General features: G+C 36.0%; 3 protein-coding genes across 20 annotated transcripts in view; 2 read left to right on the forward strand and 1 right to left on the reverse strand.

Annotated features, from left to right (window-relative positions):
* The window catches only part of Noa36 (zinc finger protein 330 homolog Noa36), an 8,597-nt gene extending 8,051 nt beyond the window's left edge, over window positions 1-546 (reverse strand). The window contains exon 1 of one of the 3 annotated variants that reach the window (XM_086979095.1): window positions 340-546. The gene's annotated coding sequence lies outside the window, so the exon portion shown is untranslated. The remainder of the gene's footprint in view (window positions 1-339) is intronic. The other 2 variants (XM_022794529.2, XM_022794528.2) reach the window with 2 other exon arrangements.
* Window positions 547-662: 116 nt separating this feature from the next.
* On the forward strand, window positions 663-24,002 carry LOC111245775 (uncharacterized). 8 transcript variants are annotated; one of them, XM_022794524.2, is made up of 15 exons: window positions 663-817; window positions 2,568-2,755; window positions 5,651-5,782; window positions 7,533-7,620; window positions 9,069-9,199; window positions 9,433-9,691; window positions 10,099-10,173; window positions 12,402-12,455; window positions 13,758-13,811; window positions 18,039-18,125; window positions 18,262-18,409; window positions 20,990-21,090; window positions 21,417-21,630; window positions 22,500-22,625; window positions 22,959-24,002. In XM_022794524.2, exons 1-15 carry the CDS (start codon window positions 750-752, stop codon window positions 23,097-23,099), a joined length of 1,866 nt encoding a protein of 621 aa, XP_022650259.1. In that variant the 5' UTR covers window positions 663-749; the 3' UTR covers window positions 23,100-24,002. The 8 variants fall into 8 exon arrangements, with proteins under 8 accessions (XP_022650259.1, XP_086835209.1, XP_022650260.1 ...); XM_086979083.1 differs by having other exon boundaries at window positions 715-817; window positions 2,576-2,755; XM_022794525.2 differs by having other exon boundaries at window positions 741-816; window positions 2,553-2,755.
* A 1,510-nt stretch (window positions 24,003-25,512) lies between these two features.
* Window positions 25,513-60,244, forward strand: SPoCk (secretory pathway calcium atpase). 9 transcript variants are annotated; one of them, XM_022794164.2, is made up of 15 exons: window positions 25,513-25,749; window positions 38,458-38,663; window positions 39,379-39,425; window positions 41,167-41,304; window positions 42,233-42,504; window positions 45,467-45,666; window positions 45,801-46,064; window positions 46,155-46,333; window positions 47,169-47,339; window positions 49,489-49,625; window positions 52,125-52,250; window positions 52,966-53,386; window positions 53,898-54,257; window positions 56,094-56,237; window positions 57,541-60,244. In XM_022794164.2, exons 3-15 carry the CDS (start codon window positions 39,390-39,392, stop codon window positions 57,916-57,918), a joined length of 2,826 nt encoding a protein of 941 aa, XP_022649899.1. In that variant the 5' UTR covers window positions 25,513-25,749; window positions 38,458-38,663; window positions 39,379-39,389; the 3' UTR covers window positions 57,919-60,244. The 9 variants fall into 9 exon arrangements, with proteins under 9 accessions (XP_022649899.1, XP_022649900.1, XP_022649908.1 ...); XM_022794165.2 differs by having other exon boundaries at window positions 39,382-39,425; XM_022794166.2 differs by lacking the exon at window positions 25,513-25,749 and adding an exon at window positions 37,345-37,695.
* Window positions 60,245-60,948: the final 704 nt, after the last annotated feature.

The following is a 60,948-nucleotide window of genomic DNA, read 5'->3' on the forward strand; positions in this document are numbered from 1 at the left end:
TCTTCTTTATTTAGCCACACTTAGCGTGTACTATATGTCTCTCATTTTTCCTCGAACAAAGTTACTGGCTTCTTGTTGAAGAAAATGATCCTAGGTATTTTTGAATGTGATATGACGTAATTTACGATTCTCCGAATCGAATTTCTTCGGTAAATTGAAAGTTAATTTTCGGAAATATGTTTTATTTTATTTACTTCAAAACTGTACACTTTTCTATAAAATGCATTTTGCAAAAAATAAAGGTTTCTCTAAAGTATATTCTTTATTTTAGTTTATACGGGACAATAAAATTCGCCATTTTAGTAATTTTTTTATCTATTTTTTACACCTAAAACATACCAAAGTTTTTTGAAGTGCTGTGAGTACTTTAGGCGGATGGTGCAATCGAGACTTGGTATTCAAAGTCTACATACAACACAAGGCACTTTTTGGAGCCAAAATAACGAAATGGTGGTACCCTTCGAATGCCTTTAAAACCCATGACACATTCGGTTGAACGTGTTCGGTATCAACGGGCGTCAATGCGGCTGCAGACGTGAGGAACATCATACAGTGTTAGAGTTGTACAATAATTGTGTGTGAATAAAGACAGGCCATGTCCGAAATGCAACCTCGGGGTATAATTAAACCGCTTGATTTATTTTTTAACTGAAGGTGTGCAATTCTCGGCGCGGTTGAGATTGCTCTGTTGTTCTTTCCTCATATTTTGCTTTATTTCCCTTTCCCGGCGTGAGCTTTTACCGGAGATAATGTATTTGCAAATACAATCTGTGCTCACGGTGCGTGTCGAGTCATATGTCATTGATCGACTTTTTAGGTTAGTAATTAGGTAATAAACGAACGGCAGGTCATCGATTTTAGACCGTTTCTCGTGTCTGAATACGAGCAACGTGTCACCAAATCGGATTGCTGTACATTGATTGATGTACAATGTTGCAATTTGTGTATGGTACTGCCGTTACATTAACTACTTTGTGACGCACTTTGGTCGAGTCAGTTTTCGTCTGTTGTATCGTTAAGAAACATAGGTCGTGAGGGTAACATTTGTAATGAAACATCAGGAGTGACGCAGCAGCTTTTAGTGTAGTCGTTGTGTTTCTCACAATTTACTAAGACAGAATAGACGGACGCATTTGAAGGTACTTTATCATTTGAATATGAATTTAGGTCTTCTTGAAACACGTAATGAAATTGGGAGACAGCACTGGATAAAAAAAGGTAGAGACGGATTGTACCGAAAAAAAACTCAGCCTCGATTGCACAACTGATTCCTAACAGCGTTTGTATGTTTTTTGTAAATAGCTATATAAAAAAAATACCTGTTCATGTATTTATGTTGCGTGATTTTTCAACAAGGCTCTACTAATACGTAATGAAAAGTGGGCATATGTTTATAAAATAATATGGAAACTTCTTTTTATTACCGCAAGAAATAGTTAGGAACTGCTGGGAAAAACTAGCCCTCTGATACTTGTCGCATAGGTGCCTAATCATTGACTATCTTTGCAGCGTTTCCAGAGTCACAAGTCAATTTCAATTAAAAAGAGTGTGTCTGCTTAAATAATAGTTTATATTGTAAAAACGTGAATCATTGGCCGTTTATACCACAAATACGTTTTTACATAATTATGCGTAGCCTTGAGATATCCTTATAGCACTGCATTCATCAGGCTTGCTCGCCATTTACTAGCCCGCTAAATGTTTACAATTAAAATTGTTAACAAAAAAAATCTAGTCGAAGTGATAAAAAGTATTAAGCCTCGTTGTTAGTCACGTTGATTTGAAGTAAGAGCTGTGTTCACATACATTCATTAGGTGTGTTAGTTCATGTATTTCTATGCTACCTTTATTGGTGTAGCATCTCGTACTACTTAACTATTTAAATATTATTAGCAGTGTAGTACGGCTTTCCAATGCATTGGTTTTCGGTGAATAATAATAAGTGTTTAGAAAAGGGCTTGGCCAAACGAACTTAGCCCGAACTTTGCCCTAACGAAATGCAGAAAGGGTTATTCTAACTATTGCTGGAGCTGTTTTGTATTTCCATACAAAGTAAGTTAAATAGCTTTTAAAAAATGCATGTATGGTGCGTGAGTGTTGTCGTATGTGGAGGACACGAATTAGTCATCCATCCAGTTAGTAAGACACTGTATATTTTATTGCAATGTGCACTATTTTAAATTAAGGCATGAAGAAACATGTCTGTAGCATGTCCGCATTTGGCCTTAAATGCCTTCTTATGAAGAAAATGGTACAGAAGCGCACGATATGTCGGTGTTTTTCTTGGACTTATTCATCTGCGAAGGTTAGCGGACTAGTGCCTAACAGCTTGTAGAGTGCCACAACGGTCAATCCTCCTACTTAATAAGAAACAAATTAAGTAAAAACAGAACACCTTTAAGTGTGGCTGAAGAACAACTGAGGCAATGCCGGATTTATTTTACCTCGGATATTTGTTTCTTGATATTTCTTCTTTGTGCCCAAAAGATCGTTTAGGGTTGCATCATATTTTTGACCCTAAATTTTGTTTATTATGTCTATGCGAATAAAACGGCGGTGCAATTAAGCCTCAAAGGTGGTGCAGAGTATTCATCGGTAAAGATGGCTTCATCAATCGTGTCAAATTTGTCGGCTGGAGAAGGAGATAAATCTGAGATACGGCCTATCCCAGATACTGCATCGGTTTCTGCACACGAAAGTGTTCTAGACTTCGTTGTCCTTCCTGAGAGCCCTGGTGGAGGTTATTTGTCTGAAGGTAAGTCTAGGCGATTATAGAAGAGGTTAGAAGCTACAGACTTTTTCACGCTTTTCAAGTCCACACAGAATATAAAAATACGAAAAAAGGTAGGTCCGCAAAGACTTCTTAATAATAAAACTAGGTCAACGATCCGTAACTTATATTAGAGAACATGTCACGGGCGGGTTTGCCTGGCGAAGTTGACTGCCCGATTCCGTATAATTTGTTCAGGAATACAGCAATGGAAAAACGTTTATCTTGTAATGCAAAAATATTTGAACTGATTCTTATTTATACACTACCTACCCGGGAGTCGATGAAAATCTACATGTTTTTAAAATTGTGGATTTGAAAATGCATATTTACCTTCAAATTTATCTTTTTTTATTCAGAGCGCGCCTTGGGCTTTCGCGTCGAGATGTCGTGATTCAAGCTACTACATTCGAGCTTTTTCCTCTAATTTCATTTGTTTTTTTTTGTATCTTTGTATCATCAAAGGTCCCTTTTTCTAATCAATGAACTTACACAAATAGTTGAACCAATATATTACAGCAGCATTTTTGTACATTTCTTATACATTACATGATACTGCAGGAGGCGAGTAAATAGATCAAACATGTATTTAGGTGAATAAGAAAATGTAACATGCATGAGATAACTAAGAAATCCTAGGCTACTCATGAGTAGTGGATGGGAACAATTTTGGAAAGCATGATTAAATTATGTCTAAGGACAAAAAAGGTGTAAGTCGAATTCAACATAGAAACATATTTTTTTACATTCTTTTTTAGCTCTTAAGTTAACGCATAAGTAATGGTGCGTTTACCAAATGTTTCTTTTCCCTCTGTCTCTTCTACGTTATTTGTTGTTTACTTTTCTCTCTTTAAATACGTACAAAGCAAAGCAGGAGTGCGCTTTGACTCACTTCTCAGTGAATTTGCTTTGCTTTATACTTGCCTCGAGTTCAGGCTATACATGTATATGGTTCTAGTAAAAAAAATGCATTTTCAGTAATCCGTTTAATTCACCTTTTGTCGAGGTGTAAAAACAATCCAAGCAGCTCAACATATTTGTGTCGTGTACAATGTACGTTACGTACCTAAAAAACTCTTGAATGATAGTTTGTGAAGTCTAATTACGATGTCTAAGAATTTATGGGTACACACCATCCTGGTGGACCATGGAAAAAACCGCCTCAAGGCAGTTTTGAAAGCGGATAGTCGATGAAAAACCCATGATTTGTGTTTCATGGATCTAGAAGACAAGTAAAAAGGAACTAGAAGGGAAGTGGAATAGATGAAAAACAAGACGGTCACAGGATTCTTCTTTTAGCCCTGTTGTATCGAGTAAATAAGGTTGCTAGACAAGTCAGGTCATTCTTCTCTTTAAAAATGCTAAGCCGCACGTGGCAAACATTGTAAAAGCCACCTTGCAAGGGCTTGAAAGAGAATTCTTTAGTTTCCACGTCCGTATTTTCCAGACCTTTCCCAACAGATTACCCCAACAGATTATTGGTGAATGAAGTTCTTTCAGGTTGCATGTAAATCGAAACTATAATAAATAAAATTTGTAGCACAATATTTGACAATAAATAGGGTCTCAAAAATTGGCTGAAGGATTTCAACACTAAACCTGAAAATTGGTGGTGAAGCGGAATCTCCGAATAAATTGAGAGACCTGAGAAGGTCACGAAGAGTGATGCCGAATATATAATAAATTAATTTCCTGTTGGAATCCCAGCAGAAAGCTGCGTTTTCTGTTAAGTGAACGAACCGCCATTACTTACTTACCTATCCAATGTATTGAAAACATTAATCTTCGCTTATTTCTGTGCGGGTCGTCTAGTGCTTTTTTCTTATAAGTGTACTTTATTTATTAAGTTTCACACCGTTGGTCTACGAGCTTGAGCTTGATGCAATAAATCGCTTAACTGAAGTTGAGATGCTAAGCAAATTAAAACATTAAATGAAGATAAATAGTTCATGCTTACGTTTTTATGTTGCCCAAGTCGAGTGTATGTAAACACACAGTTACAAATTAGTTAGAGAACCGCTAGCAATCAGTTTGTCGCAAGTGGTGGAAACTGCCTCCTCCAGTTAAATACTGCTTTATTTGTTTCAATTAACAAAATATTCGTAGTATGCTTAAATGTAACACAGTTACTTCATTTTATGGATCACCTGATCTCCAAATTTGTACTCGGATCCGCTCAAAGAGAGTTTTCAAGTTTACTATTCTATTCGAATACTTTTGTCTTTTGGTTATACATAGTGTCGCGCACCAGTTTTTTCATTTAGGTGGTTACGAGCACTAATTACAAGGAAAAGGTACTATGTGAAATCTTCTCTGACTTGTGTATTATTATTCATGTTAAGTTATAAATAATTACTGGGTCGCTTCAGTTTAGCTCTTCCAGTTGTGTTATTTCTCCAAGCCAAAGCTTATCTAGAACTTTAGAACTTTTAGTGTCTTGCAGTAAGCGAAGCTACTAAATTCCACTTCTTACTTCGGTTAGCGGTTTTCTGCGTGCTTTGTTTAAATAAAAAATTAATCGTTTTCTTCGATTCCAATAAATCTACAGGTTATCACGTTGGGTTCGCCTTCTCTACATTCTAAGTGTTTTTTTGATTTAGTCCACCGTAAATTTAAAACGAAGTTTCTCTAATTTGTTCTCAGAACTTTCGATTATCTTTCTTCTTTCTGCTTCCTCATTTGTGACATTTATTTGTAACAACAGTTATAAAAATATGTTACACTATCTAAACAGTGTGATGAGAACTTCTATTGAAATACACGTGACGTCTGAGTGCACATACAAAAATAATAAGGGATATCAATAGTTCTTTATATCTTTTAAATAAAACTTTATTCAACTAAACTTGTTTATCCTCTTGTATATGACATTATTCTTAGCTGGGGATGCATTTGATAACCTTGCTGTTCAACTACAATCCCTACCGATGGCTTCTGCGGTAGTACCTGTACAGTCTGTCTCACTACGTGCAGATATAGAAAGACTGACCACGGAAAATGAACAGCTCAAGAGTAAGTAATATACTGATTGCTCCGTTTTTCCAATATATACTTCGTCATATAAAAACATTGGCTGATTTTATTTTAAAGGTGAAAATATACCATACATTGTAGCTTGGTAATTATTAATATAATAAATAGAGTACTACAAACATCTTTTTAGCAGGTCGGTCAGTAAGTTAGTTTCCGACCAATTATAGTGAATCGCCCGAACCTGCCCATGTATCCAAGACTTTGGAGCTCTCGAGTAGATTTGTTTTAAACTCTGTTTCATTAATCCTCGAATGCCACCATTACGTGAACAACTACTTTGCTTCGGACTATAGTGGTTAGTTATATAATTACACTAAACTGTGAGTCATTGTAAGGTTCACAGTACCGAAAATTTTCCAATTCTTTACGGGAGGCCACCAGCGTATCGTCAAATCGATGCTGGAGTCGAGAGTCTGTGTGGTCTCCATCATTTAATCCGGGGCGGAAGCATGACTTTCACCCTGAAGAATTGGGTTCGACGAGTCTGAGAGCTTTCATCTTGTAGACTAAGAACTTCAATATCTGAAAAACTGGGCAATCTATGTAAGCCTGCAGAAGACAGGGAGAATAACTAGCTGAACGAGCATGTCGGCAGAATCGATCCAGATGCATTGAATTGTCAACATTCAATCGCCGACAGGTTAGCCCTGGTGAACTAAACTAAGTTACCGTTACTTCTTAGTTTAGGAAAAATAATTCCAAAGATCCAGAGACCATAGGATATATTGCTTTACATCAGTTGTTGATTATTCGGTCTTTTACATTAGAGAGATATGGACTTTTATGGATCAGGGAATTTGCAACACGCTTTGTTTGCCGCAATGACTATGGTCACCGCCATTGCCCGCGTCTTGCTGTTATGGTCACGGCCTGCGACACTACCATAGAAATGTTGGTTCATGCATGAGAGTCGAATTTGCACATGGTCAACGTCGCTGCCACTACCGTACTAATTATGATAAAAAATCAAGGATATTTTTCGTACGAAAAATACCTTTGGTTTTTTACCACAAACTGAACTCACGCCAACATTAGGCTGACGAAGCTTACCGAGTGTGCTGCCTACCAGGGCATCCTGTTCGGCATTGTAACCCGATTACGACGCCCCCTCAGTTTGGCGCGCTTCTTTTATTTATAGCAAGATACCCATAGCGTCGTCGTGCTTTCGGTTTAACCATTTTGTATACCTGGCCTCTGTGATGACGGATATGAAACGATCTTGAGTATTTCGTGTTGGAAACCTTGTTACAAGACTGTATCTATTTACGCATAGAAGCTTACGGCTATTTCTTAAGACGTCAAATTGTTAAAAGCCTAGTCTAGTTAGATGTCTTCTATGAAAAAAGTGCTACCATATTCCAATATGCCGGAAAGATACATGGGGACTGTGTAGATATCAGGCCGACCGTGTGCACCTCGTGGTTACTGTAGTTGTGCCCAGGTTTCTAGAGCTGCAGGCCATGAAACACTTCCAGTCGAGGTTTACTAACGATCTTCTGACGTTGAGATGGATGTGGAAGTATACAACGCGTCCTCGTATCATATATAGATATAGATAGCTTACCACTTGCGGCTGCCCGTGAGCATATAAACCATTTAGTCTGTCTCTCATCGATAAGTCTCCAACATCTATTTGTACTATACACAAGCACGTTTTACTGTATAATAAATGCATACTCAACATCCATTCATCATACAGACAATACTAAAATTCTCATTTGTATTCCAGAGGCCGCACTGGACAACAGTCAATCAATGAAAATTCATCTCGAGCGATGTAACGTTTGGAGGGAACAAATGCAGCGAATATATGAAAGGTGACGTAAAATGGATGGAAAAATGATACATGGATGGAAAAACATAAAAATAGCTTTTCCTAAACATGAATATTTCTTATTATAAAGTTGTTTCATCTACTCAAGGCCAGCATAATTTATGAAAATCGCAAGCGTTTTCGAGATTTTCACATATTTTTCTTGCACCAAAAAAGAATTTGCAACCCACCTCATTGAATTACTTTTAAGCCATAAATGTTCTCTCACATTTATATTACCAAAAATATATTAGCGGTGAATATCGAAGTCTATGTAGAGCACAACTTTTTCAATAGCAATAGTCATTCATATCATAATGTTTTTCCGTTTTATTTATTCTATTATTGACTAATTTTTTACGCACAGAATAGGTAAATACTATTATAAGATCTTCTCAAAAAAGCTGAAATCTCTAAGTTTTCTTAAAGTTTGCAGGATTTTATAAATATTAATATTTCTGCACATTTCGACATTTACTGAAGTTTTAGGGTAAATTTAACAGCAACTATGTGAATGAATGAAGTAACCGAAGGTGTTAATGAAACTAACACAATATGATAACTAATTATTGAAATCACTAAAGAAAACTCAAATATCAAGTTATGAAAAACCAACTGAAAGTTTTTTTTTAAATAAAAATGAGAAATCTATCTAATGAGATGGGCTATAAATTTCCTTCGATAGAAAAAGCTTGTATTGAAAACTCAAAAGCGGTTGGAGGCCTATAATCTAACAGCACTAAAAAATGAGTCTGTGTCTCTCAGTGGATCAGGCTCACACACGTACTTTTTTCCTTAGAGCTCAACGTTTGCGAAAATTCTAGAGAGTCACTAAGCTATCCTCCTGCTAGTAGTATCTTTATATAGTTTATATGTAATGCTTTGGCGTATTTCAATGACATATTTTTTTACATTCACTTATGTTGCATATTAAATGAAGAACTGAAATAGGCACAGTGTAAGAATCTGGAAGGATTTTCTAGAAGATATATATATATATACTGATAAAAGATTTTCAAATTACGACTCTCGTTCGATTTAGTGTATCGAGGCAGAGTTATAAAATAAAGGAGGTTAGTGATCGAAACACTAACAAAATGGTTTAAAATAGGTGCTTGGACAAAAACGGGAACTCGACCAATAGTGTGTACTAGACTGACTGAAGCACTAAACCATAAGGATTCATAAAGAGGATAATCATGGAGAGTGGAGTAAGGGACGAAGGGAAAAAAGTTGGATGTGTTACCAGTAAAATCTTAGGGAAATCTAAGACTTTAAAGTGGGCATGCAGGAAGATAACTGATCAACCTATAAGCGGTATGTTCAACTGCAACCATATGGTTAACATGGTACTAACTCAGTTCACTTACTACTGACCGCGTCCCTCATTACATGTTGTCGATGCTTATCAATTTATGTGATGCACTTTGCTTGTTATTTTCATAATATTAGGGATGCAGCTATGATCGAAGAGGCGCGTCAGACTACGATCAAAATGCAGGAGGAGAAAGCGACCCTGCGGGCGTGTCTTGAGAGCACCCAAAAAAAACTTGAGGATGCTATCGTCGAGAAATTCAGCCTCTGTAAGTAACTGCTAAAAAGTACCATCTGAACTAATAAGCCAAACGCACTTTTTTGGTTACGCTTTCAGCTTCCGTGCCTATTACTATATTTTATTAAATGTTGCTGAAAACAGCATCATTTGTGGCTGCTGTTTGTATTGTTCTTAAAAGCCAACCCCTGTAATTTGGTTATTCCTCCGATACCAGCGTGATAACGTGCCGTCTTGCTTTGGTATCTTGTTTTGTTCTAAAAGCCGAAATGAAAAAGTCTTTAGAGGAAGAGTTGCGCGAACTGCGATCACAGCTTGACGAGTGCCACCAGAAACTCGAGGAATCAAACCAACGGGTGGAAGATCTAACCTATGTCTATGTTGACTCTGAAGAGAGCGCCAAGCAATACGGTTCAGAAAGGGAGGTTTTGCGCAAAAAAACCCAAGACAAACCGGAGAAGGTCAAAAAGGAACGTGATGTTATCACAAAACAGCCTGACGAAAGGGATACCCCAGAAGAAAAGTATGTCTAGTATTTGAATTGTGCTCAGGTGAATAATTGATTTGACTGAATTAGTTATACAAGTTGATAAAAATGCTTCAAATGAAACTGAAATAGTGTGTCGTTAAAAACAGATTCATTCTATAAATTACAATTGCAAACAATTTATCCAGCAATAAATTATCTGAATATTCTAATCATATTCAATTTTATATCGGATGATATATAATGTACTATAACTATCGAAAAAGGTAAGCACTTCGTTTTTGCTTTTGTCAGCGACGAATCCGTGAATTATCATAAAATTAAGTTTAACAACATACATATATTATTGTAAGTAACGTTTATGCAAGTTCCTTTTAAGAAATTAGAAGAAATGTATATAGCCAAGGTGTAGTCATAATTGAACATCTTTCCATCCTTTTCAGCCCCGTAGTTGCTTCACTCCAAACGGAAATAGCAAGCCTGAAAGTCGAGGTTGAAAAAACAAGCAATGAGGTTAAGTAAGTAGATCTCAATTGTATTTTAATTTCTACAATAAAACGTCTGATACATAATAGACATTTATTTAGACTTCCGTATTTTTAAATTAAACTAGATCTTGGTTGGACAATCTTTTAATATACTGAGGAAGACTTACTTATGGCTTCCCAACTTACAATGGGTCAGTACTTAGCATGTTGCATATTTGGGATAGAGGTGCGTGTATCGTACCCCATCAATTGCTCTCCTGCTTTTTACGAAATTCTTCGATACATGTGATAAGAACAACTAAAACTCATAAGTGCTATTGTCCAGACAATATTCGGGCTAAAGTCATATAATTATAATATTGGATAATATTTGAACCCTAATTTCTCGCCATAATTTCAACTTTTAATGACATAGTTATCCTAAAGTATTCGCACGTCGCCGCTGTCGACTTTAATGTCGCTTAATTCTAGGTTTCTTTAGCAATAAACAGAAAACGATATCTTTTTATTTTTGGCTAATACCTCGCAATAAAGAAGTCATTCCTTCTAATCCGAATCTATTTGGCACAAAGCTAACAATTTTATCTTGTTAAAGACGTCTTGTCTTCTCTATTCTTATTATTCTGTGTACATTGTTAATAGATGACATTTAATTAAAACGTCAATTAGTTTTGCATGCATTTGGCAGTTAATAAGTTTTAACCTCCCGTTTTTAAAATCCTAAAATAAAGTGCATTTTTGAACAAAACACCCGTCCTCATGAAATGTACGCTTGATAATATTTACATCATCTTGCCTTCATATATATCCAAAAAAAGAAGCATTTTGTAACTAGAGATACTACTGAGATATTAATATCTTAATTGTGTTGCTGATCTAAGTTAACTAAGTAATGTAAGTTGATAATATTAGACCCGTTTGAGCGTAAGAACTAGACTGAAAGTTTAAAATAAGGAATTGGCACCTTTGTCTTATAACATTAAGAAAGCTTTTAATATATGCAAAAAACTAATAGATTGAATTGGGATGAGCAAAAGTGGCTTACAGTGCCGAAAAATCTGTTTACGGATTTGTTTTAGGATTTAAAAATAGAATTAATTCAAAGGGTAGAGGATACTGAGTTGGACTTTGATACTGCTTTTTATCCGCATTACGGCTAAATAAATTGAAATTGACATAAGGATGTTCCCCTTAAGTACAACGTTATTCCTGATGGCATTTTTCTAAAGGTCTACAAGGTCTTTCCGACAGCTCTGATTCATATTTCCGTTTTCCAATATTCCTGTAATTCATTTTTCACATCAGTGCACATTAGAAAAACTCTAAATTAGTGTTGACAATTATAAACACGTGAAAAAATGACAAACTCAAGAATAATAATAATAATAATATGTACAGCTTTTTTTATACATTTATTTATTTTTAAGGTCGCCCGGGCGTCGAACCCCATCTGTAACACAATTGTCCCTTATCCCACTATTAAAAAAATGTTTCAGTTTAAGATTGTGTGGCATATGCTATCTATACCCTAAAAAATTTATTAGACATAGAAAAATGCGTATACGGGAAAAATCTAACATACGGTGCTTCTTAGTATCTTAAAGTGTATTCTGCTAACGTCAATAAGTGAAATGCATAAAGAATCTGACTATCGAATGATAGATAAATTTTTAATGCTCCTTAATGACAACCTACACAGTGGCAAAACAATAAGTATCGTCGAAATTTTGCTCCAAGTCTGTTGACATCACTTTTGCATCATAATATTAATTTTTACTCCTGTATATGTCTTCAGAGATCTCCCTTGACTAAAGATACATCTTCGTATCACGTTGTCTATTCACTTTTAGCTTACAGAGATACCCGCGCCGAAGTGTCAATTTGGCAAATAGAGTTCTCACTTTTTTTAAGCGATTTGTCATCAGTTTCATACATTGACCTCTTTGATAACAAACTGGTAAGCGGGCAAGTTTTAGAGAAAACGCAATATGAAAAGCAGACTAAAGATTTTTGTAACCTTGGGTTTGTACCAATTAAATCTAATTTTTATAAATTGAAGCAAAGTAAGTTTGGGTGATGAAATCAACTGCAAGCGTCTTTCGTGTCTCCCGCGAAAGTTAATAAATAATGTAGGGTCTTTCAATTATAATATGTGTGAGACAGTCTTTAATGGCGGTCGTTTACTTAATGTCATGACACTTTTACTAATGCTGTAACTTGATACCCGATAACTACTGTTTCTCAATGTCGATTTTTAGAGAAATGACGTCCCGGTATGCACAACTCACGGCCCTCATTTCTGAAAAAGAATCGTAAGTTGGTACTATAATAATAGTTTTAATGATAAAATGTAATAATTTATAACGTAGCAAACTTGCAGACTGTAGCAAAACTTCTACGACTGATAGGAAGTAGGCTAGAAGATTTGCGGAGTAGACATCTACAATTTTTATACGAAGAAATGCATCTTTATGGTTATTCTTGGCTATTATCATGTCTATTACGGCTACAATGTATTTATAGATTATTACAGTGGCTCTCCATTAGCTTGAAGTACACAATTAAAGTAAATTTCTGCTAATTTATTTTGGCTTCGCTTATTATTGTTTCGTGGTCAAAGTTGAATCTTGAAGTACACCATCACATCAGGTTTAATCATATCTTTGATGTCACAGAGACGCCGCATTATTTGCTGCGTTCTTCCGATTATATTAAGTTCATTCAATGTGAAATGTGACAAATATTAATCTCATATGATGCTACTTTATAATAATGTGACATTTTGCAAGACTTTTTCCACTTAAGGTGTATTTGAATTTTTTGGAATCTAAGACTGTTCATTTAAATATCGTCACTTTTAGCAGGCCTGTTGTATAAGTTATAGAAAATCAGAAAATTCGAATAGCTTGCGAATATGAGTTCTATCTTGGAATTACAGCGGCAGAAAAAGCTCGCCGCGTGAACTCTGTATTCGGTCAAAAAACTCCGTTTTAGGCAGTCATGAGCAGAAGATGATTACCTCATACCGAAGATGTTATGATCGTAAAAATGCGGGAGCTACTGTTAGAGGTTTTCTATCATTCATAATACTAGCCAGACATTACACTCTCAGATTGAAATTTTTTAAAGTCTTGATAACTACTTAATAAGGAAAATATGCTTATCTCAAAACGATGTGGAAACTGACATTCGAGACTTCATAGACTCGTACCCAAGACCTCTGCGGGAGCGAGACAGGCTACCATCTGAATGGCAGAAGGTCATAGATATTAATGGCGCGTACTGTAATTGAATATAAAAGAGCTAAGTATGTGAAGAAAGTTAGAATTTACTATGTAACGTTTCATACTGAACGATCTAATGGTAGCCATCGGCTGTCAATATATACGTCAATACAACAAAACAGATTGATATTCATTTTTTAAGGTATTTTAGATGGTTCACGTTCTGCACTGCGTTTCTTATAGCACAAATTGTGGACACCCTTGTTATATTACCAGTATCAACGTGAAATTATTATAATTACTTCGAGTATTGGCCAAGTTTAGTACGTGATTGGTTTGTTATGTTCATATATGCTCAATGGAAAATATGTCTTCACATTAATATTTCAGAGAGCTTACCGAACTTCGTGCTCAGTTGGCAGCATCTATTACCGATAAAGAATCGTAAGTACATATTTTTCGTAAAAATAAATTGACAAGGGTTGTACAAACTTGGCTAGCCTTGGTACCATTCTCTTAGATACCCAATTAAGAACTTTTTAGTTAAATGAGAAAAAGAAATACATATGTTAGCTAAGATACCAAATTATTTTCAACAAATGTTCGCGGTTCTACAACTATCCTATTGTAGTAGCGCGGTAGTATTATTAAAGCTATTATAGTGATGGAGTATAATGAAAAAGGAAAGATTGAAAAAGGATCAAGAAAGTACGCTAGAGATAAATAAACAAAATGGCATAAAAATAAACAAACAATAGTGTATCAGCTTTTCCGAAATTATATAAAGAAAAAGTTATATAAAAAAAAGTTATATAACCTTTAAGCATATTAGGAGACGCAGCAATATTTTGGTATACGTTAGGTGAATATTTTCCATTGTTCACACCTTGAAGCCAGCGCTCTAGGAGCGTATTAACTGCTGTGCGCTTGTAATTTAAATTAGCTATACTCGTTATGGATAGCTTATTTGAAAGACCTGGCGACAGGATACACTATGCCATCTATTACCCTTTTCTACTACCCTTTCGAAATCACACGGACTTGAAATGAAGGCTAAAAGCGTCCTTGGATTCGACAATGCTTCGAAATATTCCATATTAAGCCAATATAAACCGCATTGGCTGTGCTCAATTTTTCTCAAAAGCTTCTATGATTACAACGACTCGTATTTTGTTTGAAATGTTGAGATGAAGTCCCAGCCTCTGCGGTCTTCAATTTCCCAATTTCCGTTTTAAAGATGCGTGCCTTAGTGATGAATCGTTATTTGTTCAGTGTACTCACCGTGTCTCGATGGACTCTACCAGCCTTCTCACTTTCGACGAACATAAGGTTATTCTGAGCCTTGATTTTCAGTGCTAAATGATATTATTACCTCTGAACTTATTCTCTAATAACACTCAATCAACTTATAGCCGTAGATGACCAAAGCATTGATGTATATATTTACCGAATTTCGAACTGCTAGTGATGGGTCATGTAATACTATAGTTTTCCGAATATTTCGACCTGCTGAACTTCAGACAAACTGAAAAGACTTTTTGCATACAGCATACAAACCGTATGCCTAATGAATAACCTAATAATAATGAGAAGAGGGCTCATGATACAGAAATCTACGCGAGTATAGACGCTTAAAAGAACAGTAGCTCTAAAATTATCTTGTTTAAGACATTCGTATTAAGGCTACATAAAATGAAAGAAGTCTGAACAACACTAGCTTTACCGTAACGACTATTCAGTTGAGTTTGTAGATAGATACGCCTTGTATATTAGGGAAAGAACCTTACGTCTGGCGTATTTGTGTGGAAAAAACACTTAGTTATTGAAGCGGATTGGCTTAGCTTTGAAGTTCTTTCATAGGATCCAATGCGCAGAACCATGGCTCTGGGCTTATAAAAACATGTACTTATACAAGAAATTGTATGTTTACACCATTACAATTCGGTCACACTTAATCGGCGGAATGTCCTTATCCCGCGGCCGGTATTTTCTAGCACTTACTGAGTTTACGTGCGCTGGATGATACATTCAGGGAATTTTATGGGTGCATGCCTGGGCAGGATACCATTTTTTCCAAAGTGGACTAGTGGGTATCTTGCACAAGCGCATGGCAACAAACTCTTACAACGAACTCTCCAGTTGTCCTGAAGCACATCGCGCTATCGGGACAATAGGTGTAGTGATCATGGAATTTCGTACCATTCAACAATACAGATGCTCAATCATTTACAGCATAAAACTTGTGGGTTCTTTGCCAATGGACGAACAAGGCACGTACTTTCTTGGCTTTACCTTGTAAACCAGAATATGTAACACACGTATGTATGCACATTTTCTGATCAGTATTTCCATGTTCGGGAAACAGCGTAACATAACTTGGCGTACGGTTTTATTTACATCTGGGAGACCCCGGTGACAAGTTATAAATACCAAAACCTCGGTTGATTTTGGTAGTGCTGGTTGCTATTTCCTAATATCTGTTCGACATAACGTGTCATCAGAGGTAAGCCTACTGGCTGTCTACCCTCCCTGCAACACCTAGACACCTAGACGCAAGTCTAATCGATGGGCCCTGTTAAGGCACTGAGAAAAATATTTTTAATGGTTGATCCACACTACGATCTCCGAACTTCACAGTGTCAACACAGTTGAAACCTGTTACTCCTTTTTGCCGTGTTGCCGTAGAACCGCAGTTCTCTCGGAACAGCAACCAGTATACTTTATTAAGTAGGTGCGCCTCCGGGACCGGGTGTCGGGTTTATTCGACGTTTAATCTCAGGCCGTATCGAACTAACTCAGTGTAAGGACTTACTTTAGTTGCTTCAATGAAGTTTGCAAACACTTTCGATTTGGTGGTTCTCGGAACGTTAACCAGGAGCACGCTATACATGAGTTTGAACCCACCTTACCCAGCAATGCTCTTTTAGTAAACACAAACCATTCAAACATCTGCTCATCCTTACTGCATAACAGCTGAAAAAACCACTGAAGCGACCCGGCTTATTTTAAGGGGAAACTCTCGCAGGGCTCCTCTTTGAAATCGCCCCATGTAGTTGTCTTCCATACACGCAAACCGAATTCCAGTCGAGACAGGCCTGCAATCACGGTCATGCTCTTGGTATTATCTGATCGGCAGACCACCCGCGATTTACAAACAATCGCTCAAATTCTTCTTTAATCAGGTTTCGTCGAAAGCCAATCTCGGTGACGGCGTCCAATTACCCAGTTCACTCGACGACTAGCCTCTCCAACTTGTCCATATCGCCAGCTGCCAAAATAAATCGTACGGATTTAGCTTTGTTGTTGCCGCCAGGGACGAGCGCTTCCCAACCACTTACTTTGCATTTATACAGCCATAGTCGTGTCTTTATTTAATCCATATTACGGTAGCCACACCATGACACTATCAACGTGATAACTCTTGATATTGAATAACAAAAAAATAATGAGGGATGAGATGTTTGAAATGGGAAAACTAGGTTTAATCCTTTATAATAGTTTAAAACAATGAAGGTAATATGTAATACATATGCAAAAAAGTTTGGTGAGAAAAAAGTGGCTGAGAAAGTTATTCAGGGCAATCTGCCTTTCCAAAAATGTTTAAAAATGAATAGAATTTAATTTTCAAAAGTTTCACAAGTGAAAATGTATTAATGTTAAATTTTACGCACAGGGTATTCCAGGGAAAATCGCGCGTTCGCCAAACTTCTTTCAGTACCAATTGTTGGTGGCCTTGTCTTGATAAAACCACATCTTATTTACATTGTACCTATCTAGCTTTGATCACAAAAATTGTTTTGATGTGTGCCTGTAGAAAAATTATTTTGTATTATTGCGTCTACCATGTCGCGGCTGCCTTTTGTTTCATGCAGCAAGCGTATAACACTTCACATAATGGGTAAACTTGAGCTCTTCGGCTGAAGAAATCTTATATGGCAAAAGACAGGTATCCTTTGTGACAAAATCTTATATGGAATTTCTTTGGCCAGGTAATACTGTGCGACAGGTGAAGAATCGAGATTTCAGATTTCCGAAGAATTCCTTTTTACTGTAGTAACAACCTTTTCCGTACGGACTCTCCATAAGTGCACAAGACATGAGGCAATAGATAAAGGAGACGTTTGTTTTAAACTTTTCTATACAACGGCCCAAGAAGGTCCTGGAAGATCCAGTATACCGTCTTCAATATAAAATGCCTTCATCAACATCGGGCCTAAAAGCTAAATATGAACAATTATTATATAAAAAAATAAATGTGATGCTGGAAGTAAGTTGCTAGGTTAACAAATTTGCATATCCGGATACTATTCATATGCGGATATAACATGTAGGTCACGTTTAATAGAATGTCTTTGTAATTTCGAATAAATGGTACCCCATCACTGATTGTTCGTATTCGTTTCATGCCTAATAAATTAAATAAAAAAAAAATAAGAAAAAAATTTAATGTATGATTACGTATGATGTACTGGTTGTGAAAATTATTAATAGAAATTGCTTCTTTTGCAGAAAATATTAAAACCAACTTAAAACGAGTTACTTAGTTAACGTACTCCTACGTAAGCAGAAAGGGACCACGTGTGGAACCACATGTAGCCTTTTTCTGTTTCAAGTGTTCGTATTATAACTCGACAATGGAAGACTTTACCTCATTGTGTCAATATACTGCAGGTGCGTTGAGAAGTTACAGAGCGAGTACGACGATCTCCTGAAGCAGATGTCATTGAAAAAGGCTGCTTTCGATGCACAGCGAGAGAGGTACTAAGATAGTTTTTGCTTGCCCATGTAAAAAAATTATTTTCTGGTAAGTTGCAATTCATTGTAATTCATATAAGTTTTTTAATGTCAAATTTGCAGAGCTGTTCAAATCTTACTCTCATGCTTGTAAACTTAGGAAAATTCAAGAATTGAATGCGCGTATATGCTTCCTGGAAAAGGAAGTCCAGCAGGGCCGACGAGACGGCATCGCTCTACAAAACGCTGAAGCAGCTTTGTTAAAGGCTGCAGCAGAACGCGAAATAGACATCCTCAAGCTTTCAAATGTAATTATCACTTGAAAAGTTTCTACCGTTAAACGCTTTTGCGACGTTGTATTATTTAATTAATTTATATTAGTGTCAAATGCTAACGGGAGCTAGTTATGGAAAGCGAAGATTTATATAAACATAACACTACAATTACACATTGTATTGTCACCACGAAATTTATTTTCTATAAGTGTGCTATGTTAGGCTAGTTAATTACAAGCTTCATTGCATTAATCACGAAAGCTTTGATTTTTTTTATATTTATTATTTAGTAAAGGAATTTAGTAAAGGCTTCCTATATTAGGAAGCCTTATTTTGTTATGTTCTTTTTATCTCGTGGTATATTTACCACTTTGATGAAATGCCCGAATAAATAGTAGTTTATTTGTTATCATAGTGAAACAAACAACAAGTATTTATTGCTTCTGTAATAAATGAATCATTTAGTTATTTGCAATATCTAATATTCATTATGTGAATTATTCCAATTTCAAACCTTGTATTAGATTGCGTGTTTTCAGGTTGTTGGGTCATAAGCCATAGACCTGAGTCATTGTTAGTTCCAAAAATTATGTTCGTGGAACTAGTAAGAAAACACGGATTAGATAGCCATAGTTAGCAGTTTGGTTCCAATTTCCGTTACAATAACTAGTACGTTAACTTCTGTAGTATTACGCCTTTACCAATGTAATGCAGATTTTACTGCCAAATCGGTGCAAAATTGTACAAATTGGTTTTATAAGTCTTGGCTCTTCCACTGCTTCCACAATTGATCTAGATTGCCGTCTCGACCAACCAGTCAAGTCCAAAACTATTACATTGATCAAATCGTTACTTTTTTGAAAAGATGGGATGTGAGTTAATGAATGAGTGACTAAATAAATTAGTCAAAGAGTATGTATTTCGAAGGCATGAGGCGCGTTCGCAACTAGTATATTTGAAATCCATATTCTAGAAGAATTTCTGCAACTCTCTTAGCGCTTAACCCAAACAAGAAGAGAGAAACTTTTAGCGTTCTTAAATATTCTATACGAATTTCTGTCATCGCTTCCAACGTGTCGACTAGGTACGATATATGAAAACCCGAATTTTGTTACTAAAGAGCAACAAGAATTTAGGAGGAGAGATTCACCGATTATGACATGTAGCATTAAACTAGAAGAAAACGAGTAAACCGCATCACAAATGGCTGAGCTTTTACGGTTGGCTATTAGTTTTACAATTGCAGTTTCTTCTGAAATCGTAGAATACCCTCCAGTTAAAGAACTGAAGTTGGCCAAGGAGTTTCCCTAAAAATGCGTAAAACCTCGTTTGCTGCAGTTACTGAATTGTAAACTAAAATTCACGCTTACAGCTAGCTATGTTATTCCGTTAGGTGTTAGGGGAAAGTGTTTTCACCACCGACTCTAACATGCTATATATGTGATTAAATAAATCTAGACTTAAAGTTTAAACGACTAGGTTAATAGGGTTCCCACTTAAAAGAGAATTTGGCAAATTAGAAGACTTGCTTAGCTTGTTGTTAATACGCCGTCATTCATTCAGAAGTCTACATACAATAACTAAGCCTAGAGGCTAACACGGAACTATCAAGGACACGTAGGAAGCGAAAGTGTTATATAATGAGTATTTACGTGAGTACGTAATGAGTATTTATTTATTTAATCATATTTACGAAATCCGATTATTGACTACTGTATTCGAGATAGCTAGCTAATATTTCAATCAAGGTACATTTCGTATGATGGCCTGCGACGCAGATATTATTTATTTTACCGTTCGAATTGTTAAAAAGACTATTTTTTCAGTGAACTTAATGTGCATTTACAGATTGCTAGGAAGTTTATACACAACACAAAAATTTTATTAATTGTCGAGATTCTTCTAAGTAGGGCATCTAAAGTGGGAACTTTCCTTTATCCTGAAAGATTTTTAAAGATTGGATCTGGCCAAAATCAGATATTTCTAAGTCATAGCCATTTTTCAAGCACTCCTTTTTCATTTCCGTGAGCATTTTTAATATCAACTAGCCAAAAATCGTTTGCGTTTGACTAAACTATTCAATTGGCAGTGGATCTTCTCTCCTCTCAAATGGTCGTTAATTTCTGTCTTAGGAATCCATTAAAAGTGGTTTTTTAAAGCATTCTGATTATTTTGGGCCTTTTAGACTCCATTGATAATCATTTAGTTTATGGAAATTCTTTTCGGATTTTTTCGAAAGTGCATGAAAACGGGTGATAACGTATACTGATAATTTCGAGCAGGATGTTTTCTTTTTCCCTTCCACTTAGCTTAAAGAGATCGGATAATCCTTGATCGTCACTCAAATGAAAAAAAAATGGTATACTGTTTTTCGCTATCAGAAGTTTGTTGCTTTGATCTGGAAGGAACTGGTTTTCATCTGGTGCTAGGACTAGCATGTCCATCACGACAAACCAGTCTCCAGATTTTAACTCGGTTTAGATACCCCACCCTGTACTGCCTCCTGAACTTTAATAACTATTAATTAAATGACATGTCTGTCCACATGTACACTCAACTTGAGTGTACAAAAGATATTCTTGAAGTTCCTTCACTATTTTAAATCTATTGCAGGCAAACAGTGAAGCTAAAGCATTAAGAGCTGAGTCGCAAAGTCTCCGAGACGAGCGAGATGCTCTGAGAGCAGCTTGTGAGCAGGTTAATGCCTACGTCAGGTAGGTTATTCATTTTTTTGCTTTTCTCGTCGATATTCTCCGACAACCATTATTTACGTTTACAGCTCATACAGGTGACCTGTATATCGTTGCTTCATGTTGGCTTTTCAAGATCGTCAATATTTGTACGATTAAGTTCCCCTTAATTATTCACACGCCAATTCACTAAAGAACTTGAGTAATTGTTAGTTTCATTATTAACCCAACCTATGAAACGTCTCCTTTTTAGTTAGACAACAAAGTGATACAATAAACGTTAACCAACCTGTTTTTGGGTAACATCACCGTAATACGAACATCGACTGCTTTATTGTCTTTTTTTTTAGCGAATTGAACGTGCTCAAGCAACGTGAAGCCGCCTTTAAACTTCTACAGAATGACCAAGCTTCTCAGATCGAAGCATTTAAAGAAGAGTGGCGTAAAGAACACATTATACGACTTAAGTGGGAAAACGACTATAAAGAGTTACTACAGACCTGGCAGGCTTTCGAGCAAGACCAACCTGTGATTATCGGCGCAGAGAGCGCAGAGAGCAATCAGGTTGGTACATATCTGATAGTCAGGCGTTTCAGAAATGGAAACATTTTTTTTTTACCTATAAGCAACCTCTCCTCTTTTTCTGTTAATCACTGCATTCTAACCATAACAAAAACAGCCATCACTTGGTCAATGATATATGAGATTAGGACCGTAAATTACAAACTATAATACAACACTTAATGTCTAATGTAATAATCTGTCATAAACGTGCCGGAACCTTCTTTGAAAATTAAAACAGCAAGAGATGTATGATTAAAAAACCTTTCAGTTTTGTCTTTTAAACAACGAGTATATCACTATATTTTACGATTCTTAACTTCGGACCAAATCTGCTGCCCACATTTTTTAAAAACTTTAAGAAACGAAGCTCGAAGGCGTTAGCTTGCATGAACAGAATGCTCCACGATGGATCCTGTATTCCTTTCCACTAACTGCACTGCTTTTATTGCAGTTTCGTTAAAACTATATCCTAGTTGAGATTTTTTAACTTTGGTTACAAGAAGCCTTTGTACAAGCCGCTGTTACAAAAACTATTCACAGTTGGGTGAAAAGTAAATTTGATAATACCTTCTACCCAGATTCCACACGAGGTCCGCTTTTGTTAATGACTTCTGGAGCACTTGAACTCCCAATATGCATTTTTGTTATAAAAATTTCGCGTCTGACTTGGGACCTATCTCTTGCTATACATAGCAACATGTCGCCGACTGCTCACTGTGGACATATTATGGTAGGCTTGTCCAGAAAGAATAATGAATTTAGTTATCAATATATAAAAAATAAGAGTGCGATTATTTATATTTATCAAACTATTATTAAACGTATTTTGTAAACACATACTGTTTTCGATTTTACTATACCTTGACTAGATTGACCAAAGGGCCGTGGAGCTAATGCATGCCGAACGACTTCGCCTTGAAGAGACCGTGCGTTCTCAGCAACAGGAGATTAGTAATCTTCGAGCTCAGAACATGCAACTCATGACCGATAAATTGGTTCGTGTTCATTCCTAAATAACCATACTGACTACATTATTTATTAGCTTGAATTACAAGTATTTTTGGTTTGCTTCTATATGTGTATACACAAAGTGTATTCTGAATTTCGTAATTAAACAAATTTAGCGCTTCGATGAGCACGCGTCAATTAGCTTATTATTGTTTACGTAGACGCGGTTGAACCGAATGCAGATTGGATGCTTGTCTTATACACTTACATTCGTATATAAGTGTATATATTTATCACCAATACTAAGATTTTTGTCGAATTTATATGATAACTAAGGGTGTTCAACCCAAGTGCAAAATGTTAATTTTTATTACTTACAGATAAGCATTCCTCAGCAGCCAAGTCGGACATTTACTACAGCTGACTTTTGCTGTCCTTTATGCAGTAAAGCGTTCACCGACCAAGCTACTTTGATTCATCATGCAGGCTTATGTAATCCCGATGAAGAAGGCGGGCCCTAAACACCACAAAATGAAGGATTAACGAAAGAGAACAGTTGAGGCTAAAAAATCCCTAGGTACATTGATTAAAAGTTACAACTACCCAGGATGCAATGAACCAGTAATGGCTGGAGCAGTCAGTTCTCAAAAACCATAACGGTACCAAACAAAACGGAGCTAGGTACAGCGTGACACAATAGATGGTTTACAGCAATGAAGAGAAGCCACTCGTAAATCCGATAACCGGATGAAATCTAGGTTATATATCGCGAACATATGCGGCGAAATAAAATTACAATTGTCAACTAATATGTATGTATTAGGTAGCTCCAGGTGCTCACTTCAAGTATATTTGTTAATGGCTATTACAAAGCCATCTGGATAGACTGGCTTGTTGTCTAATTTATGTAATGAAATTGGTGAAAACGGCCTTTAACCTTTACAACACACTAGAAAAGCGGCAAATTACATGTAACAGGTGAGATTCTTAAAGGAAACAATATAGCCCTATTATTATAACGATTACTATTTTTGCCTACTAGACTTGCAGAGGTTTACCTGATTAGTTGATTAGTGCACCTTGCAAATGAATTCACTAGTACTTAATAGTGCTAATTTTTCAGGTTTCTTCATCCAAATTCATCTCGTTTTATTCTAAGTCATTTTCGTTATGCTTAACGCGGTGGGATTAGTGCCACTGTAGAGTGAATCGAATACCGTATACCTGAGTTAGTAATGCATTCAGCATCCGATGAAACTTCATGTACTGCGTAATTCAGTGAAAAATGCAGTCAATGCGCTTTATATCCCACGTTAATCGAAAAACTGTCTTATAATAATCACCTATTATATTGTGCTATCAATTTATTATCAAGCTCCTATTTCAAATAAATTGGCAAACCCACTGACATGTGCTAATCTTAACTTCGTTTTTTATTTAATACAGCTTTCGCACAGTCTGTGTGATGTACATGCGCATGGTTCTACTTCCTTTCGCCTGGCTGGAATTTCGAGACTACACATGATAACAAATATACAGATCAACAGACGATCGAAAAAAATGTTTTGTTGGCTGTAGTTATTTTGGACCAGTTGAAAAATTTGCCGGATTATTAAACCAGCCCGATGTATCTAGAGGTAGTAATGGATAAGTAACAGCGAACTATACATTCCATCAAAAACAATATTAATAAAGCATGTTAGATGTATTTCGATCAATAATTTTTCTTTAATTCAAAACTGTGCTTCTAAGAAAACATGCGGGTTTACTTAAAACTTTAAATTACTTTATTCTGGATTACCACTTGAATGTTTCACCAGTATTAGGTGTCTAGGCTACAGTAGAATGGCAGCCGACGCCAATTTAGTAATAGGCATAAACAGCAGTAATTGTCTATGTCAGTTACGTTTAAATGGCCCTCATAATGTAAGCCCTTTAAAACTATAGACTTGAAATTCAAATTGTTCCTGTTGATTACAATTTTTAAGTTTGAAAAGCGTAACCTGTGGTGAAATATCGCTGTCATATAGTCGTAGTCCTGCAAGAAATTGCCTTAACCCATGACATTTTAATATATCATTTTTTTCTTCATCTGATATTCATATTTGCTTCAGCAGAGACACACAATGATAACGCTTTGGAGTTAAATTCGATGTATAAACAAAACTATATAATGAATTAACTCTGAGCGAATGACAACAAACAAAATTAAATAACAAATTAAGAATAATAACGAATTAAGTTAGATGAAAGGAAAATATAATTTTCCGTTTTATGTTTCAGAAATAGTACATAAACGAAAGTTAAAGCAGAGGGACACAAAAATAGATAACTTGATTTTACAAAAGGGCTGCATGCATAGGCCGCATTATAAAAACCAGCAATGTTTTATTTCTAAGTTGCTTAACACTGGCAGACCGATAATTATGTCGATGAGAAGCCATTTAGCAATTGCCAATCGAGGTATGTCGCACGCGATTGTATTGACATTGTACATGGATATTTAGTACTAGTTACCCGGCTGTCGTTAATGGTGCAGTAAGAACAATAAAGAATATGATGATTTCTGTCAAAGGGGGGCTTTCTCAATTTTTTATCGGCATAGTTTATACTTTGATAGGTGTGTTCTTATTACCGAGTACACCGCTAATAGAAAGATTTGAGGTTCATTGGATCTAAAAATTAAATGTCAAATTACTCATCATTGCAGTATTCACTGCGTTTTAATTGATGCATTGTTATTAAACTTCGCCTGTTTTATATAGCTAATGAATTTTCCGGAATACAAGCTCACCAGTATTTAATATTCATATACTCCGTTGATACTTGAGTCTAAGGTTGTTATATCATATTTCATATTTTCGCGCCACGCGCTGTTGATCGTATTGTGAATGGGACCCTTGACAACCAGCAAAAATCACTCTGAATGACAGCTGAAAGGAAGCGAACGACAGCGATCTACCAAGGATTGCCGACACACAAGCCGATGACACAGTACTACTGCTGTTGTTTATTCTCTCACCCCTCCTCATAATAATATAGGGCTTGGGTGTCTGACAGTGGTGTTTTTAGTAAGTTAGTGTTATAGTTGAGAGACAGATGTGCGACCGCTTGCTGTCGCGTTAGATGCAGCGGGAACTGGACGGTTGTCTTAAGGATACCGATATACAGGTGGGTGCTAACTAATCTGGCATAAATGTCATTCTGTACAATGTTGTGTTAATTTTAGTCATATAGTAACGGTTGCTGTGTACAGAGGGTTTCAATTCTACGAGTTTAGTTAGAACTATTCTCTAACTAAAGATCGGGCCATTCCACATTTGAAGTTCGAATTTAATGTACTCTTAAAAACCTCTAGTAGACACAGGCTCGGCAAATGAGTCTCGAAAGAAATGTGTCAATATGGCCAACAAGTAAATGCTTGTAAAGAAAAACCAGGTCAAAGCGGTTATATTTTATGACCCAGGATGGTCAGTTGCTTCGTATATATAGAAACATTTTACTCGGTACCTACCAAGTTCAGTAGATACTGTGTTCAAAATCAACAGCAACAAAAGATGGAAAGTATCTTTAGTTTTATTCACGTTCATTCTTTTAGGAAGTGCATTTCCTCAAAGTAATATGGAACGATCAAATTTTTGAGATTTCGATGCGGGCAAATTGGGAAATTGTTATATGGTAATCTATTTGTCATATTCAATGCTTCATCTTTGAGTATCATCACGTATGCGTAGGCAAGTCTAATATTTTCTTAACTTGTATTTCAGAGTTCACTAAGGGCTTTGCTAATCTTTTTATTTTATGGTTCCTTGGCAAATACAGTACTTAATAATGACACTTATCTAAATGATTTATTTCAACTGCATAGGGTAAATAACATTCCAAGGGTTTGAAAGTTTTGTTATTAGTACGTACAATGAATTCTGAATCAGAAGATAAGCCAATTTCTTATTAACTAATTTTGCAATCAAGATTATAGTATAAAATGAATATGAACCCTTATAAATGAAATGGACAAGTGAATCCTTTAAAGAAGTTTTTAAAGGTTCAGTGGCTGAAACAGTTAGAGAACTTTGGTGCAAGCTGTTGCATCTTGTGTGATATATGTGTGATCAAGCTAAGTTTTCCTTATGGACCGTAGACGACGCATTTAAACATAAAATTTCGTATTCATCAATTCCTTCGTGCTCAATATTTATTGGACCGACTGAGGGGTACACAAGGATTTTTTCGGTTCATATGTGGTCTCAGAGACAGTTGTCTAATGATCTGGAATTTGGTGTTCTGTATATCATGTGTGTTTCACGCATCAAAAAATTTTGTGTATCTTAGCTTATTTCTGAACATTTAATACGGAGTTACCTTTCTGTGGCCGATATGATGCAAAAGCTTTTCTCTGTACTAAACGAAGTAACTTTCATATTAACTGAAACATTACAGAGCATTTACTGTTAGGGTCGTAAAAGCTAAAATCGCTTTCTGCTATCAGTAAATGTACGCACTGAGGAAACTAACAATTGACTCATTTAATTAGGGAAAGGAATGTATGTACGTTATATACACCTTTATTAAATGTACGGTTTAAGTCCTTCCCACGTATCCTTCCCGTCATCTCGTCATTTTTATATATTCAACCCTATTATATACTCTAAAACAGACGATGAAATCATTTGTGTAAAGAAGAGGTACTTTGCACTTTTTCACGTTTGGCTGTATAATCACACCATGATGGAAGATCGGTATAAAATGTATTTTAGCCTAAGTGAAGAATACTTCTATAAATAAATTAAACAATCCCAAAACGAGTAAATTTCATTATAATTATTCGACGAACTGTAGTGGTCATTTTCATATTGTCTAATTCATTGCCACCGGCATGTACATTGGTTGGTTACAAAATTTAATGATCTGATAGTTCTAATACGATTTTAGTTTCCTCAGTGTTCAATTATCCATGCATAATATTTTTAATTCACCGATATAAATTATCTCTTAGTTTAAAGCCAAAATTTTGTTGTGCAATGTACGTTTAAATTTCTTGCTGTCATAATTTAGTTGTTTGCATCTTAAAAGATAGCGTACTTATAAAGAATCTCATGCTTCTTCAATGGACATCTTTTACGCATGCTCTCTAATAGCGTTTAGTAAATAGAAGCAGACCTATATAGCTTGAACATACGTTCCGTCGGCGATACACAGTTAAATCTCAAGCTGGTCACTTCAGTGTCTTCTATTGTTAACAATAAACTTGCATCCTCCCGCGCCCCATATTTATGCGACACCGTACTGAAGTTACTTTTTTGGACACGATTAAACTTCCGCTGACTTAAATACCCAACAGCGCACAAATAAACCGTGAATTAATGCCCAGGGTACCAAAATTATTCAAGTCAGGCTATCGTATTTACGTACTACCTACTTGCCTTAGAAATTAATTATAATTATTGTGATCCTGAGGTATCGGGCTGTATGTACGTGTGAGCATTCTTTTCCTCCACGCCGTAAACAAGTAACCAGTCATCATTTAGTTAATTTTTCCCATAGCTTTATTACAGACTTATACTTGTATTTATAATACTTTCTTTTGCTTTACTACGCACTATATTAGTCTACTCTTCCATATTATTTACCGTTCAAGAATACTTTTACTTGTTTATTTTTTACGAGACTAGATTTTTGGGTCAGTTTGAAATTATGAACACACCATAAGTCACCAGTACAACAAAAAATTCTTCCGGTGTTGAGCTTTTTAACTATGACACCTCTACAACAGATCATTTATTTGGATGATCACGTTTGTTAGTAACTCTGTATGAATTTGTTTTTGAGACCAAGATCTAACAGGTACAAGGTTTATTGCCGGTTGCCTTATCAAAAATAACAGCTCTGGTCTTGTTTATAATTTTCACGCGAGGTGGACTTACGATAATGTGAATAATGGGTTTCATAGAATGATTAACGCAGCTTGATAATTTCATACCTTGCAGCGTACCATATAATATAATTAGTATAATATAATATAATATATATATTATACTAATGTACTTATAATAATATGTAATAAAAGAAAATAATTTGTGGTTAGGTATCTCATTACAGAATCAAAGATTTCCATGTAAAACATATTTCTAGTTAGGTCACAATTAACCAAACTGAATGTTATGATCCTAATACTAACTACCAATTTATTATTTGCGTACTTCAACCCAAACACCATGTATGTTTGTCGTCTGATTTCAACAATTTTATTCACTGTATTAAAAATCGAAACAAATAATGTAACAGCTTGAAAACAATGTGTGGGTTTAAATTCCAAGTAACATCCGCTTTTGATTAGTAAAAGATTCGATTAGATGCGTGTTTACAAATCCTTCGGTACAATAGAAATATTTAGTCATGTTTAGTGGTTTTATAACTAACTGTTCTGTTTACGACATTGAGTTGTTCTTGACAACATACACGAAATAAAGTAAATGGAAAAGATGGCACAAAAGAAAAATATTTTGTGATTTCGACACATTTTTTAGATTTGAATAATAAATTAGCTCAAAATAGAACGTAAAGCTTAAGAAATTGATAAAAAAAAATTACTAAATCATCAACAAGGTTTGAACAGGACGCCCAAATAGGATGGTTCAACCACAATTTTATTTTTGTCTTAGATCAATAAAACAATGTGCAAGCATATCTAGTGATTTTAGCGCCCACTATTGAACAAATATAGCCAGCTCGGCGGCATTGTCAACTAGTGCGAAATTCAAATAATCGAAGGTCTTCTGGATATATAGGTGTTTTACAGGTATAAGGTGGATTCTATAGGAGCCTTCAAGATCTCTAAGGCTCTAGAGGCCTTCGTAGTTTACAAAGGGGGAGGGGGATCTCTACAGGCCTTGCTTTTCTATAAAGTGTTTTTTTTATACACCTCGCGCTAAAGAGGAAGATCGCCATCTTTTTATTTTTACAGAAGAGGTGCTATGGCCTAGGATTACGGGAATTTCTGTCATAGCTTGCGGCCACAGGAAGGCATTATATAATGCCCTTACATTATATATAAGATTCTTATAGGGTAAATACATAGGTGCCTGTAAAAGATGCCTGACCTAACTACCTATATATATATATATATATATGATGATTTAGAAATGCATTTAGCTACGAAGACAGAGAGATATCTACAAAACTTATTTCTAGATTTGTAGACTGACTTACAAAACAATACAGAGTTGCCTAGATATTGATAGATTTATAGATACGCTTTACTTTAGTTAGGGGATCTTAGTCGCAAAACACAAAAAAAAAAAAAAAAAAACACTCATTCTAGTTAAAAAGGTAGCGCACTTACACACCTTTTATGCGTGCGAGTGCCCTTTCTCTATATCTATGTTTATAAACCAACACTCTTTTATTTTTGCTAACATGACAGTGGTACTTAGCTTATACCTATTGCGCTGACTTTCATTCGTTTTTCCTTCGGTTCACTCGTTGCTAGTAGCTTTTGCATATTTTCAGGATATGTATAACCTCATTACATACATTACATATATCCAACAATCTGCTTATTCTAGCTCCTATATGAAGTAGCGCGTAAGTCGTAAGTACATGCACCGTTCCACGTCTTAATGGATGGATTACAATTGTCGTTTTTCGCCTTCTACATTATAGTTTCCATACGTGCACACTTCTATCCCATCAAGGATTATTTGGCCTGCACTACTTGACTGCTGTTTTTTTTTATCTGCATGTTATTGCAATAGTCTTCTTTCATCTACAGATTGCTAATTTCACTGTGTCTGATAACGTCCTTGCGCATGTTCTGTGATGAGTACCACAAGTGGAGAACGATCAATTTGTTGATTTCCAGAGACTGCTAGAAAAGATTAACTTTCAGAAATATAGATTATAGAAAGAAGCACGAGTAAGACACTACCGCTTGTGTTATATTTGCTTTCTGTCCTGAACGGTGGACATCCCAAATTCGCTAAATAGTAGCCACCCATGAGTCATATTCAATATGAAAGGCCTGTTAGTCAAATCACGAATTTCGCGTAGCAAAGCATTATCGATGATAATTTACGACTGTCGAGCCACTGCAGTTTCGCATTCCAGCTGTAATGTCTCAGCCATTGTTTAAGCGATACACACCAATTAATGTTTCCGCCGTGCTCATCCGTGAAATACCTTATCAGTGTGGTGTTAGGGGTGACATTACGATAGCTTTAAGGATCGTAATGTCCTTATTCTTTTTCGCCATTACAACGTTCAAGTCATTGTCATATCAGTACCTGTGGTGCCCGCCATACATAAATCAAGAACTTGTAACCCTTGGCTCATGGCAGCAGTCGCTTTCGTTGCTGTTGAACTCGACCTTACGGAAAACTATAGACTTCATTAAGAATTACACTATGCTCATTAATTATAGAATTAATAGATATTTTGGTTGGGAGACCCAAAATCTTTCCTAAAAAGCGAAATGTTTTGAGCTACGCCCGGCACCACCGTTAGGCATTCCATTAAACGAGGCAGAAAACACAGGTCTAACCTTGTTAATTGTCTACCTGTGAAATTATCAATACATAACTGATTTTGGAGCACAGATTTGTTGTTTGGTACATGCATAGTCATATACGATAAAATTTTCTCATGTGACTCCGTATATAATTTTCATTACTCAAGCTTTCCCTACTTAATTTTTAGATTTTATATATTTTATATCACATTGAAGCAGATACCAGAGTATTTCGCTTGTTGTATCCCAAATCTATAAACAGTAAAACTAACCTCTTTATCTTTGAATATGATACATGTTATTTGGTGAGGTTCTGACTTGTCATTTCACTAATTTCCCAGGTGAAAACACCAAAGGCTCTTGGATTTGCAAAACAACGAGTGGGTTGGTAAATATCCGAAAACCTAAGGTCTCGTTGGGTCCTCTTCTTTACACTTTCATTGGAAATTATAAGTTGTATTCAGAAAAGCACTATATTTACTGAGGAATACTTCTATTGTCTGGCACATCAACCTCCTCTTGTACTCCACCATGCTTCAAATGTTACTTCTGCCACGAAGATGTGATACCTTTCTGTTTTCAGAGACCCTCTTATCGACTAGAGTTGTTCTTGGCAGAAAGCTTGCCGTTTTTAGGCTTTTGCCTCCTTAGGGTCACTTATGAGGATGTTGCCTTGTACAGACCGGAGTTATGTGTGACAGAAGATGTGTTACACTCTTAAGGTAGTTGCCAAGGAAGCATTCCTTCCAGGACTTTTGACAGTTCCACGGTACAGCTCAAGCTCAAGTTTATTGTGACAAATTTTCGAAAACGTTATGTTTATGTACACATTAATTTTCTGTGGTAAAGTTGTCTGCCTCATTCTTAATAGCAAGTGAAAGTGTGTTTTAACCCATCGAGTGCTGGTATACTAACGAGATAATTTTCAACACTAGGTCAGACTCTAAATAAGAATAAAGGCCGACGATGACCTTAAATCCTGCTTCGTTTTCGATGACAAACTAGTATTGAGATTTTTTCGCTCCACATTTGATTTAATCATGATGTTCACCGATAGTTCACCGAAGTATTCTCATACTCTTTGCTATAATACTACTGAAATCAATGAAAGTAGACTTTTTAGATTTGCTTAGATGGGCATAACATTTTTCACTCATTCACAGCTCCCTGAAAGACATATCTATTTAACTGGCCCATGTTGCAATCATCATTTTTCTTTTAATACCTGCATACTTAGGTCCGTTTCCCTTCTTCAGTTCAAGGTCGATATAATCAGCTAGGAGCTCGAATTTCTTACTGCATTCATTAATTACTGCATTCATCAAACTAGTTAGGTAAAAGAAGGGAAGAAAGCTTCCGGCAGTTATCTAACCTGAATAGTGGTTCATATTTTGCTCGTAACTTTGTTGCTTGAAAAGCCCGTACTGAACAACTCATTTTGCGCTCAATACTAATCTGATGTTTGATTTTGTTATACATTTGCAAATGGCTAGAAAATGCTATGGCTTTTTCAATAGCTAATGAAGTACGCCAACGCTTTCACCACTCATCGCTATAATGAAAGGGAGATTTCACGAAGCTATGGGCCTAGATTCGTTTAAATATAGGATCCCCATCATTCACAATTAATAATGAAGTTTTATTTACACCTTTCATCAACTTTTCTCGTTTTATCCATGGGTTCACCTCCCCATGCTGTATATTTGGCATGTGTATTAACTGTGCTTACCAAAGACCCGAGAGGTCTCAATTGCTTTTATCGCTTCTTTATATTTCTTAGTTTGGCGAAGTGGAGGCATATACCAAATGAATAATCTACCCCTCATTTATATCGCAGCTCCTGACGCACATACATTTTCGACTGTTTCGAATTATTTAGCATTTACTCTAGCCAGGATGGAGTTCAATAACGAACATCCATCATCTGTTGCTTATTTATTTAGATAAGTATATAGCCCGTAAAATGAAAATCGACCTTCATTGATTCAGAGTGCTAGGAGAGATGTTGGCTGGGTTTGAGAAATTGCTTCAAAATATCTAGCATGGTAACCTCCTTGAACAGATAAGTATCAGGATAACCTTCAAATTTTTTCCAACTAAGGCTTGGTAAGGAAATTAAGACCTTCGCGCTAACGTTGTGGAAAACAGCGGAAGTTCTATAGCAAATACACGTCGAAATAATTACAATTATACATTGATGACGTATATAGGAAAATTTGAAGTTCAACCAAAAGATACCAACTTAACAGAAAACTGTTAATTCCTTATCGGCTTAGAACATAGCAACTTTCCATTAAGAAAAAGAGTTATGCCGAGATCTCAAAAAATTGTAGCATTTAAATGTGTCTTAAGTTCTTCAACATATTCTCACCTTTTTCGGTAAATCTGAATCTTTGAGGAATTTAAAAACCGACTCCATAATGTACCGCTTGGTAATATAAAGGATTACTCAAAACTGGACGTCGATCCTTGAGACGGTGGTAAAGCAGGGTGCCGATTTTAATTGCTAACATTGAAAATCTACGTGAAGAATGACTTAATGCATTGGGAAATAAGTAAATGTGTGAGAAATATTGCGTCGATTGAAAAAAATAGGAACATGTGGCGGGACTTTCACTAGCAAAGAGAGCTGGGGCCTGCAACGTCGGATAATCATACTGGCAAAGCAATGGGTCCAGAACTAATCAAATGGTTTGCAACCTATATCATAATAGGCACGCCAGAAAACATAAAATACGCTGAATCTGAGAAAGTAGTCTTGGAAATATCTGGTCAAAAAATGAACCACTATTTCCTCGTCGGTATCAAACGTGTGTTGTCGTTTTTCTATTTGTTGCTGTAATATTATTAGGTAACCTAAATAAAAACTTGGGGTTTATTATTATCTGTCATAACTGAAGCTTGTTTTGAAAGTTCTGTTTTGGCGTTCGGATGGTACTAGCTAGAAAAGTGCTCTGCTAAGCGTTTGAGGAAAAGTTTTTAAGCAATTGAATTTTATTGAAAATTAAATAAGCGTAACAAAAAAAACCTTTGCTATCTGACTTACTAATAGTAGCTATTTGTGACAAAACAGATAAAGGAAAAGGCAGATCTTTCACTGCACGCATATATTCTCATTTTCACAGTTTATGCGGCATTTCTCATAAAATCACATATTTCATAAAGTAGCATATGCAAAGCTACTTATACTAAAAAATTTTAACATTCATTGTAAAATCAACGTTGGTAGTTAAAGGTCCAATTATAAAGATTGTTTCCTTAGTGAACTCTATAATCCTCTCATCGATTAATCACGGGTTATAAAATACTTTGTATGCGGGGCTTAGAGCCGAAAGCAATATTTGGCCATTGTCGCCGAATCCGACAGGCCGCCATAAGATTATAAATTAGAGCGCTGACTGTTTATGCCGTTACCGGCCATTATACGACTTTCGAAAAATCCGGGAAAAGGTTTTGTAAGTTAATACGGAACATTCGTAGTAAAAATCAGATTGAAAATGTTAAAAGTTCATCATAAAGGACTCAAAGTGTGTTCAGAATTTTTATACAAATGCTAAAGACCCTTCCAAGATGAGGTCATTTATTATGAGCAGTTAATGTGTAGTGTGTCCGATCGTGGCCAACGAGTTTAGCTTAGCAAGTCTAAACCTACCAATGTTGCTCCGTCCACGGTTCGTAGTGAAAAATCACTTGGGACTTTAAACAATGAATTTCTACAAAGTGTGAACGATTAATACGTTAACCGAAAGCGTGATCAAAGGGAATCGCACTTATATTGAAGAGACACACTTGCCCACAAAGATATCCGTGTTGGCATGAGCAACGAAATTTTAATTCATATAAAAAGTGAAAATTATAATTTGTCAGCAAATGCAAGGTACGGCAAAATATATCCTGACACAGTTTTCAGAAAAATCTGTAGGGTGGTGCGTTCAAACTACTGGAAATACTACATGCGTTCATACACTGCTCCAGGTCCAGACGAAAACTTGTTTTTTTCTGGAACAACACAACAAAGTCATCATGACAGACGACAGTGCCTCGTTTTAGGACTTTAAAAAAATATATTTTCGCTCATTATTTTGCGCTGAACAAGCTCGTCCGCTTAATGCTCAAAAAACAGATTAACTCTAGGAAAGAAATGCCGCTCTCGTTAAAACTTTCGTTGGCTTCAACCTTTATATTTCACGTTATTTATTAATTTCCTCGAAATATTTTTCTGGCTTGCACTGCTTTATATTTATATTTTTACTAATAATTTATTGTAGTTAACAAAGAGTCGCGGTCTTATAGCGATTCTGGAATACTTAATAATTAACTTTCCTTTCCTTCTTGACATACATGATCTGCAAGAATGTACTGCAATTAAATGAACTTACAAGCATGACACATGATATTTAGTAGTGACTTCTACGGCTGAGTCAACAAATAAGAACCTATGCAATACATAAATCAAAAAGAGAATGACAACAGAATGTGTAATAGACCTTTGTATCATTATTTGCTTTAAAATATACTAAGTTATTATTAAAATATTATAAAACATAAAAAAAAAGCCCCAGCAACGCAGCGTTATCAAAGAGTGATAGTTAAAATGAATTATATAAATTCATGTTAACTATCACTCTTTGTTTTTGGATTGCTTATATTACACTACGAGACTTGTTTAATAGGACATAGGTTAGCTACATTTTTTGACTCGGCTGTGCATACGAGTGTGTTATGAATTAGTGCTTCGATTTGATTTTTGTTACAAACGAAATTGTGACTTCTGTCTCTCTCTCTCTATATATATATATATACATGTCCTTCACAACGTTTTTAATGTGAAATCAAAGACATTTTTGTGTATATAAGTTGGTAAAATATATGTGGAGACTGGCCAGAAAGTTTATTATTTGTCCAGCTCACCTGGTAGTCCTAAAGGATTTTATAATCATTTTTCCCAATCTTGCAATTTTCTTATAAATATAATCTAGGCGCTTCCTTATTTCTGCTATCAAATGATTTATCAAATGTTCCAAATATATTTTAAATTCTGGTTCTTGCTCTAAATTACAGGTTTATTGCTACGTTGATATTGTGTCTCGCTTCACAATTCAACTACAGAATACTCAGTATTTAACTTAATATTTGGTCAACCCAGGATGTTATTGTCATACATTAAGTTGACTATTATAATATCGCGTCGTTCGATCACCGCATTTGTTAGACTGAATGCCTGACAACACCGTCATGGAAATGTTGCGGGCCGTCCAGATACGCATCAACAAGAAACTGATGCAAGAAACATATAGCATGTGGTCCATCTAGATATGCCAGCTGTGAAAACAGTCATAGAACTGATCGGAGGAGCACAATATTATACCAATTTGTATCCTTTACTCTGTAACTGACCGTAGCGTGATGCATATAATAATTCACAACAAACAGGCGTGGGTAAATGTCTATATATGATCTGATAGATAACAAAAAGTAGTTTGCTTTATTACTTGGTTGGAGTGAGTACCTGCATTCCTATTAAAATGTTTCAGAACGGTAAAAGCAATATTGTTTTCATACATGGGCATCTTAAGAACGATAAGTTGTTTGTGGACATTTTCGATGATCGAATACAAAAAGCAGGTATTTAGCATTGAAACACGTATTAATATTCAAACGTTTAGCGCACCTATCATTACGTCTTGCATGCTAGCGGTAAACGCAAATACATCTTCTGCGATATATGAAAGATAATACAGAGCTAGCAATAATGGCTAAACAGACTGGGTGCACGAGTGAGTGTGACGTAATAGGCTGAATTTTACAAAGAACCCTTGGCGAGACCGTGTATGTGTAAGAACTATGAATATACCAATGTAAATGTACGTTCTTGAAGAATGGTAAAATGCATTTGCCTTTGGTTGCTTGCGTAAAATCGTCGAGCAAGGATTTAGAAATCTTAAAGGCTCACTCTTATATTACAGTAATTAACGGAAAGCTTTCGTAGCCTGTGGTATTAAAAATTTGTGATATGATAAAATTTCAAGGCGGTGCTACTGTTTCTTTGCGTATCGCTGCGTGCGCTAGATTGGCTCGTTCTAAACGTCACACAATCGAAATCCGCTAAGCAAAAATATAACTTTTTTTTTCTATTGGCGGTTGTATTCTTTTAAAGTGCAAAATGGCTTACGTTAGGACATGTTAGCCTTTCGTGTTTTTTTTTAGATACGTGAGAGCAAACGATTTTTAAGTGTTGTATTTTCCCATGTCCGTACTTCAAGAAACGCTCAATTGTCACTTGTACATCTACGATACTTATATTTTTTAAAAATATCAGAACATTATGCACATTGTTAAATCTCTATGAACTTAAGACTTCTAACGCTGCATAAAACATGACCATTTAAAAAGGTGGGGGTAAAAACGAGATGTTTGGAGCGCGAATGTTTGCTATATTAGACGATGTACTTTCTAGATAAGAAAAGGACAAAGTTGCACCGACAAAATATTTACTTGATTCCGTTCTTGCAAATGTTGGACACAGTATAGTGGTTTTGCTGTTATTTCTAGTAATTCCTGTGGCTCTCTTTTCCTTATTGCGCTTCTACACCGGCCGAAACATACAGTTTGTGAGTATTGGCTATATGTTTTCGTTTGGTAAATCTATTCATACGTTTTAGTAACGACTTGATTGGCTTTGGCCTGTCTACCCGGTAAGGTTTAATAATGGCAGTCTTTGTAACTCTATGGGCCGAATGACCAATGATAACAGTAAGAAAAGCTTAGGTGACAAAAGGTTCATATGGCTCGGCAAGTCGATTTTGACGATGGAAACACACTTTGACTGAGAAAATGAAGTAGTATAAATAAATAAACGACTAGCGCTAATGCCAGTAAGGCAGTAAGCATTTTCAGATTTTCGTTTATCCACGGGTATCAAATGGGTTTCATTTAATTTGAGGACTACACTGCCTGAGCATATGCTCGAACGCCTATCCTAACCTAGAATAGTTGTAACAGCTAAACGTCTGAGTTGTGCTCAAACATATTACGATTAATTCTATCATCTAACTATGACTGTGTTGTCACTGTATATTCATAGACATTACAAGCTATTTTACATCGCTATATAAGTGTTGTAGCAACAAGAACTAGCATTATATTTAATGTGCAGTCGTGAATTGTGTAAAAAAGCAGTTCCTGTATGTCGCCATACTGTTATTGAGTTGCTGATTTTGATCTAACGTAATCCATATTTGACGACAAGGCGAATTAATTTGAGCTATCAAATGTACTAAATTAACTATGTAAGACTTTGGGGAGGACAGGAGGAAATTTTTTGAATTTTTATTTTCAATGCCGATTGTCTAAAGTTCTCTTAATTACGTCAGGATGCGCACAGGATAAAGCAAGAGGACCTTGTAAAATGATTAAGCTAAACGAAATTAGCCATGGCTACAAAAGACGACAGGGACAAGATGTCCTCAATAGCCGGCCTGTTTGAAACGAAAGCAATAATGTGTGAAGCCGACGATGGCACCCGAACCAATGAATATAGCGAGTTATAGCAGAATCAGGTGACCTTAAATTCTGTCAAGTAAGAATTTCTTAACTTTGTTTCTGTATTCCTCGTTTTCTTATTATGTGTTTTCAATTAAGAATGTGTGAATGTTTGTTTACGTGAACTGTGCCATAGGAGATATGATTAGAGTACTGCATTTAGTACCAATGCTTCAGTTCTTTGTCTTTAGCGTCAAAAGCATTGGTCCAAAGAAGCATATGTTGTGTTTTTCCGTTCAGTAGTTCAATTTTTTCATTATTTCGTGCCGCTTATCGGTCAATTAATAACTATTTCATTAGTGTTGTTTTTTCTACTATCGCCTAATTGCCTGAAATTTAGGAGTGCGAATCATGGTAAAATGTAGCATCCATTTATGCTCTTGAATGAACATTTTAAGTCAAATTGTTTCATTCCTTCAGACTATGATATAGTTCAACATGCAGGTGCCTGAAGTGCGTTATCTCTATGAAAAGCGTGTAAAATACTTTTTATGTAGTTGTTGGGAAAAATTCCAACTAGAGCTCCAACGATTTTTATAATTTCTTTGGCTAAATTTAGGCTGATGAGAACATTTCAGGACTATATTTTCATATCTAGCAAAAATCATTTTTATTGCGTAGAGATCTTTGTTAAGAAAATGACTTGTGGTGCGATTAGTTAGCCGGCTGGGTAGATTACCGGCTTGTTAATAATCTATACGTAGGCTAAGTTGGGATAAAATTCATTTTTTCTTTTTTTTTCTTTTTTAAAGCAGGTATCTCGATGACATTTTTTGTATGTGCCGCCGAAGACATAAAGGTGTGTTTCTTCAATCCAATACAGCCATTCGGTTCAATCACGGCTTCAGTTCGAAGCCTAAACTACTCACAAGCCCGCGTCAGAACCTCCTTAACAAGAACAAGCGAGTCAACTTTGTTATGTAGAGATCTATCATAATGTATATAATCAGGCCCTCATATAATGATCCAAATCATTTTAAATGATATATTAAACGTTTAAAAAAATGTTCACCTCAGTAAGCATTTTTATTGCTTGTATGGGTGTCTGGCTAAAAGATTCGCCATCATTTAACATAGGAGCCCACGGTTTTTCCAAAATTTAACCACAAACACGCCTTTCTGGTAACGGATACTGTTTCTAACTTTCTTTCACCTGGCATCTAGAATGTGAAATGTGGCTCGAAACTGGACACTAATATTAGTAAAATGTGACGCCAGTATGATTAGAGCACTTTTTAATAATTGATTTCATTGGTCTTTGTGTTTGTGGAAATCAATTGTGTTTCACTGTTTTAACATGGGTCCTACGGCTTCACCTGCATAGTGTGCATTTTCCTGCGCATAGAACCTATCATAAGTGTCTCTATTTCTCCCAACAAATTGACTTTTTGTGAACCTTACTCTTCAGGTCTGTGGCTTATAAGCCTGGCCACCTCTAGTATTTTTGCTATTGCATTCCCGTTAATTCACATCATGAAATAACTCACATATGGGCCCACAGACTTCTTGCAACTATTTTGCGTTTCACGTGAAACTTCTTAAATTCCTAAATCCACCATAGGAGAGTAATTTGCGTTATGCGACCTAGCATAATTTTAATAAAATTAACGAGTTTAAATTTAAAAAGTTCGCTTTGTTTGAGGGATTTATTTAAGCACCAATATTATTCGACGAATTAGAGACGTTCTTACGTTAAAAATAGGCAATTACCTTATTTTATGGTTACGCAATTGTACAAAATAATATTATTAGGTCGCTTACGTGGTTTTGTGGACAAGCAAAAAGCTACTTTTAAATATATTTTTAAAGCGTAATTCTGGTGTTTTATATGAACAGTAATTCAGGAATTGATCCAACAGGTTAGTTATGTTGAAGTATAGCGGCGTCTACGAAACTTGTGGCTTAATGGTCTTAAACTCTTATAGTCTAGAAAGCCCTTTTGTTGTTTAAAACTTTCCGTGAATGTACTATAGATGGAAAATTTTATTGCAGTGGTTGGGCGGTAATGGTCGATGAAGTCGCATTTTGTTAGTTGCCAGTATATTGCTAAGTAATCCTATATATATATATATATATATATATATATATATATATATAAGCGTCTCAGAATACCATAGTTATATCACATTTGAATAGGATAGGTGTAAGTATCGGAATAGTTTAATAGGCCGTAGCTACACAAGTCTACTATTATTAAATACTCTCGTAAGTGGTAGACTGACACGATTACAGGGTGAGTTGAATGCCATGCGTACAACTGTCCCTTATATGCTATTATAATCCCAACTTTAGCTCTGTTAGGGTTTAAATTATTCGACCTATTGATATCAGCACCCCCGCATTCTACATTTGGTCAACATGAATACCATTATATCTTCTATCCGTGATATACTCGAAATGGTACCCATATCACCAGGGGCAATACGCTTTTAACGCCGGTACTAGTGCTAAAAGATGAGCCTTTTTAACAAGTGCAGTATATGGAAAACCATCAATTTTTACAGCGACCTGAATTATTGCTATGTCAAACTTTTCTATAGCCAAAGCCCTCGATCACGGCCAATGGCTGCCGGACCACGGGAAGCAGTTGCGTGAATGACGTACTGTTGGAGACCACCGCAAAAATAAGACTAGTCAGAATGAAGTCCGGACAGGCAGCCAGACTCGACTTTCATGAGGTTAGCAAAATCATCATTAAAAAATTTTGCAAAAAGTTTTAGCAAATTTCCTGTTGTTTATCTCTAACTACTTACCTATTAGTTATATCGAATTCAGTTATAACCTGATTATAATCCAGTTATAAAAATGAAATAACAAAAATAGTACTAAAGGGTTCGAGGTTATCATGTTGTGTATAATATGTGATGTTAATATACCATTTCATTAAAAACAACATATCTAAACTTCAAAATATAACATCATTATATTTTCATGGCGAAGTTTCAAAGTTTCATCCTCAACCTTTTTTAAAGCAGGTAGGAAAGCATCCACGTGTAAGTATTCTTCAGGTGTTCGGTTCATTCTATCGCTGAGACCATGAGTAGCTTTTCCTTTTATAGTACGCTCTTATTTATAGTATGATTTTTTTAAAACAAACAGGAAGACATTTTTGCTACTTTTCACTCTGCTGAAATCAAAAAAGTGCCCAAATTAATCCAACAAACGTATAGCAAGCAGTGATGCTATAGTTTAGCCGAAGGTCTTTGCTGTTTTCAAAATAAATCTTTTTCCGCTTTACCGTGATGCAAGTGTCTGAGAAATTTTTTCCTCGGTTTACAGGTTGCTGCCCCTAATAATAATAATCCGTTTTATCATTTACCAACAGTATGTGTAATGATATTCATCGCGATCAAATTCATAATCAGTATAGGATAAATACAGAGATATTACAGACTTGATCTAGTGTAATAGCTTATTGTAATATTTTATTGTTTTGCCGTTGATGGGATTCTATAGATTCGTTCGTGTTCCACGGTACTGAGTGGTTATTTCGAGACGCCAAATAATCTTAAGATAATTTATAAAGTGCTATCTAAATGAAATCTCATGTAAATGTTCTTCATGGACTTAATGTAATAAGTCCTCCTTGTTTTTACTACCAAACAGGTTGCTCGTGAACTGGGTGTGGACGACCTGACACGAGGCCTCAGTTGGTCGGATGCTAATCGCCGCCTGCATCAATTTGGCCCTAATGAATTTTGCATGGCTTCTCAAGAATCGCTGTTTACAAAGTACCTCGAACAGTTCCAGAACCCCCTTATATGCTTGTTGTTAGCCTCTGCCCTCGTGTCGATTCTCATGGCACAGTATGACGACGCTGTATCGATCACTGTAGCGATAGTTATCGTCGTCTCCGTTGCCTTCGTTCAAGAATATAGGTAAGGAAGTGTTGACGAAGATCATCGTCGTTTGAAGAAATGGTTTAACTCTTGTATATGCTCAGCGGCAGCAGATATAATCTAATTCCGTTCAGAAGCATTTTATTCGAGATACAATGCTCATTGTGCAATCGTATTCTGCATTCACTAGCAGAATCAATGGGACACCGCCTGTTACCCTATTTTTTCGTTAGTTCGAATCTGTTCAGAAACTGATAAAGAGGACAATCACTTTAATATTTATTGGCGTATTTATCGTACAGGAAAAATGTTCATTATGAAAATATATATAGGTCTTAACGAAAAGCTCAAGCCCGCAATGGTGCTACATGTTACAACTTTAATATCCATGCGCATATTATTAAAAAGATTGTCTAATCTTTTTAATTTTTTTAACGAGTGTTAAGTTTTTATATTATGTAAAAGTAAAAAAAATATATGACTCCAACAGTTGATGTTTATTCTTCTAAGAGTGTTTCCAAAAGGAAACTCACTGTAAAGTAAATTTTGGTTATCTCAAAACTTTATGAAAAAGCATTTCTAATTGTTTTAAGACTTCTGCCAAAAAGTGTTTCCCAATTGTTGGCCATCTTGGGCAATAATTTCAATATATACTTCACGGTTAAAAGAAACTCTATTACATTATTATTATTACAGAATATTGTATTCTTTTTATTTAACAAACTTTTATACAACGTAAAGGTGTACATTTACTAAAAAATCTAGCGCATGAGATAAGATTGTAAAGAATATTCGGAAAGCAGCCATTACTTCTCAGCGTTTCTAATTACTGATCACTAAAGATTAGATGAATGTTACCTCAATGACTTTATTGCATGAGCCCCTCGATGACTAAAATAATTATCGGGGTATAACGCAAACGGCCTTTGTCGTACCGCTTGATAAAAAAACATGCCACAAATCTATAGTGATTTCTCCAATTAAAACTAATATAACTAATAATATAACTAAGTAATACAAAACCTCAGTGTTTAGTGTTATTAGTTAAATGTAGCAAGTAAATGTGAAAGAATGGGAAAAATGTCTGCTGCCCTCATAATGTTTGTTATTAGATTGTTATTAGTTGATCGATGTATTTTTTATTTGAATTTAAATGAGAAGCAATACCTATCTGAAAATATCAATTTCCCTACGAAATCTTGTTTGTGCCAGTTTTGAGTCTTTAGAAATGTAGAGAAATTTTGATATGAAAATATTAAATGTGGTAACTATTGATATGATCCTCAAAACAGTAATATTTAGTTTAATTTGCACTAAATTTACGGAAAATTATGCAGACAGGAATACAACAAATATACAATATTGGCAATACTTCCAGTAATTTCAGTTCAAATAAATATATTCACTTTTGGCAGATAGATCAGAAGAACTATTATATAACAGCGTCTTATACACACCATTGTTAAAACTGTCAATAACATCAGAAACGATATATCTTGGGCTGGTTAAGAGGTTAGGTTTCCTAACGTGAGCAGACGGGGAAATCGAGCGGTGTAGTTTTGACACATAGTAGTATATGACACAGTTACACATAAATCACAAGCCATTCACCGCGTACCTTATGTGAAATCTTGTTTATGGTGGAAAACTTTATGATAGAACTGAAAAAAGCAAACTTAGAATAGAGAGTAAGAGGTTCAAATATTCTTACTCGTAGGCTTTTCCAATGCTGTGTAAGCTGTGCTACGTGCGTAAGGATTCTATAATTGTCCGTTTTATAAACTGTGGTGATAACATGCAGAACTGAACGAGATGAATGATATCGCCCCCTTCACAAGGTTTTCAATCTAGAGGTTTATTCTCATAAAGTAATTCTCATAAAATTGTTTTTTTTTTTTGTTAGTTTCTTAAACTTAAAACTTCAAAAATGTAAACTGGCATTTTAGTAAGTGAAGGAATTTTAGTTCTAAGCTTACTTGCCGTTAGATAAGGAAAATGGTATTTCGAAAATATTTTTGTTTAAAGTCGGTACTTTCTAGAAGTTGCATTAACCTGAAAAAATATCAAATTGTGGACAAAATAGATCACAATCACCATTAATAACAATTAAAATTTACGGCATACCTAAACACTATGTGGTGTCGGGCACATAGGAAAAATCTTGTTGTGTAAAAATTGACAATACTCTTTGCCATATCTAGAGCTCCTCAAGGGAAGTGTGCCTTCTCACAATTATGCAATCTTTGTTATGAGGATAGCTGTGTTAGGTGTTATAAATTGCCTGACCATATATATGTCAAATATGCTGACGATTTAAAGTGTTGCCGTAATATGTCTTTACCTCAGTCATACGGTGTAATGCAATAAACAGCCACCGGTACTTTCAGGTGGCGTACTGAAAGTAGTATGCAACCCGTGGTCCAAAGTGTGCCATTTTCAGGAACGTTTCGGACTAGCGGGATTTTTATAACTGCAAATTCAAAATTTTACGAATGGCCAATCACACAGATTGACTTCAGTGGTTGCAAATACAATATTTCGATGCTCTGTGGTCAAGTATTCTAAAGCGCATATACGCCTGTACGATTCTTTGGTACTGTATATTTGCTCTTATCCTGCAATGCTAATGGTTTTCCCCTCCCTTAGGGATGTGTGATGTAATATGCTGATACACTAATGTCGCTGAGGTATATCTAATACAGATAGATTTTATAATCAACTCTATAAGTTTAATCAACTCTTAAGAGTTCATTAAACCTGCGTTGCAATTGCCGACAAACAAATGCATTGTGAAAAAAGTCCGCGGGAGCCACCTGCAATACTAAATCATATGCTGGAATACGTTACGTGGAGATCTAGGTGGAAGGAGAGAAGATTAGGTTTTAGAGAGGAAATTTAGATGTTTTTTATATTCGTATTTAATATAAAATACTTTTTTACATATTTGTATAAGTCAACGACAGCGAAAAAATGTATTCTTTTCGCTTTGTATACGTTTCAGGTCCGAGAAGTCATTAGAAGAATTGTCAAAACTTGTAGCGCACACCTGTGCTGTCTTACGGGACGGCCAGGTCGAACATATGGCGGCACGAAATCTCGTACCGGGTGATGTAGTGCTTCTACAAATCGGCGATCGTGTGCCTGCAGATGTGCGACTATTCCACTGCAATCAGTTGCAAATCGATGAGAGTAGTCTAACGGGTACGAAACTTCCAATTAACGCGGCCAAAAGTATCTTATTATGTATATTAAATATGACGTATACAACTATCAGGAACCTAGTTACAGGATGATTTTCAAGGCTTATATTTGTTTCACACGATTCTGTTATTAAGGTGAAACGGAACCAGCAGCAAAGCACAGCGAAGCTCTACCTAATTCAGCCGGCTCCGATGTGTCATCTAAGGCGAGTATCGCTTTCATGGGTACACTGGTGCGGTATGGCAATGGCCGAGGTGTCGTGATCAATACTGGCGAGCAGTCAGAATTTGGTGATATTTTCCGAATGATGAAAGCAGAAGACTCACCAAAAACACCTTTACAACGAAGCATGGATTCGCTCGGCAAGCAGCTGAGTGTGTATTCGTTTGCCATTATTGGTAAGTGATAATTGACAATGCGTTGCGTTTTAAACCCTTCTAATATGCTATATATATATATATATACCGAATGTTGTTTGTGGTACGTAGGTGTCATTATGCTAGTAGGGTGGCTGCAGGGGAGACCCTTAGTGTCAATGTTCAATATCGGCGTGTCGTTAGCTGTTGCGGCAATTCCTGAAGGACTACCGATTGTAGTCACAGTTACACTCGCACTTGGAGTAATGCGAATGGCTAAGCGGAAGGCCATTGTGAAAAAACTACCCACGGTAAGCATAATTTCTCCTGAACAGCAAATCTCACCAATTATCCTATCATTCTTTACTACGTTTCAGTATCATATAAATGAATCTAGTATTGATACTTGCATAAAAATACTAAGGTACCAACTGTATACGGGTGTGTTAGATAACTCGAGGTAATTTTGGAAATGGAAATTTGTACTATAAAATAATACAGCTACCAACAATACTGGCGATGGAGGAAGTTTGCCCCACCAGTAGCAAAAACAAATCACCATGAAAACTAAGTTAGAACCGAAAAAGGGATCAGACGTTTTTAGAATCTAAAGTTAATATGAAGCAAAACATGTGGTTCTCAGGCGGCTTTTTGTAATTGCTGACTAAAAACAGGCCTAGACATATTTTTAGTTCAGTTGTAAGCTTCAATACCGCCTGGAGTTTCCAGTTTTAATATTATAACAAAGCGCATTTGGCAAGCAATGTTCATGCTAAAAAGCTTCAGCTCCTACAAAATATGCTAAGAAAACTGAATTCCAGCAACAGGAGCAAAGCTATGTATTCTGTGAACTAAGAGCCAACCGGCTTTATATACCTATGGTTTAAGTATCGGAATCCGAGGTAAAAAAGCGACATTTTAACGATTTTTGTAACAATAGTTCTTGTCTTCCTGCACGCGTGACAAAAGGGAAGATTTTAAGGAGAATTTTACATGACATGGAAGGGCTTTTTCGCTAGGTAGCTGCTACAGTACATGTTTAGCTTCCCACATACTACGTTCGTTTTAGTCACAGTAAAGCCGATTTTGCAACTGTTCACGCAGTAAAAAACGTATATTTTTTTTTATTACCGCTATCTATTATAGGTTGAGACTTTGGGATGCGTGAACGTAATCTGCTCTGACAAAACTGGTACACTCACGAAGAATGAGATGGCGGTAACTGATGTGATTACTGCGGACCTTAACCGTGTTCAGCTTCGAGACGGCCATCACGCTATATCCGAGACAGTTCATGATCTTCAGAACGTTAGAGAGGTAAGTTGTACAGCTGGTCATTACTAAAAAGCTTTCAATCATCTTTCAGAGAGCTATTGGCTGGCCAAAGGTTGCAGCACGTTAGAACGTGGAACTATATGTGGATATATATAAGGCACAGGACAGGCTATGAACCGGGTATAATGACTAAATGTAATTGCTTTGTCGTAGCTGAGGGCTGAAATTAATTTTTTTTCGGTTTAGCCTACAACTTCAATTTGCGTTTTTTTTTAAGGAAAATCACCAGCGCTAGAAGGCTTGGACTTAAGCTTTCTAACGTGCTGTGTTCACCGAAGCATCCATTCTGTAAGAGTATAGAAGTTACGCATGTTTTTCCGAATTAATATCCATTCAAAAAGGGGCGGCGACTCTTTTATGCAGGGATTGAGGTTCAACGATAGAGAGGGCGTCGACGCTCTGTAGCACGGTTGCAAGAAATGTTGTTTCAACAGCTGCATGTTCATCGAAAGTAATTCCTATGATTTGGAACACCTTATATTATATAAAATGTCTTATTAAAGATGCTTTTTTAAAATATAAGAAGTAACGTACATTCATCATACTTGAGTGAAATAAGTGATTATGGTAACCGACGTTGATTTTTAGAATGCAGAATGAATGGCTACACCTAAAGCTAAAATCATGTTTCGAGATATAATTGCAGTTGTGTGTCTCATAGAGGATGTTCCCTGAAGTACCTATACCATATACATTATTATCAAGCAAAACATTTTACAGAGTTGTCTCTGAAGTTAACTAATAATTGCGAACACTTCGTTCGGAGACGGAAAGAAATCTGCATTGCCGCAAGTTTCTACTCTTTTTTTTACCAAATCTGGTCGCACCTGATCTTATGTCTACGTCAAATTGAAATTTCAATCTTGCCTTATTAACACATATTGGAATGAAACCTTTCAATTGTGTTCCATTTTACGCCTGTAGATCTACCTTAAGTTACTGTAATGCAAAATTTCGGCAGTCTGGCAATCTGACAATTTAATTGTTTCCAGATATTTGCTCTTCCCTTTTCGAGAAGACAAATTACTTCTTTTTCACACATCGTATTCTTAAATAGCTTATTGTGCAGTCCTACGTTTAGTTTACATGTGGTAAGTAAATTTCGCTAAAACTTTACAGGTGCGACACCTACAATATATCCAACATAAATGCACAACCGAGATCCAAGAAATATATTGCAAGAAAACACGCGAAAGATGTTGCGCAAGAAAGTGCAAACGATCCAGGATAACGATTACAACGACTGGAATCAAGGGGGTCCCGTCTATAAGAACCTCACGGAGAACCTTTTCTAGAAAACATAGCTTGACCCCTTATAACGATATACACAAATTGGCTAACATGTAAAAATCTGGGTGTGATTAAATATAATTTGATCCTTTCCTTCTGCGAATAGGTGTTATCACATCATACTTTAGTGAAAATTGTACTCAATGGGCGTCACCTTAATAAAAGCACCGCGTCTTTAAAATTACCTTCAACCCTTTTTTGTCAGGTCATTACTGTACCCAAGGGACAATCTTTGCACACGAAAATGCCTTTCCGGGGTCACTTGAGTCTGCTTTCCATTCGATGGTATAAATAAATTGCGCCATATCTAGACTGCTTCAAGCCAAAAGTGTGAGAAATTACCATCGACTAATGCAATATAAGGGCCGTAGATTACTTTAGGGGATAGTTAAGAAGTCATTTTGGCAAAAGTTGACTAGTTGTATTTGGCCGGGAGCAATGAAAAAACTTAAGGGCTTTGAACGCTATTTTTAAAAATAGACAAGTATAGAGTGGGAATTGAATATAGAATTCTTCCTTTGCCACAAATCAATTCCATTTGGGGGGCTAATTGGCAGGATTTAAGTTTACTTCCTGTATGCTACCGGGACAGTAAGCGTAAAACGTTTTCATTTACAACATTGCAAACAGTCCCTACTTTGCAAATCCTTCGTTGGTGGTCTAAATTAAACAAAAAATACAGTAATCCCAATTTATATTCTGGGATAGTTTTCTGACAGTTAGCTGCAAAATTTAACTTTCGGATCTAAAAAAAATTGGATTTAAACTGTCAGTATGCAGGTAAAAAGCCTTTCTTATTATTGTGATCTATAACCTTGCGATATTGTTGTACGAAATACAGGTTCTTAAATGCGGCGCCATCTGTAACAACGCCGATATTGTTTCCGGCATGGAGCTACGCGGCCAGCCAACAGAAAGCGCGCTACTATTGGCTGCAGATAAAATGGGAGTTTATGATATAAGAAATGATTATGTAAGGTAAATATCCGCAATTCAGCACCCTGGGAAACTAATAGTTCCCCAGAAGTGTCTTTCGCCCTAAAATAAACTGAACACAAATAATACACATGCCTTGCGTTCCTTGCACCGAAGAATTTGGTTATAAATACTTAGTACTACTACGTTAATTTGCAGTTTTGTACAAAGAAAACTGCAGGCTAATTCTAAGTCATTTATGCATGCAGTTTAAAATTTGAAGTAAATGGGTTTGCATAAACCCGGTTTTTGTAGGTATATATATATATATGAACATACTATATATATGTATAGTATGTAGAGTAGAAAAATAGAATCAAATAGAGGAAAGGACTTCCTTTCAACTCATTGAAGAGACAAGTGTTTAACGTTTATACCGTGTCGTATTAACAGAAATAACAGTGTGCGTGTAATAGGCTTAAGCGTTACATACTGGCCATTCATGGCGAGTAGTTTAAATAGTTATGATAAGGGGAAATACTAAGGTAGGCAAGAGTGGTTTTAATCACACAACTTGACTTTTTCGTTTGATACAAGTCATCTAAATGTCTGAAATTATAAACATTCGTTTCTGTCAGGTATAAGTTAGGCACGATATAAGTACAACATTGTATATCTCGTAGGTGTCGTAGGAATGTAGGTTTACATTCCTCAAATCAAGCGAACAACTGACAAAAATTAGTGTCCTAAGGGATATCGTTGCGAATTAAGAGCATTACATGCTGAAAGAGCATTCTCTCAGGGTAACCTGGTGTGTCTTGGGCGTTATGCTTTCGATTTTAGATTACTAGAAAATGATACGAGCTTTTCTTAGTACAGTTGAAGACAGTATAGCACACTTTAGCCATGTCATTTGGTTTCTACACAATGATTTTGTTGAATAGTAAATTTGATGAAATATTAAAAGAGACAATTTTCACTAGAAATTTTTACCGTTGAATTTTTTCATACAATTTGTCTTTTTCCAATTTATTGGGCAAAGTGTTTAAAAATTAGAATCGTCCATAAAGGTATAGGTAGTTAAAGGCGGACTTAAGAATTCGTTGGTAACGGAACGACCTTTTAGGCAAGCTTCTTCTTAAATCTACGTTAGTATTAAAATTGTGCCAATATATCGTAGACAACGTGAGTGAATATCACGTGTAAATGGCGAAAATCACTGTAATTGTTTGATATCTTTATCTTCATGCACTGAAAATATATATAGCTGTCATCGAAATGCTGCGTGTGCACGTAGTGTTTTATAAGATAGTTTAGACTAAAAAGTGCATGGATTTTAACTTCGGTAGAACAATATGAATATTTTTATAAGAAAAAAAACGAACATTAAATGTGAATCAATTTCCATATAATGTTTGGTCGAACTTGGCGTTAGGACCCCCATATCATCTATGTTTCTCCAAAAACGTTTCTTTTGCACCTTTTCATCTGGACCAGTAGAAGCAACGGAGAGGCCATTCCGATTCGCCTTAATGTACTTTTGATAATATTTTCTGAATCAGAATGCTATTACTACAGAGCTGTAACGGCCAACCTAGCACTTAGCATAGTGTTGCTCTACTAGAATATAGTAACGTCCTTAGCAAATCTTTTGTTTTACCTTAATGATAGCGCTTGACTCGATAGTTATCTAAATTGCATTATCGTTCGGGTGCTGGTTTACACGGAGTTACGCACTAGAGTATTTCTGAAATAATGAACTGGAAAGACACTGAGCTAAAATGCATGAACAATGAACATAACTTAGTGAGTGATATTCTGAATTGGAACCTCAAACAAGGTAACTATCGGGTTATTGTTAAACGCAACCTCATGACGATGAATTTTTCCAAATGTGCTTATTTAGTGGAATTGACAAGGAAACAAAAACTACTGCTGGGGTTGTCACGGTAATTGACACATATATTCCGTGGTTCCATAGGCTTCTACTGTTTAGAGCAAGAACGCGCTTAAACTCCAAGCTCTTTTTGCTCTGGTTTGTTTTACTGAAACAATAATTGCTGGATAAATGCAATTATTATTGCGATAATTTTAATATTCACATTGGCTGGACCTGAATGTGTGCTAAACTGCTATCGTCAAATAATAAAGAAAAACCTTGTTCATATTTTTCTATTTGCATTAGTTTGCTTAGCTAAGAAAATAACCATCGTCGGAGCTTTTGGCATCATCTACTTTTTTTTTAACATAGCTCATGTTATATTGCGAACACATCCGTGTTGTGTAACATATAGTAATGTTAAACATACTCCTCTCCGTGGGAATCCCTAGCATCTATGGGCCTGGGACAAATCTACATTCATGCATGCGTTCAGTAAAAATTCAAAGAATAATTCAGTTACCAGAAACCAAATATATGAGGTTTTTTCATGACTGATTAAAATGCAGTATATTTGAAGATTATATATGACTAGATATGTGTTCAATCCCAATCAGCTTTAATTGGCTAGCGAAAATTGACGTGAAAAGAATATAATACCATAGCCGTTACTTCGTTTTCAGGGACGAAGAGATTCCGTTCAGCAGTGAGACAAAAATGATGTTAGTTCGTGTCCATCCCAGGGTGAGTCCAGACGAACACTTCATATTTGCAAAGGGTGCGCTTGAAGTCGTGTTGGAACGATGCACGTAAGTATTATTAACACTAACTGAAATATGTAGTGATATAAAATTACACTTCTTATGCCAAGTTGAATAAACTGTGGAATACGCGTGCCTAGGAGTCTCAGCTTTTTAATAATACTGTGAGCGGTTTTTGAGAGTCTTTGTGAAAAAATAATTCTTACGTGTGAGCTTCCGGCCCGAAGCCTCTAAATCAGATAAAAAGCTCGCTATATCGCGGTAACGAACTCGTATAATAACTCGAATCCTTTTTAAAAACTGAATAAAGCGAACAAATGTCTGGCATATTTGGATTTTCGACTTAGTATCAAGAATATTCTTTAACTAACTACTCCCAATGTAACAAGAAGTATTTTTTTCGATCGCGGTCTGGCGACGGCATAAAGTTCTTCTCAGTGTTTTTAATCCAGAAATTAAGGTCTGAGTGTTTTTCAAATTACGAAAATTTGGTAGAGGATTGATCATGAGTGCGTCCTCATCTTCTAAGGGAGAACCTTAAATAGATATACAAAAGTTCTTCAAATTAGTCTATATATATGCATACGCCATTATTTTTCTTATTATATATTAAAGGCAAATTCGGGAGGCTTTCCTTTAATGTAGGATTGCTCTGCCTAAAGCAACGTTGAAGTATCTCTGGGCGCTCTCTTTCGCATCTGCATTAGTGTCACATGTGTTAAAGGACATTTCAATAATAATTCTTACTGTTCCCAAATGTTAGTCATATCTACTTGCAACGCACTTGGCATCCATTAATAGCTGAGCAACGTAACGTACTCTTAGAAGAAGGGCGACGGTTAGCTCGTCAAGGCCTTCGTGTCTTGGGCGTGGCCAGTGGACAGGATCCTCGAAGCATGGCTTTCATTGGTATGGTAGGCATTTTGGATCCTCCTCGACCGGGTGTCATGGAATCTATACAGACATTGCAAAACTGTTCCGTTGACGTTAAAATGGTAACGGGCGACGGATTAGAGACTGCTCAGGCTATTGCAAACCGCATTGGACTTCGACCAGGGCGAGCCGTTTCTGGATACGACATTGAACGTATGGACGAACTACAACTTGCAAACATCGTCAAGGATGTAGCCGTATTCTATCGCACGGGCCCTGCACATAAACTGCGTATTGTTAAGGCGCTTCAGGTATATAATCTCTAGTAAAATGGTCATAATAAACTCACAAGATAATATTCCATAAGTTCCATACTATGCTGCAGACGCTGAGTGAAAAATTGTTTGGAATAGATGAAATCCACCCTTTTCACTGAAAAAGAAAACCGAAGACTTCAGAAGTAGTTCTGCAAGTCATTGTGTGAGCACTGGAAGGTCAATTTCTTCATTAACAGTGCTTTGTTTAGCTTGTCCTGAACGAACAAGCAATCAAGCGAATATAAGTAGTATTCGTAATATGACAAACTTAGGCTAGAAATAAAAGGAAAGATACGAATCGCACGATTGCAAATCACGAAGAATAAGAATTGTACTATTCATTTAAGACAGTCTAAGAATAATAATCGCAGGTGGACTTAAAACATTTAATAAAAGAAAAAAAATATTTTTTAATATCAGAAAACATACCTAGATAGTGTACTTCTTGGATATTTATGCGTTGAATTGGATACTTCTAATGGAATTGTTACTACTCGCTTTTTAGAGTAATGGATTAATCTGTGGAATGACCGGGGATGGAGTGAACGATGCTGTGGCTCTCAAGAAGTCAGATATTGGGATCGCAATGGGGCGTCAGGGCACCGACGTATGCAAGGAGGCAGCTGACATGGTCTTACTTGATGATAACTTCTCAACCATGATGGCAGCCATAGAAGAAGGAAAAGCCATATTTTACAACATACGTAATTTCGTTCGTTTCCAATTGTCAACTTCGATAAGTGCACTCTCTTTAATTGCAATTTCTACTTTGATTGGTATTCCAAATCCGCTGAATGCCATGCAGATCTTGTGGATTAACATCATTATGGATGGCCCTCCAGCACAATCGCTCGGTGTCGAACCGGTAAGAGCTTCAAAAGATAGAAAGCAGCAGCTAGATCCAGAGACGGCTAATAGTTTCTATAGCCTTGTATAACATTTCACTTGGCTGACATATTTCCAGCGGATTTTCTATTTCTTCAAGGAGAGCATCTGTACCGAATGGCCCTATTCAAAATAATAATATTCATTCTTGTGATTTAAAAAATCTTTCAACTTTGCGACTAATTTTTAATAACAATCGTATGTGATTAAAACAGAAGTGCCCAAAAACTTTGTACGAAACATCTGGCTTTTATTGGTTTGAGCGGTCTGTGGCCGAACTTATGACTCCACACCCTCTTCCCCATCTTTTACACGCAAGCACAGTCTTAGAGTATTCAAACAACTACTTTGTACTTTGCACCAGTTCTGAACTACATGACATTTGATCATTTAAATGGAGTACCAATAGCTTGTATTTTATTATGTGTTAAGAACAAAATTAAATCACCAAAAAAGTGGTGAAAAATGTCAATGTTGCAGAACGATTTTAGCATTCAGACTGCGTGTACGCCAACTGTACAAGAACTACCATCGCTTTAGAGATAGAAGGAACAGCCTTGAGGACAACGACATTCTGCGCAACCGTTACAACAAGTGCGCTTGGAAGCGAGGCAAAAGCAAATTAATTTGAGCAGAAGAAAAGCCCAAATATGACTGGAATCTCGTAGAGAAACGTAGACATCTTATTAAAACCATGCCTCACCTGTATGAAACATTATCTTTATGTGAGGAAGCTCACAATATGCCAAATAATACGAATGTCGAGTAAACGCAGACTTGCCAACAACTGCCTAGAAAAACTCAAAGAAATGTTGGAATGGCTCCAACGTGTCATTATATATGATAAGACATAGCTGAACGGGTATGACGCATAGAAAAAAGTAAAATCTGTTGGGTATTGCTTTAAGGCTAATTCAGATTGCAAAGAACTAATTTAGGTAAAAAGCGAAGCGCTTTTTACCGTTCTTTTAGAGTAAAGGGGAGTAATGTATATTAATCTACGGCGATTGGCTCAGTTTACTATCACTGAGAAGTATTTTTAAGAAATTTTAAGAAAATTCCGTGATGCTGATTGCCACAATAAGCCTACATTTTTGTAGCATACGTTGCGAGTTTTTTTTTTATTGATATAACAAACAGACTTACTGTATCGCGCTTTTTGCATGAAAAAAATTATGCTTGCATCGAATCCGATAGGGATTACTTTAGACGGTACAACTGGAATCTCGATAATTGAGCCATGTGCTGTTGGTACAGAGCCGAACTGTCGATAATTTTTTGATACTCAACATATGCTAATGGTCACAGCATTCGCTAACATTGCACCTCATTTACGCAACTTAAGAATCGTCACAAACAATCGTTTGAATTTTATTATGACATTTGGGACATCTATTGTCTTCTCCCTATTGCGCGTTTTGTGTGTCAACATGTATAAGACTTTATCAGAAACCTTTTAAGCTGTTACCTAGATTAGCAGTTACCTAAGCCGTTTCAAACGGATTAGCTCTTTTGGGTACAGTGTTCATGATGTAAACATTTTCGAAGAAAGGCTAAGCATACGCAAGACATAACGTCTTTCTTACGGCCACGGTGATGTTATATTCTATTACCGGAGTTATGGGCTTTCGTTAGCGCTTATCAGTTTTTGGCTGATGCTTGGAATTTCCGTTTTAAAAATACTCGGATGTACGTGCATCCTGTGGAGTTATCCAATCAATAAAAATATTTCGGGAAGCTCGAACAAAGAATGATAGTAATAATAAAAATAACAATGTACATTTTTTGTTATACTTCACGGTCTGCATTTGTTAAGGTGGACCATGACGTATTAAATCAGCCTCCGCGAGACACAAAAAAGCCAATGATCGACCGAGGACTCGTAATCAATGTACTTCTGTCAGCTCTTATTATTATAACTGGCACGCTCTATGTATTTAAACGGGAGATGAGTGATCAGGTAAGTCCACGATGTCAGTTTTGTGGAGTGAAACAAATATGGTACTAAAAAGGAAACTGCAAAGTACAACACTCCAGATTTACTGACTTTCTGCTTGTAGTTGACATTCCTAATTGTACTAAAGTGGGATAGATATTACAAACCCTAAGTTCTCGTTCTAGATTCTAACTTCCTAATTTGGCTGAAAGCAGCTTTAAACCTAATGTAAACCCTAACCTAACCCAGTTTTTCTTGATTACTTTCAAGAAAGGCATCGTATGCAAATTTGTGTAATTTGAAAAACACGAATGACCGTAAGGGCTACCCATTGATATCAGCATCCTAAACGTTTCAGTAAATTTATCTGTGTTTTTGGCTCATATCTTATTAATTTATTCAAAAATGAGCAGATGCATCGACACTCAAAAATCATTGGTAAATTTTGTACATGTCCGATGAAGGTTTTTGAAATGGTCTAAAAAGACGAAAAAGTATTTCTGAGCTTGTAAACAGTCATGAACTTTTTGACGACCAGTTTAATGGCAAGTTCACATAGCAATTTTAGTATAACCGTTTTTTATTAAAGATATATGCCCCTTGGTAATTTTGCATAGCCATTTTCATATAAAGTTAACTTATCACTTTCTAGGTAATTGAAAAGGGGCATATCTCGCAACAATAATTCTGTGTCGAGAAGTGAAGTATTTGTATAATATATTCAATGAACCGGAGAATTTAATTTGGCAAACTGTTTGCTGAGGATCATTTATTAAGGTTAATTTGTTGCGTTGCTGCGTGTTACTGTCCATTCAGAATTACTTCTGTTATTGCTATACTTCGTCAGACTAAGCACCTAAAAGAAACCATGCGCATGGTTCTGTAAACGGATTAGCAAGTTTGTTAACAACGTCGGCTGCAATGTTCCTAAACCCAATTAAGCAGTGGTCGTATCTATAGACCACTGAGTGTTTCACAAGGTGAAATGTTCGTCAAGTCCGGGAGTTGAGATCAGTTGCGTATGTTATAACAGAGTCTCGCATTTAATATTATGTAAACTTGCAGTGTTTCCCATCGTGTCAGTATGCATTTAGCAAGAGCACTATTGGTGCTAAAGAGTTGTAGGCCTGAACAAAACACTCAAGCTGCAGGTGATTTTGGTAACTCGTAATCGGTTCTTTGACGCTTGTCTGCATTATAATTTGCTTATTTGTTTGACATGATTTGATAATTTGCCTAATTCTTCTAACGTTTGCAGTATTGTAATCGCGTAGTTTGCAATCACCCGCGATTAGCTAAGTAATAATTTTGCTGCTGGTTGTTTCAGGTGGTGACACGCCGAGACACTACGATGACATTTACGTGCTTCGTGTTTTTCGACATGTTCAACGCGTTGTCATGTCGCTCGCATACTAAATCGGTGTTCCAAATTGGTCTGTTGTCGAACAGACCCTTCTTATTCGCTGTAATTTTTTCTTTAGCAGGGCAAATGGCTGTAATCTACGCCCCTCCCCTGCAATACGTTTTTCAGACGGCACCACTCTCAGCATTCGATATCTTGGAACTTCTTTGTGTTTCTAGTACTGTATTCATATTCAGTGAAGCGAAAAAGTACTTTGAAAGGACGTCACTGTCGAAAAGGACAAACGACCAACTACCTAACAAAATAACCGGATCACAAAAGCCATACTGCGATTTTGTGTAAGAGGATACTTTCCAAAGCTGTGTAAAGGATGATCAATGCTTACTACTTATGCTCTAATGAGGAGCATAAATACTGCTCATTAGGGTCCCATTAGATTCGATATCACGATAACAGTTGTGCTGTTTATATAAAAACACCAGCATTTCATGTAAAAAACTTACTTTTCAATACGAAATTCGAGTTCCTAGAACGCATCATTACAGGGAACAATGCATGGTAATAGTTTGAATTTCAAAAAAGGAGGTGGGTATTGTACTAACATTCAGCAGAGGAATCATCAAGCGGGTCGAGGGATTCGGGTTCACATAGCTTTGTTATTTGGATCTTGAGTCTCTGATAGGCATGAGAAGAGAGGCGTGTCGCTACTCATTACGTATGACTCGGCTGCCCAAAATTTTTTTGTGGTAAATTTTGCTAAGGAAATTAAAACACATTAAGTGTAAAAGTGATAATTGGAGGACGTCGTAGTAAGATGTGGAAACGGCTAACTCTAGCAAGATGTTCAATGCAAACGTTCTATATAAAGACACGCAGACGTACATACAAAACGGAACGGCAAAAAAACAAGTACGCGCGTATCCAAATGATGCAGTAAACAGAAGTGAGCGATCCAATTATTTAAAGGAAAGTGGGTGCTGAAATGGATAGTATTCTGTGACGGTATGAATATGCAGGTATTTTAGCGGAAATTGTACGATAAATGAATTTTACGCATTTCAAATGTTCACCTGCGAACTTCTCCATGGAATGTCAGATTCGGCATGAAACACGTGTCTGACTATACTTATGAAGCGGAAGTTATTAACTTATCATTATTATTACATGGCCATGGTTCAAGAATCTCACATAGTTAACTAAAAGCTTTTTGCAGCCATCTTTAAAACGCAGTAAAATTTTTACTGATTATATGGTCTTAGCTCATTTGATAATTATTATTCCTTATATTACGGGCAGCAACCATTTAGAGCACATTGATGAAGACATGTATATATACATATATATGGACGATTGCAAACCGAATCGGCAAGTCAGGTGCTTAGATTCTAGGTAGAGAGTGTTCCGGAATTTACGCATTCCTATGGAAGCTTAAGGTTTCAGAGTTTCAAAACAATCCTCCCATATAAAATTTCTTCTTCCTCCCTGTAAATTAATTCCTGTATATTATCTGACTTTTGAAAAAAAGAACAAAAGTTTTATACGAATGTATATCTTAAAAGACACCGATCTTAAATATTAGTAGGTAAATAACATTTCAACCAGAGCTTGAACACCTCTAAAAACCTGTTAAGACTCTTCTTTTTTTGTTGTTCTGAAATAAACAGTATATCCAAATTTGTATCGACGCGAAAATTAATCGAAGTTTGACTGTAAAAAAAATAACAATGTTATTTTTTTACAGTCAAACTTCGATTAATTTCCTATATAATTGGGTAACTTTCAATTTATTAGCTTGTCATAAAAAGCATTTTCTCTTGCACTAGGAATGTCCTTTTTAGCTGGACTACAATCAACACTTTTGGTACTTGAGCCAACATATGAATCAGCTACAAAAATGTCGAAAATATTTTAGAATTTTTAATTATCGCTGACAAAACTTGACCAATAATTTGAATGGTTTAAATGAGTTTATTAGTAGATGTACAACAAAAATCGATACAGAAGATACAGCTTGTAAACATAATCAAAATCTTATAGAGCACCTCAAGGCTCTGAGAAATTTTATATGCATCAAAATATACAGTAACCAAAAAACGATTTGTGGCTTTTGTTTGCAAAAGTGCGTACGATTATTTAAAAATGGGACCAAACGTTTGTTTGCCTCATATTGTCTAAAGGATCATTGCTCGTCGATAATACTGCAGCAACAGGTCGGGCATCCTCATAAAGCATACCGTTGCTGCATTACAAGCGAAGATACGAATTATGATGGAGGCGGTCGACGATCACTAAGTAGCGCCTTCATAAACTTTGACCAAATATTACTTATCAAAATTTTGATTGACTGCCAAAAGGGTATTTCTCACCAAGGACATGTGTCATTCACGATAACTGAGTAAAGAGGATGCCTGACGCCAAAATACCCAACCTGTTGATTTTGTCTGGAATCGTCCAGAATGGAATGTGAGTTGGAATGACAACTTATTTTTTTAGTATACGAAATTCGGAATACATATCCGTTTTAGATGCTTATTGTGCATGCCGGTATGTTCTTAGTGTTTTTTTTGTACATATAATAATGCCATTTTATAGTTTTTGAATAGATTTGAATTTGAACAGGCTCATACCATGTAAAAATTTTGATATTAAAGAAACGATTTTTAAGGTATTAATATCTGTCTTATATTGGCAATTTTTTATATTCTAAACATAAATTATCCATAAATGGCATATTTAATTTTAAAATCAGGATTAGTTTCGTGCAAACAAATTGCATTTGTGTGCAACTTCCACAAATATAACACCAGACTCACAATTCAATATCGTGCAATCAGTGTTTCTGATCCTATAAAGCACAATTTCATGTAGATTCATCAAGCTATACTGTGCTTGCAGTTGCAGTTATAGTCATGATTGTAATGAGCTCCGGAGCAGTATCAGAAGTTTTGCATTTCGTGGTTTGCTGATCTGGCCTACAAGTGTGTAAAGTTTGAAAATTATTCTTCAAGCTTTCCTGTTAAGGCTATCAGAATTCAATATAGTTTTGAAATAATTTGCCCGAACATTTTGAGAAAATATGGAAGGCATATTAACAAGTGTGTTTAAAGGCTTATATGCCCTGCATAAATTACTCATGGTAATGTCGACCTGAATGTGCATGTAATAATAGGTGATTATTATGATAGTGGAGATTATGATAATGATTAAGTGATACTCGAAGACTATAGGCACAATAATTGACTAATTTCAATATCATTAAAACACTAATACGGAAACAAACGCAATTGAGACATGATAGTATAAGCCATTTCATATCTTTGGGTGTTTATTTTTGCAAACGGAGAGAGACTGTACAGAGTTGAGACCAATAAT

Source organism: Varroa destructor, unplaced genomic scaffold, assembly GCF_002443255.2.
Source record: "Varroa destructor unplaced genomic scaffold, Vdes_3.0 BEIS01000002.1, whole genome shotgun sequence".
Classification (NCBI taxonomy): Eukaryota; Metazoa; Arthropoda; class Arachnida; order Mesostigmata; family Varroidae; genus Varroa; species Varroa destructor.

Excerpts from the sequence above, each read along its gene's own strand:
- SPoCk (XM_086979070.1), top strand. The coding sequence starts at position 34,489 with ATGCCGTTACCGGCCATTATACGACTTTCGAAAAATCCGGGAAAAGGT. Across the intron at positions 54,258-56,093 it reads AATCGCTCGGTGTCGAACCG|GTGGACCATGACGTATTAAA; the intron begins GTAAGAGCTTCA and ends GCATTTGTTAAG. Across the intron at positions 56,238-57,540 it reads AACGGGAGATGAGTGATCAG|GTGGTGACACGCCGAGACAC; the intron begins GTAAGTCCACGA and ends TGGTTGTTTCAG.
- LOC111245775 (XM_022794524.2), top strand. The coding sequence starts at position 750 with ATGTATTTGCAAATACAATCTGTGCTCACGGTGCGTGTCGAGTCATAT. Across the intron at positions 9,692-10,098 it reads AGGGATACCCCAGAAGAAAA|CCCCGTAGTTGCTTCACTCC; the intron begins GTATGTCTAGTA and ends CATCCTTTTCAG. Across the intron at positions 22,626-22,958 it reads AACTCATGACCGATAAATTG|ATAAGCATTCCTCAGCAGCC; the intron begins GTTCGTGTTCAT and ends TATTACTTACAG.